We start from the raw sequence: 72089 nt of genomic DNA on the forward strand, positions 1-72089 counted from the left end.
CCCTCTAGAAATTTTCAGCGAAAATGAAAATCCCCTTTTTCTTTCAATTTTAGATCCAACAGAAAATCTTAGATCTGGAAAATGAATGAAAGGGGATGGAGAAAAGAATGAAGAAAGGAAAATGGGACGAGCTCACCGGAATCCGTGGGGCTTTCCGGAGAATATGATCCGATCGAAAAATTGATCGGAGAAGATGATTTCTGCTTAGAGACTCTTTCTCTCTCTCTGATATTCTGGAACGAAAATGGATTATCCTCCTCCTTTTTCTGTCTCACAACTTCGGATCGGGGGTAAGGTTTCCGACAAACGATCGGAGAAAATGATCGGCGAGGGAAAAAAATGAAAAGGGAAAAACCCAAATCTCCCTCTGCTCTCGCTCTTTCTTTTCTCTGATTTTCGAGGATGAACTGTTCCCTCTTTTTTCTTTTTCTTTTTTTTTCGTTGATTTTTTCATATATACTAAAACTGGGCTGCTGATATTGGCACTCCCATAATTGATAGGCGCACAAAATTTCTTGAGCGCGGGAACTTGGCTCGGCTCCGAATAGGCTGATTCAACCCCCTTTTTCCTTTATACAAACATGATATAATAGCCTCCTTCTCTTGCGGACAACCCCCTTTTCAAATGTTTCACCCCCCTTCTGGTCCGCATTGCGCTCACTCTCTTGGCTCGTTCATTGAGCAAACGTGCTCGGATCTCGACGAAATTTTACGGAGACCTATGGGAGACCTTAAGCTACCCTAGGGTTCAATTTGGGACCCCAGCTCACTGATTTGACGAGGCTTTGCACAAGCAACGCGAACTCGGGTCCGGTCAAAATGGGGTGTCTACAGATGGTAAGGGAGAAAGATGAGCGAAGAAGACAAGGAATTGATCGGAAATTGCAGAGGTTTGCCGGATTCCGGCGAATGTCACCGGAGAGGAAGATTGCAATGGTGGCTGAGATATGGAGATGAAGGCGGCGGCTAGCTAGGATCGAATTCGCATGGGTGAGTGGTGATGATGGCTGGGATGGTTTTTTTTAATGGAGGTGGGTTTCAGAGATTGAAGAAAACGATGGAAGAAATTGGGGTTGGAGAGGTGAATGGCTGGCAGGGACTTGGGTGGTGGGAGAGGAATTGATGGCTATGAGGTTAAAGATGATGGTTGAGATGGGATTTGAGGGAATAGGGTTTAAATTCTAGGTGGAGTTGAAGATGGTGGTGGTAATGGGTGATGGAGATAAAATGGCAGCAATGGAGATGATCGTGATGGCAGAAACAAAGGTGGCTGACGGTGGCTCGTTGGAGGAGGTAGAGGAGATGGCTGGTGGAGGTAAAATGAAATGGGTTCGGTGGTGGCAAGATCTAGAAGGGGTGGTTTTAATGGGGGCAAAGGAGAGTGCCGGTGCCGGATGGGGTATCGGCCGGAGCTCGAGATTCTACCGGAGAGGGTTTTATATGAAGAAAGGTGAGATGGGTTTGGACAATGGAGGGATAGGCAAATGGAAGGGTGGAGAAGGAGATGGCTATCGGTGGTGGAGAAGAAAATGAACGGCTAGGGTTACAGATGGAGAGGGATTCTGATGGAGATGGTGGTTGAGAGTGGAATGGGTTAGAGTTAGTGGTGGTGGTGATTGGGTATGGGGTGGTTGTGGTAGTGGTGGAGGGAGATGGCCGGCCGGAGTTGCAGATGAGACGGGTTAGGATTTAAAGATGAGGTGGTGAGGGTGGAGGTCGGTGGAGAAGAATATGGGTTTGGTGGATAATGGGGGAGGGACGAGGCTATGGTGGTTCTTGATATGGGTTTTGGAGTTTCTGTTAGGTCAAGGTGGGGAAAACGGCTGGAGCTCCGGCGGCCTTGCCAGATTCAATGGAGTTGGCCGAGGTAGGTGCCTTCGCCAATGCTCGGTGATGGTGGTGGTGGGGGGAGCTTGAGCCTCCTCTGCAAATCTCCTCCTCCTCTCCCTTTAATCTCCTCTTTGTTTCTTTGCAAAAATCAGCCTCCTCTAAACCCTAACCGATTGGGTTTTTTTGTAAAGGGAATTGATAAATTTGACCCCCCTTTTTACCAAAGGACAGCCCTCAATAGTGTAATTATGAGCACTCTCTTGCACAATAAGGGGGTGGTCCAAGTAGAAAATAGGGCAAAGATTCCCCTCTCTCTACATGATCCTAACCCTCTAATTTGATCTAATGGCCCATACTCATTGCTTGTAAAGGAAGCAATAGAAATTTCCAAGAATGCCCTCTTGTACATGGGAAATGACATATATCACCCCCGGGGCCCTTTGAACTTGCACCACGACACTGTCTTGGCTCGTTCGCCAGGCAAACGTGCTCGGATCTTGACGAAATTTTACAGGAACCTTAGTGGGACCCTAAGCTAGCCTAAGGTGTAATTTAGGGTCCTAACACACTGATTTGAAAAGGTTAAGCACAAAACATGGAGGTGCAGGGCACGGTCAAAATGGGGTGTCTACAGGATGTTTATCCCGTTGATGATGTTGAAAATTAGATTTTGTATCTAAAGTATTATAGTGGAGATTTGGGTGGACTCCGAGAAAGGTCCCGTGGTTTTTATCCTTCACGTTGAAGGAGTTTTCCACGTAAAAATTCTCTTGTGTTGATTGTGGTTGTTTGTTGATATTTTTTGTGGTTAGTATATTTCCATTGTTTGTGTTCAATCGTTTTCTCGCAGGTTCGATCAAAGCGGGAAAGGATTTTTTCCCAACACGGTTTAGGGGTGAGCATTATTCGGTTAAAACCGGATAACCGAACCGAACCGAATTGGTCGGTTCGGTTTCAGTTTTTTTTTTTGGAAATTCGGTTATTCGGTTTCGGTTTCGGTTTTCTCCAAAAAAAAAAATTCGGTTAACCGAATCACCAAAATTATGGATGTATGTGCACTCCATAGGATGATCAAAACCGTCCATTTGATTGATCACAACTTAATTAGGTTGTGCTCAAAAAATAATTTTGATCGGATGATCCTAGCCCTTCGATCCAAACCGAGATTTTGATTTTTTTTCCTTCTTTTTCTCCCACAATTCAATTATTCGGTTATAACCGAATAACCGAATTTTTATTCGGTTCGGTTTCGGTTACCGAAATTTGGTAACCGAAATTATTTCAGTTACCAAATTTCGGTCTATTCGGTTCGGTTTAAACCGAATAACCACCCCTAGTCCGGTTGCCTTTTAGCACTAAAATTTTTGTCCTAGGAAGTTTTAGTAAAATTTTGGTCCCATCCCATGTTTGGTTGCCTTTTAGCACTAGAATTTTTTAAATCCCACTCTTGTAATGATTGCTTGTGTGTTGAATTTTTTTAATCTCACTCTTGGAATGATTGCCTTTTCATCCCATCCCAAAATAATCCCAGGAACCAAAAATAAGGTTGAGAAGAATTTTTTTCTTCCCAACCGTTCAAGCAACCAAATAAAGTTTTTTTTTTCCCACCATAGTCCGATCAACCAAACATGGGATTTTTATTTTACCGGGATACTTCTAGGACTTTTTTTCCCACCAATCTCTTGGATTTTTTTTCTCCCACATAAATCCCAGAAACCAAAAAAGACCCGGCAACCAAACTATGGTGGGAAAAAAAAAACTTCACAAATTGATGGTGTGACCTGATTTGAATTTAATCAAATATGATGACTCTACTTATAAATTGTCACACTGGAAGACCTTTTTTACAAATAAAGCAAAGTAGAAGACCTCTTTTGCAAAAACCCCTTTAAAAACAATAGTGCTGATAACATTTTTCAGGGAAATGTTATCAACACTACTGTATTTTGATGAGGGCACTCCTCACTTTATTAAAAGTACGGAGTGGCCCTCACCATAGGACGATCCAAACCGTCCATTAGATGGGCAATAGCCTAAATAGGTTGTGCTCCCAAAAAAAATATTCATATGTTGATCCTAACCCTATAAATTGGAGGGTTAGGATCAACCTATGGAAATGATTTTTTGGGCACAACCTGTTTAGGCTGTGGCCCATCTAATGGACGATTTGGATCATTCTATGGTGCGGGCCATACTGTACTTTTAATAAAGTGAGGAGTGCCCTCATAAAAAACAGTGGTGCTGATAACATTTCCCAAATTCTAGTACAGGTTATACGACTGCAATTTTTCTCTCTCCCGTCTTAATTAATTCAAAAGTCTTTACGAACTCCGCGTAATGGCCTACAAAAAACCCAACGAGGACTGAGATTGCTCCCGTTTTAAATAATTAAAAAAAATCTTTACCAACTCCGCGTTAAGGGCCCTACAAAAAGCCCAAAAGAGGACTGAGATTGTAGTAGGTTTTCAAAGGATCCTTCTCCCCTGTTTCCCCTCTTCTCTCTATTTCACTCTCTACCCTTTGAATATCACTTTCTTTTCTGTTTATAGACTATTTTTCCTGTTTTAGCAATACAATCATGGCAGATGTTTTGAATGAAGAGCAGATCTCTGAATTTCAAGAAGCCTTTTGTCTATTTGATAAGGATGGTGATGGTATGTTCTGCTCTACCCTTATGTAATCCTCCATTTCAATCTAGCTCATTTTTTTTTTTTGTTTAGATTAATTTGTTTTGATGATTGGGATTTGGTTTTTACTTCTTTTTTGTGGGTTTCAAAAGTGATGGGTATATAAATGATTTGGATTGATTTCTAGCAAGTTGTTTAGTTTTTTTTAATTTCTTTTGTTCTGGGTTTTTTGGGATCATTAGATATAAATATGGGTTGATGAAAATTTACTGGATTTCTGTGAGATGGGTTTGATTTTCCTTAGATATATGATTTTTTTGGGTCGTTTATTGAGCATGGTAAATTTGGATTTTATTTTTTTTGGTGGGGGGGGGGGGGGCAGTGGTGGGGGTTGTTACAGACCTATGAAACATTTCATTTTTTTTTTTTCATCTTTTTCCCTTGAAAAGAAGAATAGTAGAAAAAAAGAGAATTTGATTGATTTGAATGTGGTGGTGATTTAATATCAATTTTTACTTCTTGATGGGCTTTTTATTCATCTGTTTCAAGATGGTTTTAATTTGTTTTGTGAGTTTATTAATCTGGGAATTATTTATTTTCTTTGGTAGGGTGTAGTACAATGAGTTTTTGATTCACTTGTTTCATGGTGGTTTTAATTTGTTTTGTCAGTTTACTAATCTGGGTATTATTTGTTTTCTTTGATAGGGTGTATTACAATAGAAGAACTGGCCACTGTTATACGCTCCTTGGGCCAGAATCCAACTGAAGAAGAACTCCAAGACATGATTGGTGAAGTGGATGCTGATGGCAATGGAACTATTGAGTTTGAAGAGTTCTTGAATCTCATGGCAAGAAAAATGAAGGTACAATTAATCTCAAAAACACAAGGAAAGGATTTCCTTTGCTTGAAAGTCTTTTGTATAAATCATATGGTGCAAGTTTGTGTATAGCATAGTTGTCAACCTGTGACTCGTGACTCGTAACCGTTTTTGACAAAACAGAAATTTAGTTGAAAAAAATACAATCATTTATCAAAAGATGAATCATGTAAAAAAATATAACCCAATAATACATAGATAAAGCATTAAGCCAAAAATATAAATAACTATATGCTTGGAACTTGCATGCGCAAAAATAATTAAGTTCGAAGTTCAAACTACCAAGTTTTTAACCATCAAAACAAGAAAGTCCAGTGCCAGTGACTCCATTCGACTCGTAAGAGTCTTATTTTTTCAAGTTGATTCCTAGCGACTCGTTCGAGTCACTAGACGACTTGGACGAGTCACACAACAATTCGCTTGACTCGGGAGTTGACTCGTACGACTCATAAGAGTTTGAGAATATGCGAGTCACCCATGCGACTCACCACGAAAACCCAGCGACTCAACTCGACTCGACTCGGGAGTTGATTCGTAAGAGTTTGACAACAATGGTGTATAGGCCATCCCTACAACAGATTGCCATTAGTTTGGCTTGTCTGAATTTCGATTGATGAACACATCAAATGATCCAAGTTCTTAATTATCCAATCAATTGAGCTTTTCGTTGGCTCTTGCCTTTCTGAATTTGTTTCTTTCTTGTAGGAGACTGATGCAGAGGAGGAGCTCAAAGAAGCTTTCAAAGTATTCGATAAGGATCAAAATGGATACATCTCCGCTAACGAGGTGAATATGCATTATCCTTGTCTTTTGAAGGAGAGGAATGATCCTGTTTAGTCTATACACCAATACTCCATACATAAACCAAAGATTTCTTGTACCCTTTGTTAAAGTATAAAAGATTAGATAACACCTTCTCTAACAGCTTAAGCTTTTGGAGTAATTGGTTGTTTCACACCCTTAACTGGGGGACTTAAAGAAATTAAATTGCTTTCCTGTCGTCTAAGAGAAATGTTTCCTTTTCTATTTTTTGTTTTTTTTGCAGTTGAGGCATGTAATGATAAATCTAGGAGAGAAATTAACTGATGAAGAGGTGCAGCAGATGATTAGAGAAGCTGACATGGATGGTGATGGGCAAGTTAATTATGAGGAATTTGTGAGGATGATGATGGCTGCTTGATAGAAAGTTCCTACCGAATAGAAAGACCTAGGAGAAGAAAAATATTCAATTTCATTCCTTTTTTCCATTCCTAGAATTTATTATCCCTTTGTACCTGTTGTTCACTTCTGTTCTTGTAGATGGTTAAATCAAATAACTAGAATTTAGAACACTAGGAACACTTCTCTTGCTTCCAAGATCACCCATTTCCCACTTTCTTTTATGTCATGTAATTGTAAAGCAAGAAAAGTAAATCTTGAAGAAATTGAACTACTAGAAAAACTGTTCTTTTGTTTAGCATTTTGTTATGTTCTGCATTTATAGAATCATGTCATAATCAATAGTAGATCTATATAACAGCAACCTGTCTCGATAAACAACAGCCTACGAATTCTGTAAACAGTAATCTGAAAAAGTATTTAGCAGCTAATTGACATATCACTAAATTTATCAGTGCACCTATGTTGTTCATGTAGAGTGCAACCAAAATCAAAGCATGGCCCATTTTGCAACTTTTAGATAAATGAACACTTCCATGATTGAAATCTAATAGTATTGAATACTTCAAAAACATGAGATACTTGACAGTGGATACAGTTTTGGAGATGATTTTCAATTTGACCTGTTCATTTATAAATTAGTTTGTAACATGGCTCAAAACCCGACTGTCGACTCGATCCAGTCATTAATCGAGCTAACGAAACCAAACCAGGATTCATGTAGTGGGTTAGTTTTGGATCCAATGAGTTCAGTCCAGAATTTTTTCAGCCTGGTTTTACTCTGGTTTTCTGATCGTTCTATTGAGAGAGGGGAGGGTTGTTCTATAGAACAGCCCTTGCATCGTTTGGCCTTTATAACCTATCATCATGTATGTTCTTTTACGAGGCTAGAGTGTTTTTGCTTTGTCTTTTTTGCATTAATTTTCTCATTGGTTCTACTTTCTTCAGAAACTAGTTCTCTCATTATGCTCGCCTAATTGAAGGGTAACTAAGACATATTGTTATTAGTGCATTATGTCAATAGATAACAGTCAGAAGACTAAACTTTCATTTATCTTGGAGGCAAGTTCATGGTAACCTAGTGCACACCAATTTGACTATTGGTGGAGACGACTATTATCTTAAAGAAAGTGATGTTCTAATGCGTCTTGAAGCAATCTCATTCATCTAGCACCACAATATTCCCCAACATAATTGATAAAAGAAATCATCCACTCTTGATCAGGCACTAATATGTTGAAGGCCTACCAACATAGCAGGTGACTCTCTCCCTACATCCATGTACCATCAAATCGTCGCTGTTTAAGTTTTTTGATTGGAATCGGGCAGATCTGTTTAATAATAATATGGAGGATGGAATCTATTAACTTGTAATTTACATCCTCCATATTACAAGTTAATAGATTCCATCCTCCATATTATTAAACCAAGATTTTAAATTTCGACAGAAATCCAGAATTTCAGACCAAAATTTTGGGTTTCAGTCGATTCCGACTCGAAATTGGGTAAAAACCTGAAACGTTACTTTATTTCATCCGAAATTTTGAAATTTCGGTCGAAATTTTGTTTTCCTGAAATTTCAGTGTGAAATTGTAGGGAAATCACGTTAAAATGTAGAATTTATTAATTATTTAATATTTTCCTGAAATTTCGGGCGAAATTAGCGACGTGTATGAAATTTTACTTTTTTTATTTCCTGGGATTTTGAATTAAATTTCGAAATTTCGGCAAAAATTTCAGTTTCGGTGAGTACCTAAACGCATTCCGAAACCGAAATTTAAAACCTTGTTGTAATGAAAGGCAATACATTAACCAAACAAATCAACTACGAATCACTTCAACAATTGTGAAGGTAAAGTGAATGCATAATTTAGTTCCAATCAACTGACAAGAAATCTGATGATTGGATCAAATTTATTCAAAATAAATGCACTCAATTCATTACAAATAACTTTGTCAGATTACTGAAGAGCAAATAATATTGGGCCATTTAGATCATTTCGATCAAATGATATTGGGCCATTTAGACATCGATCATGAAACCTTCCAAAGAAAATTTCCAAAACAAGCCCAACATTGTTACATTGAGGCGGAAAATGATAAGAAAACACCCATGCTTTAGGATGGTATGAAACAACCATCTTAGGAAAATTATTTTAAAAAAAATTCCTTGGCTACTGCTCATGGCACTACTACGTTTTGATAATCGCACAAACTCACCTTGTCTTTTATCATTTAATCAGCTTTCAAAAGTTATTACAATTCTCAAAAAACTCTCTAAAGAAAATTAAATAAGAAAGACAAGATGGGCTTATGCAATTATAAAAAATATCGTAGTGCTAGTATCAATATCAGTGGCCTTTTCTTTTTTTGTTCTTTTTTTTCTCTCAATGAAAAATGTTATCAAAATACACTTGTTTTAAGATTTTTTTTCCCCTAAACAATCACCTCATTTTTGTCTTATGTATGAAAGTTGAATTATCTTTGCCATTTTATCTAAAAAATTAAGGATATTCTTGTCACAAAAATGGTTTCTTCTGTATTGTTAGATTACAAGGGAGCACACGATGGAACAATCAGTATATACATCGATCAATAAGGAGAAAAAAGATTTAGAGTAAGTCTAGAATCCCCCATAAAATAAATAATTGAATTCGTTAACACACGCGAGCCTTGGCGCAACGGTAAGGTTGCTCCATTGTGACCTGGTGGTCACGGGTTTGAGTCACGGAAACAGCCTCTCTACAAAGCAAAGGTAAGGCTTCAAACATCTAGCCCTCCCCAGACCCCGCAATGGCGGGGGCCTCATGCACATGGCCGCTCTTTTTTGTAACACATGCAATTAGATTGTGGGCCAGACCACCTGGCCACTAAATACGAGCGGTTATCTATATATAATTCTTTTACCTACAATTTCTTGGTTCTTAATAAGATCATCTAATTAGCAGGCTTATGACTAATTAGAGATTCAAGATGAGACCCATCAGGGAAATAAGATTTGTGAAGCCCGAAGATACTCTTAAATAATTTTTTTAATGCCAGGTAAAAGATGAGTTTGGTACCTAACCAATATGCCCAGAGGTAGCTTGTATTTGGGCTTGACTCTGATACATTTAATTGGATAGTTTTAAGCTTACTGCCAGGGAGAAACTCGGTGTTACCAACTTGGGCTTGACTCATTTTTTACTGCCCGGGGAACTCATATTCGTCCCCCTCAAGAAGACTCACCAGGCTAGCTCAAAACGCCTGCAACTGCTAGCAACATGCATTGGGTTATTATTGTTAGGTACCTACCCAATATGCCAAGAACACAGAGGTGATGGAGCGCATTAGGCTATATATATATATATATATATATATATATATATATATATATATATATATATATATATATATATCATCCGGATCTCGCCTAGTCCCATACCTAGACAGGGCCCACTTATTACCATAAAATTCCACCTCGCTTCTCTGCCGTCCTTGGCAGCTGCCACTATAGAAGCTAGAAGTCGAAGTAGCCTATAGTAGTCGTAGAGTAGTCGGCCTAACCATAGCGTCACGACATAACCGAAAGGGTCACCTTTTGAATCTTAAGTAGTTGTAGGGGGCTTAGCCTGCCCGCCTACCAATCAAAGAGGCTGAGAGTAAGCGTAAGCTCACCCGGAAGGGCGAAGAGCTTTCTCCGCTAGAGAGAGTGGAGAAGGGGAGAAGCGACTCATCGTAGAAGCTTCGAAGTTTCCCAAATTACGCAACTAAAGCAGATAGGAAGTACATTCGACAGCTGGCTACCCGCTACGTGCTACTAGCTGGCGTACTTTACAAGCGACTCCTGTGATCCGCATCTCTCGACTGCTGCACTATCGCCTACTGATGAGCACGCTACAACTACTACTGCTACTACAGCTAGGGATGAGAGACTTCCACACTCTTCTGCCGTTGATGTGGTCCCTGCCTCCGAAAAAAGAAAGCCCCTTTCTAATAGAAGGTTTTTCAAATCCGGAATGAGTTTATTAAAGTATGAGACTGGGGCTAAACGTAAGTAACTGGTTAGTCATAAATAATCCAAATAACATTCGCGCATAAATATTGAATCTCCTGCTGGGCCATTCAGTTGAAATTTCCAGTGAAGTATAGAGTTTCCACCTTAAGCGAGCTTGTGACTGTCCCGTTACTCAAAAAAGGATCTTTTCCAACTTTCTACATGAGAGAAGAAGGTGATTGGTCCCCTTCCTTTTGCCACATTTCGCTCAAAGGGTTGAAGGGAGATAATGCATCAGACGCATGTGTCAAGCTCCAGATCAAATGAACTTACAACATAAGGGGGGTTGGCAGTCGCTGATCCATCCACTGGATCTATAGGGAGGGCCTCTGACCCCCTATCACTTAAACGCGTATGAATGCACTAAAAAGTAAGCTCGAAACATCTTTCATGTTGAACCTAAGCTTATACCCAGTAGGGGTAATAAGAAGAAAGCGGCCCGGCGCATCGCTTCACTATTTCTTTTAATGGATGGTCGGGCTATCGAACACGAGGTCAGAAGTGAATTACGAGTCGGACCAATCTGCGAATCAAGAGAGCTCCCCTTGCAATGATGTGGTGGTGAACCTCTCCTTCTAATTCAGTGCTCTCCGAACCGTGCAGGTTGCTGCACTCTAGCCTTTTTCTTTTTCTTTCAGGTAGCCATTTCCACAAGTCGCCCTTCCGTGGTGGCCCACTCTATGGTAACTTTCACTGACAGCTTTCACTCCGGGTTTTTTTCTGCAAAGTAGTTCTCTCCATAGGTTGCCCCTTTCGTGACTCAAATGCATGGCATGGTGGCTGCTCTGATACCAAGTGCATGTTGGGTACCAATCAATACATCAAAAGCCACAAAGCTGATGGAACATGTTAGGCTAGGACCTTTAAAGTTGTCTCATAAAAGGCTGGCTCCCACCTAGTCCCATACCTAGGTAGGCCCCCACTTAGGAATACAACAATTATTAGTGTAACCAAGTGTATGTCAAGAGAGAGATGCAAATCAGGTCCAGCTTGTAGTGAACTCTTTCTCACTGGAAGATAGACTTCAGCTGTTTTGTATATGTAGACACTCCCTTATGAGTTCGAAACCCTAAACAGTCCGACAGCAGATCACTATGGTTAACAGGAGCTTACTGCAAATTCCAGAATTATTTACAGCAAATTCCAATTCATGGTGCTGATATAACACAGAAAGTTTAATTCTATATTTCTTTTCGTGAATCATTATTCATCTTACATGAGATTCATGATATAACTATATCACCAAAACAACTTCATGGCCTCATGGAAGAATTCCAATTACAAATCAATGATATAAAAAATTAGATAACGGAAAACCAGCTCTTACTGGCAGGGAATTGGTGTATTGCACCACTGCACCATCTGATTTCAACGTTTCCCGGCTGTATCTTGCAATAAAATTTATATGGGTGGGCCATATAAAGGAAACCATCAGAATGAGGATAGTTGATCTCACTTGGAGTATTCCTGCAGTCCATATCAATTATCTTGGCAGACAAAACTCTTCTATGGATCCTTGAAATGGACCATTCACTGGATGCACCTTGATCTCATAAAGCTTTGGCCATAGTTTTCCTGTCACTGAAAACAACATGATTGTAAAATGCCAAGACAAAAAAAAAAACCAACATAATCACAGATTTGTGACAAAGTTCAGCTAGATCACACGATAAAACCTTACAAGAAAAGCCTATTTTGGCACACGTAAACATGGCTGCCAACTTTTGTGTGGCTCATAGCTGTTTTTCACAAAAGAGGGTGTGCTGTTTTTCTTTTGGAGTGGAACATTTCATCGTTTCACCCATTTCAGGGTTTCATTTTGGAAAAGACAACAAATTTAGAAGTTAAAATTTTAAAATTAGAACAAAGAAGAGGAAAAAAGAAAGAAAAGAAAAACTAGAGCAAACCATAATGTAAATACCATCTATAAAATTCTCAAAAGAGGGGTTTTTGTTATTGTTAGATCCCACTATTGGATTGTGAGTGATTTTTCAACTAAATTTTAACATTTCGCCCGTTTCAGTGTTTCGTTTTGGAAAAGAAGCGACAAATTTTCAGAATTTAAAATTTTAAAATTAGAACATGTTAGAAACTTACCGACTTCTCCAAAAGCTTAAGCTGTTGGAGAAGGGCAGTATTTAATCTTTTATACTTTAACACTCCCCCTCACGTGTGGCCCACTTTGCAAACACGTGGCACATGTGGTCCCACCTTGGGCCGACCATTGCATGTGGATTTTTTTATTTTATTTTTACATCAGGGAGGTTAGAACTCGAGACCTTGGCTCTGATACCATGCTAGAAAACTACGGACTTCTCCAAAAGCTTAAGCTGTTGCAGAAGGGCAGTATTTAATCTTTTATACTTTAACAGAACAAAGAATAGAAAAAGATGAAAAGAATAGAAAAATATAAAGCAAGCCATAATGATTTAAAATTTTAAAATTAGAACAAAGAATAGAAAAGGATGAAAAGAATAGAAAATATAAAGCAAACCATAATGTGGACAACATCTACAAAATTCAACTAAAGAAAGGGTTTTGTTAGGGTAGTGATAAATCGACCCCCATAAATCTTAAATCGACCCCCCTATAGGGCAGTGCTTAGAGAGAGAGAGAGAGAGAGAGAGAGAGAGAGAGAGAGAGAGGGTCGATTTATCACTGCCCTTTTCTTATTGTTAAATCACACTATTGGATTGTGGATGACTTTTCTACTAAATAGGCCCTTAAAGACATTGAACTTTACCAGGAAAATGCTAAAAAATACAAAATAAATTATAAAAAGAACAGACAGGAACAAAACAAGGTAATTCGGAACAATCAAAATAACTGGAATGACTTGAAACAGTCTGGAATATGTCAGATTGACTGGAACATAGCCTGGTACATTCTGGTACAGTTTCTATTCTGGTTTCATTACCCAAAGAAAATGTCCCACAAATTCTTTCAAGAACGGAATGGAATTGACAAACATAGTATGGCCTATGAAGGGAAGGGGTTGTACAATCACGTGTGATTTATTTGTTGTAAGTGAACTACATTTCATGACCATAGCAACCCATATCATCCAATCATGTAATAATAGGAAAGTAAAGAAGAACACGGGGAGAAAACTACATATGATAATAGTGAAAACAAAATAGATAGTGATAATTTATGAACCATATAGGACCACAACATGTTCATTTTCATAGAGGTTAATCAAGCCAGTAACAGAAGAAATCAATCCTTCTGTTCAAAGTAGTCATCTCTCGATCAGATCTCCAGCCACTTGCTTTCCAAGCATAGCATGCCATTTTTGACACAATTATTATTCTTTTCTTCAAAAATAAAACTAGTAATGGCATCAATTGTTGAAGCTTACCAAACAGGCGATTCTTGTCTCTATCCCAAGCAATTCCATTCAAAACATCAATACCCTGGAAGGTGTTGAAAAAATCCTCAGAACCATTAAATCTGGCAAAGCTGACAACAATGTAAATATTCCATTCCATACAAAAAAGTGGCAGTATTTTTCTTTACAATTATCTTTAGAAGGACGTGATGTTCAAGAAAAAGGTATAATGTGAGGCATTTTAAAATATCAGAAAGGATAAGTGTGGCATAGTCAAACATGATGGGCGTAAGATGGTTTAACGAGGAAAAGAAGGAAAAGAAAACAAAACAAAACAGATGAAAAAAGCAAATGGTTGTAAAACCCACTTAGGTTTCACATTAATCAGCAAAAGGAAATCCTATTGGTCCTGAGGATATGACAGAGAGACACAAGGCAAGTAATCCAGATTTGGTGAATCATAAGTGTTAACTTACCAACTTCTCCAAAAGCTTAAGCTGTTGGAGAAAGGCGTTATTTATCTTTTATACTTTAACACTCCCCCGCACGTGTGGCCCACTTGGCAAACACGTGGCACATGTGGTCCCACTTTGGGCCTACCATCGCATGTGAATTTTTGCTATCCGGGAGGTTTGAACTCAAGACCTTTGGCTTTGATACCATGTTAACTAACCAACTTCTCTAAAAGCTTAAGCTGTTGGAGAAAGGCGTTATTTATCTTTTATACTTTAACAATAAGAAATACAAAAGAGGTTTCTAATCTCAAGTCCCAGTAATATCCAGATTTGATGAATCATAAGAAATACAAAAGAGGTTCCTAATCTCAAGTCCATAAACAACCCTGTATGGAAATAAGAAGAAATCTAACTTACTCTGTGCCCAGCTGATATCAAGCCTTGCCTGCAAAGAAAAATTAATTCCTATAAGAGTTACAAATAACTGCGTAGAGAATCTTTTCATCTCAACTATAGAAGTTATTACCTTGAAAAAAAAATTAAGACTTGGGTAGAAACAGAAAATTGCATGCAGAGGTAAAGAGGCAGACCTTAATTTGTGAAGAAGGATCCACCCAAGCACCATCCCATCTTTAGGAGAAATTCTAGCTATGCAGTCAGTCTGCACAATTCATCAACATAAATGTAATAAGGCAATCAAAGGTGATGAACTCCTATCATCAAGAATACATATGTTTAATATGAAAAACATGTTATATGTCCATTAGATATGCAATTCAACAACATAAATGTAATAAGGTAATCCAAGGTAATGAACTCCTATCATCAAGAATACCTATGTTTAATGTGAAAAACATGTTATATGTCCATTAGATATGCTTTTTTTTATGAACTACAAAAGAATATGGGTTCAACAGTCCACAATCTACAGTGACACCGTAATCCAATTGGTGCTCACTCAAGTCCACCTTCTCTCTTTCCAAACCATCAATCCTCTCATCGGCACTTCCTTGGTATATGATTGACTGCTGTCATAATAGGGGTGCAACTTGGGTCGGGCTCAACCTGAATCCGTCAGGTTCAACCCGATTTTTCTCGGGTTGGGTTGGTGCTTGCTCGGGTCAGGTCGGGTTAGGGTTGGAAAAAGGCAACCCAAATTTATTTCGGGTTGGATTAGGGTGTCCATAAAATCCTTTCTCATTTCTCCCCTTTATCCTCTAGAACTTTTACGCGAGAAACCCAATCAAGGAAGGCGGAAGTCGACGGAAACCTCTAACTCTCAACCAACCAGAAGAAGATCCTTCGTCGGTAGCAGTAAGGTATGCCTTTTTCCTCTTTTTTTAGGATTTTTCTATTTTTATAGTTTTAAATCAGATTTCATTCTTGGTTTTTTCATTCGTTCAATGTTTTTTCGTTCTACTTCAAATATACTTGTTTTTTATCTTTCTTTTCATTCGTTGGATTTTTTTTATCTTTCTTGTCATTCATTAGATTAGGGTTAGATCAAACCCAAGAATTCCTTAGGTTGGAGGTCGGGTAGGGTCAAGTTAGGATTCGGTTTATTTACTAGAAAATTTCCCCATTCTTGTAGATAAGCAAATTAGGCAGCTAATTATCTTTCCAATATAGCATTCTCGATACACGTGTCTCTTCTTCTCTTCCCAATGACCTTTTTGCTGATTATTGATGATGATTGTAATGGAGTAAAATATAATTTCATGTAATTCTTATTTGGTTTCTAATAAACCTGGTCAGGGTCTGCCTAACCCCAGCTTTGCCATCAAAAATAAAAACAAGATTATAATAACCATAAAACTTGTGGTTCACACACAAGCTCAAATCCAATTCCACCATTTAGTGTCAAAACCAGTTCTATCCAAGATGTAGTTCAAGAATTCCCACTCAACATGATTGTAATCCTTTTCCTAATCCATCATGTTGTCTAGGGGAATTTATACAAAAACACGGTACGCGAGGTACCTAATAACATTAGATAACTAAAAAATGACCAACACTTAAGATGCAGCGAGACATTTAGTTAATAAATTTAGTGGAGGAATCGGAATTTCGATACATCCTGATTTTACTAGAAAAAATGGTCTCACATGGAAGGACATTCAAATTTTCAATAGCTTATGGATGCAAACTAACAATCCCTCCTTACATAACTTCTCATGGTCTCATATTAAAAGTATTTGAGTTAGTGATAATGCTAATGCCCTGAACTTGCACAACCAAAATGCAGGAACTATGAAGCATACAAAGTTGAGTTTGACCTAAAAGAAGAAAGTCATCGGCCATTAACTCAAAAGAAAAAGTTACCTGCCACACATTTGCCCACACCTCACCATTTACGAACTCCAGTTCATTGAGATAAAAAACTTCATGACCTTTATATGTAACGATAGCTCTTCCTATAACTGCAGTAATAAACCATTCACAGTACTTTATCAGGGACATCAAAAAAGAAATATTCTGAATGTTAAAACTAAGACCGCATCATGGTAGAAGTTGAGCACTTCAATACATAGATTTCCTTAATCCAAGCACAGAGTTGATTACAATTTACAAGAGGTCCAACTCAACTCAACTCAACTCAACTCAACAAAGCCTTTGTCCCAAACTAGTTGGGGTCGGCTAAATGAATCCTTTAGAAAAATTTCATGAAGAAGGTAAAAGGAATCTACCCGGCTCTAATCCTGGTCTAACAGAAAAATAATTGGAAATGACACCAAGTACTGTGTATTTCAAATACCTTTCAGGGTTTGAGGGTCAAGCTGGTAGAGTGTCGAAGTTCCATCACTTCCAAATAGGACTCGTCCATCAGTTGCTAGTCCCCATCCATCTTTCATGGGATTAGTAAATTCCTCCCACTGCACCAAGTATGCTAGAAAGTGTTACATGGTGGACATGAATTTGTCCGCTCACACCAAGGAAGAATTTACTGCCAAAAACTTTGTAATAAGGAAGCTAAAAGGACAGATTCAACAATGTTAAAAAGAATTTATTTTTCAAAATAAATCTAGAAAATCTTCCAGTTTATTTCAATCATCCAATGATCAGATTTACTATTTAAACAGCAACAAAGAAAACCCATGTTGGGGTTGGGCCTGTAGCTCAATGGTTGAGGCTTTGTATCTCAACCTAGAGGTCGCAGGCTCAATCCCAGCTTACCTACCAAAAACAAAAGAAAAAAAGAAAAGAAAAACCCATGTTAAGGCATTATATCCCAAGTTTCATGCACAAATTATGAAGCTCCAAGCCGTATAGCTTGTTAACTCGAGCTGGGCTGGATTTAGGCAGAACTCTGCACATATTGAAGCAAACATACAGCCGATATTTCAAAGTAAAACAGCTACATTAGTAGGGATATCAAGGGCAATGATAAAACCGGTTTTTAAAAATTCAGACTCAGAGACGAACACAACCAAGGTAGGGGTGCAACTTGGGTCGGGCTCAACCTGAACCGTCGGGTTCAACTAGATTTTTTCTTGGGTTAGGTCGACACTTACAATTTTCGGGTGAGGTTAGGGTTGAAAATAGCTAACCCGAAAATGCAGTTCTTTTTTTAGATATTTTAATGCTTTTCGTATAAAGTTAATAAAAACCTATCGCATCTCGCCCTCTTTCCCAAAGATTCCATTCTTCTTCTTTTTTAAGTTTTTAATGTTTTTAGCATAAAGTTAAAAAAAACAAAAAAAAAACTAATACCTAATGCATGCTGCCCCTTTTTCGCATTACGCCTCTTTTACTTCGAGAACTCTCACCCGTCTTCTCCTTTGCAGAGTAACCCTCGAAGCCCTCTGGACACCTCTCAATTCAGACTCGAGAATTGCGAATGCGTCTTTCTCCCAAAGGCCTCAACTTCATACGCAACAAGTATTCGTGATTTTTTATTAGGTCGTTTTCACTCTTGAACATGGTATGGAGCAAAAGAAGCCCCACCTCAGGCCCTACACATACGACATATGTAAACCAAATATCCTTTCGTCTCAAGGCTCCATTCTTCTTCCTTTTTTTTCTGCCCTTCTCCTGATTTCATTTTTTTCGGCAACTTGGGTCGGGTTTGTTAGACGTATATACCCTTCATTAAGGGTATTTCAGTCATTCATTTTATTAAATATAATAAAAACACTTTTTCGTGGGAGGGAAAGTAACTCTCTCATTCTTACGACTCTCTTTCTCTCTGTCTCATGTAACTCTCTCCCTCACTCGTGTATATATATATATATATATATATATATATATATATATATATATATATATCTCACTCTTGCACCATGTAATTTAACATGGTATCAGAGCTTCAAGGTAAGATCTAAACCCTGATCCTAAAAAAAAAATCCCTAACACTCCACCCCTATCCCCTCTCCTCAATTCCCAAAACCCTAACTTCAAACACCCAAACCCAAAACCCAAATCCAAACCCAACCATAGCCACCACCACTAGAAGTGACCCAAATCCATTCTAAATATACCCAAATCAATTCCCAATATAACTAAATCAATTCCCAAAGCCCTTTTACATGATGCACATAACCCAAAATCCAATTTCTTGATTTCGTATACCCAAAACCCAAAACTTTTGTGTGCATATCCCCCCCCCCCAAAAAAAAAAAAAAAAAAAAAAACTCTTTTTTTCGCAAATCCTAAACCTAGCCGTGACACCTACTACCCTAAACTTAACCCTAACCACTCGCACCCCTTTCCTCCACCCAACCCTAACCCTAACTCCTCAAATCAGTCCATAAATTCCCTTTTTTTCATAGTTTCAACTTGTTTCTTCTTTATATTTTATTCCATCGTTGGTTCCGGGAAGTTTGTTGGTGTCTCTCCTCTCTTTCTTCTATGTTTCTGGGGTATTCTTACCTCTTTATTTGTCTCGGAACCTCGTCTTGGTGCCTTCGAACGTGACTTGTTCATGGATTTGATTGTATGTTGAGTGTCGGTAGATTTGGAAGTGGTGGTGATTGTGTCGTTGGTTGTGAGTGATTACTGTTGGTGTCTTTATTGGTAGTGGATGATTATTGTTCGTGATTTATTGATGTTCATATGTGGTGGCCATATGTTCGATTCTGTTGCCTCTTGGTTATTTGAATATGTCCATCGAGACTTGGTGCTCTCTATGTGCGCTTTCGGTGCATTGTTGGTCATGATTTGGTGATTGGTTGTTGGTGGTTATCAGATTCTTTATCAGCCATTCTATTGTTGGTGGTATTTGTTGTTGGTTGTTCTCGCCATTATTAATACGATTGCAGATTGTTGTAGTTGGTGGTTATTATGGCTTTAGAAGATTCCTCATCAAAGCCGACGGTTGATGGGGCCAGTCTTCCCCCTTCATCCCATTCATCTAGTGCTCCTTATACTCCTGTAGAGGCTCCTCTTCAGATGACTTCCATAAAGCTTGATGGGCAAAATTATCCTCCTTGGCGGAGGTCAGTTCGTACATATCTCCTTGGTCGAGTAAAGTTCGTTTTATTGAGAGTGCGTCCCCAGCCACCACAAATCCCTCCTATGCGAGATGGGAACAGGAGGATGCCGTGATTCGTTCTTTTCTGTGGAGTGTTATGAAACCCCAGGTGGCTCTGCTAATATGATGTATCTTGATTCCTCTAAGGAGGTTTGGGACCATGCGGCAATCTTGTACTCTGGCGCTGATAACGTCACACGGATGTGCGATCTTTTCTCTGACTGGCTTGTTTTCAATCATGGGGAGATGACCGCTGCAGATCATTACTGTTCTTATGTGGCTCTTTGTCAGCAGCTTGACCTGCTCATGCCGTTCACAGTAGATCTTGTTGTTCTTGCCAAGCGTCAGGAGAATTTACGTGTTGTTCGCTATCTTGACTCTCTGAGCCTCGACTATCTTCAACAACGCCAGCAGATCGTCGGCTCCGGCTCTCTTCCGTCTCTTGCTGACATGTTCTCTCGTGTACAACGCATGAGGGCTACTCCGGCCAGTGCTCCGCATATTGATGGGTTTGCACTTGCTACTTATACTGGTGGTGATCGAGGACGTGGTTTTAGTAGGTTTGGCCGTGGTCGTGATGGTGGTGGTCGTGGTCGTGGTTATGATGGTGCTGGCCGTGGTCATGGTAGTGATTCAAGGCGAGGTCGTGGTCATGGGTCTCGTTATTGTACCCATTGTCGTATGGATGGCCACAGTATTGATTATTGTTATGATCTACATCCAGAGCTCCGTCGCCGCCGTAATTCTACTGCTTTGGTAGCTGCTTCTGATGATACCCACCCTCCCCACCCTACTCCTATTGCAACACCTTCCAGTGACTCCATGGTGGTTAGTCGTGCTGACTATGAGGAACTTCTGCGCATCCGTGATAAAGGCAAGCAGCCTATGGCCACATTCGCTCAACCAGGTAGCTCGTCCTATTTTCTTTCTGGTTCTATCCCTGGATCATGGCTTATTGATTCAGGGACATCTCACCGCATGACTGGTAATTCTCATATTCTTTCATCCTTCCAGTCAGATATCTCTAGGCTCCCTCCTACTGTTACATTAGCAGATGGAACCAAGTCCCTGTCTATGGGGTTCGTATGGTGTCCATCTCTAATGATATTCATTTATCTTCAGTTCTGCATGTTCCTTCTTTTCCTGTCAATTTGCTATTTGTACGTCAATTAACTAAATCTCTAAATTGTTCTGTTTCTTGCTTTCCATCTTATTGTATATTTCAGGGTATGAAGAGTGGGACGAGGAATGGATTGGGCCATAAGGTTGGTGGCTTGTATTATCTTGATTCGACCACAGCTGGTGTTGCTCTTCGAACATTTGTTGATGCTTATCAGTGGCACTGCCGCTTGGGTCACCCTCCTGCAGAGACGCTTCGAAAATCTCATTTTCTTACTAGTTCTGTTGAGTCGTTGTCGTGTAAGTCGTGTGAGTTGGGAAAACACCATCGAGTGTACTTCCCTTCGAGTAGTAGTCGTAGGTCGTCGCGCCCATTTGAACTTGTTCATTCAGATGTTTGGGGCCCGATACGAACTCTTTCTTTCTGTTTTTCGGTACTTCATTGTCTTAGTTGATTATTCTCGTGCAACAAGGTTATTTTTGTTGAAAGACAAATCTGAAGTATTCAATGCATTTAAGTTATTTTACTTTGAGGTAGAAAATCAATTTAAGTCTTCCATTTCTTGTTTGCGTACTGACAATGCAAAAGAATACTTTTCTAGCTCTAATGGTTTTACTGACTTTCTTGCTTCACGAGGAATTATGCATCAATCTTCATGTGCTCACACGTCGCAGTAGAATGGTGTTGCTGAGAGGAAGTTACGATACTTATTAGATATGATTCGTACGTTTATGTTCCAGATGAGAGTTCGTAAACATTTTTGGAGCGATGCAGCTCTTACAGCTTGCTTTCTAGCGAATCGTCTGCCTTCTTCTAGTTTATCTGGTAGTACTTCGTTTTCTGTTTTGTTTCCTTCAGGTGATCCATTTCCCTTGACTCCTCGTGTGTTTGGGTGCACTTGTTTTGTCCACAACCTATGCCCTGGTCGTGACAAACTGGACTCTCGAGCGGAAAAATGTATCTTTTTGGGTTACTCTCGTACTAAAAAAGGATACAAGTGTTATAGTCCTCACCTGCGGAAAAAATTGTTTCTGCCGATTTGACATTCTTTGAGGATACTTCATATTTTCATGCCCCACCTCCGAGTCCTGTTGAGGTACCATCTTTGTTGTTTCCGCTGTCGTCTATTCCTGTTGAACCCGCGATACTGACTCCTTCTGTTGCGCCTGATTTGGAGTCTACAGAGGTCGTTTCTAAAACTGTACCTATAGTACACACTCGAGGGCCCCGATCAACTGTCTTTCCTACAGGCCCACCATTGCCTCCACCAGTTGATCCTCATCCTCAGTCGGATACTTCTCCATCAGGTAATCCTCTTGCATCTGATTCTCCCATTGCTTCACGCACTCGATCTCATACGACTGCACATCCCATCGCACAGTTTGTTTCTTATGAGCATCTTTGCCTTCATTTTGTTCATTTGTTTCGAGTGTTTCTTCTGTTTCTATGCCTAAAACAGTTTCAGATGCTCTTGCTCATCCTAGTTGGCGCTATGGATGCCGAAATAGCTGCACTTGGTTCTAATAAAGCATGGGATCTTGTACCTCTACCTTCTGGAGCGCAGCTTGTTGGCTGTAGGTGGGTCTTTGCTATTAAATACCTTCTGGATGGCACCGTCGAACGTCTCAAAGCCCGCCTCGTGGCCAAAAGATACACTCAGACATTTGGGGTCGACTATCAGGAGACATTCTCTCCTGTGGCCAAAATACCTCCAGTACGTGTTCTCATCTCAATTGCCGTTAATCGTGGTTGGCCATTGTACCAGTTAGATGTGAAGAACGTTTTCCTTCATGGCGATCTGATTGAGGAGGTGTATATGGAGCTAGGGGTGTAAATGGATATTCGGAAATTCGATTACCGTCCGCATCTGAATCCGTTTAAAGCAAATATTATCCGAATCTGTTTCAAGCGGATATTATCCGAATCCGTTTATGAGATATCCGGCTCTTAGCGGATGCGAATCTGGTAAATGGTATATCCGATCCGTTTAACATCCGAATCCGAGAAGTAAATCCTTTTTATTTATTATTAATACTATCATTAATATTTATTTTTAGTAATGACACACTATCTTTTGTTTCTATAAGTAAAGTGAATATTCTTTTTAGAAAAAATAAAATAAAAACAAAAATAGCCCAAACCCATTCCATCAAAATAACCCAAACCCATTCCATCATATACAAAAAAAAAAAAGGAAAAACCCAAAGACCACTACCAACACTATCATCCATCCCCATTGCCTCCCTCTCTCTCTCTCTGCCTTTGTTTTAAAAGGAAGAAGAGGATCTCATATATTTTAGGGTTTGAGAGTTAATTTTGTGAAGAGAATGTAGAGGTCTAGTTTTAGGGTTTGGAAAATTCATTCGAGTAAGTAGGAGAAAAAAGATAAAGTGCTGCAATAAAATGTTCGAATTTACCGGATAAACGGATACGGATAATATCCGAATTCGAACAATATCCGACGAATACGAATTCGGTAATAGATATTAAATATCCGTCGAATCCGAATCCGAATCCGAATTCGGATAGTGTATACTGTAATCGAATTCGGATATAGCCATATCCGCTCCGAATTCGATCCGTTTACACCCCTATATGGAGCAACCTCCTGGGTATGTTGCTCAGGGGGAGATGGGTTCTTTTGTTTGTCGTCTTCGGAAAGCGATTTATGGACTGAAACAATCTCCGAGGGCATGGTTTGAGAGGTTTAGTGATGCAGTCCTTCGATTTGGCATGAAACAGTGCGCAGTTGATCACTCGGTTTTCAGCTATCAGTCCACTGCAGGGTATATTTTCTTGATAGTATATGTAGATGACATCGTGATCACGGGAAATGATCAAGCTGGTATATGGAGATTGAAGACTTCCTTCAGGGAGAGTTTTCCACCAAAGATTTGGGATCCCTAAGATATTTTCTTGGCATTGAGGTAGCACGTTCTCGCTACGGGCTTTCTCTGTCACAGAGGAAGTACACTTTAGATATATTGGACGAGACAGGCTCTATGGGGGTGAAACCTGCATCAACACCTATGGATCCTAATGTTAAACTCTTTCCTGATCAGGGAGAGTTGATTGAAAACCCAGGACGATACAGGAGACTTGTTGGGAAGTTGATTTATTTGACAGTTACTCGTCCTGATATCTCATATGCAGTGGGAATTGTTAGTCAATTCATGCATTCTCCTCGCACATCTCATTGGGCAGCAGTAGTTCAGATTATCAGGTTCTTGAAAGGTACGTTAGGGAAAGGACTATGTTTCAAGAGATGTGGTCATGAAAGAGTAGAAGGGTAAAATGATGCAGACTGGGCAGCAGGATCTCCAGCAGATAGGAGGTCTACAACTGTCTATTGCACCTTCGTTAGAGGTAATATGGTGTCTTTGAGGAGCAAGAAGCAAGACACGGTATCTAAATCTAGTGCAGAAGCATAATACAGAGCTATGTCATACACCAGTGAAGAATTGATTTGGTTACGTTCTTTTATGTCAGAGATTGGTCTTTCCTCTCCAGATCCTGCACGGTTATATTGTGGTAACAAGTCAGCAATTTTTATTGCCACTAATCCAGTCTTTCATGAAAGAACCAAACATATTGAGGTAGACTGCCACTTCATTCGTCAAAGAATTCAAAGAGGCGAGATATGCACTATGTTCACTCGATCAGCAGATCAACTCGCAGATGTGTTCACTAAACCATTGGGGCCAGCTAAGTTAAAGGATGCTTGTAACAAGCTAGGAATGTATAATATATACATTCCAGCTTGAGGGGGAGTGTTAGACGTATATACCATTCATTAGTCATTCATTGTTAATCTATTTAATTATGATAGGAAACAACAAACAGCTATAAAAGACAAAGAGCAATATTGAAATAATTTAACACGAGCGAAACATAAATTGTTTAGGTAGTAACATAGTATGCTCAGAGTAATTGACACAAAATTAAATCACATGTAAGTATTGAAAAGGAAAAGGCAAAAGATCAAATACACCACATCTTACACAAGAATAAATGATTCAGAACAGGATACCATGAATTGAACGTTAATAGGGTCATCAGACAAATGAAGATTAAATAAGATTTGGAATTGCCAAGTTTGAAGGACCCGAGCATCATAGACCACATTAAGTCATGGATCACAATCAATTTAATCCTCCTCCATTTCAAGGGGGAGAAAACTTCAAAAGCTGCTATACAATTATTTATACAAAAGGCATATCTTCATCCATGATTCCATGCTCACACACTGTTTCCATTCAAAAACAGGTCAAAAGAGCGGGTATGATTTATTCCAGGCACAAACGAAGCCTTCATATGATTTTGATATTAAAAAAAGAAGCTAATAAATACAATGGGAAAAATGAATATCAGTATCACTTCCATATGAGGATTTATGCTGGCTAACATCACTCTCATCAACCCGTTGTTAACTTTTATCATCATAAAAGAAACTAATCAATAGTTTAAAAAGAAACGTATGAGTGTATATAAAGAAGATAAAGAACAAACTTTGCTAAGATTGTGTCGATCATAAATGAAACCAGTTTCCTTCAACCAAGTCACTTGGAACAACCTAAAATATGAACATCAAATTAATTATTATCAGAAATGTGAGCTGGTCCAGTAAACAGGACAAAGAGAATACTGCAAATCTGAAATATCAATTGTTGAAAAAACATGACAAATCAAACTACATGAAAAAGGTGAGAGACATGTTTCTGAATCATTCTTTTCCTAAATCACTAGTCCTCCTAAATGCGTATCCAAAGGTTACTAATGTTTTAAAGAGAAAAATCGTCTTATCAATGCAACCATAGATGTAGATTCAATTCAATATGAGAACAGCAAAATACAAAATATTGTGCCCCGAAAATAGCTAAACAAAACCCTAAAATCTGAGCTAATCAGCATGACAATAGTCTGTAAAGCACCAAAACAATAACATTCAACAAATCCCCTTGAATTTGCAGTTTCCCTTGTTGTGGAACACACTAGGCCCCATAGGGGAGCCACTGCCTAGAGTAGTTTCTACCTATAGGGCTCAAGAGTGGATAACGCTATTTTACATGAGGAGCTCAAGTATTATTCATATCCTTCAATCAATCAAGGAGGCGACTAAGACCATTTCATACAATTCTTCTCCTTGAAATGCTTACCCTCAATGACCACTTTCCATTTGTAAAGAGGTCCTATACCAAGATTCCTCAAAAGTCTGTCCTCACAGGAGCCAAACTAATGATCATTGATCAAATTTTTTATATCAAGGACTAACCACCCAATCAATGAACTCTTAGGGACCGTTTGGATACGCGGATTTTAGAATCCAGGTTTTTAGTTTGAAAACAGTGTAAAAGAGGGTTCATGATCAAGCTGTTGTATGCTGTCCTGACAGTGTTTCTTGGATTTTAAGTGAGAAATTCAGGCTTTAAAATTCTCTCCTGCATCCTGAGATTTCTAAAACCAGGAAATATGGGAGGATCTGCAACTCTCTTGCTGACGGAAAGAAAGGTGAGAAGTCAAAAACGACGGCTGGTCAGCTTCTTCTAGCTACAATTTTGAAGAAATCCCGGATTCTAAAATCCGCATATCCAAACGGCCCCTAATCACTAAGCATTCCTTGATTCTCTGTTTCTAAACGATTCACGCCATTGCAAACAGACAAATACCATAGCACTTGAACCCTCTCAAAACGGAGACAACTTCATTTATGCTTAAATTTATGCATGAATTACTAATGAAATAAACAACCACTTATGCTTAAATTTATGAAATTAAATAAAAGAAAATGATAGATCTGCTTCTATCAAGATAGCAAAGGCCAAAGACAACACTAAGAAGATTTGCTTCCCTTTTGTTAATGGGTTCTGTGTTCTACATCAACAGATCTAAGAACTAAAAATTCAACTTACACATGCTTCTTACAAACCTTTCACCAAGAAGAGTAAGACCTTCTCCAAAGTAAGATCGATCCATTTCATGAAGAGCCTGAACCTGAGGATATAGAAGACAGAAGGAAAATATGACCTCTTTTACCTTCAGGCACATATTAGTTGCAAACAAATTTGCTAAAGAAAAACCTAATCATTAAAGCACTCATTTCATAACTTCAGTTCTTGAGAATTTTTTTGTCAAAAAGATAGAAATACAAGAGAGAAAGATCAATAATTGCCTAGTGACTCATAGAGACTACCTTTTAGCCTGTTTTGAATAATAGGCATAAATTGTTCTATAATAAACATTACAGTAGCGGGAATTTTCCAAAACAAAGAGAACATCAACTTCTCATTCCACAATGATAAGGCAAACAGGATACCAATACCTCATCTAGAACTATCTTAGCGAATATGGACCATAGTAGATGTATAAAGCAGGATTGGAATATGTATTGCAATTTGTAAACCAAACGCGAATATGGACCATAGTAGATGTATATAGCAGGGTTGGAATATGTATAGCAATTTGTAAACCAAACTCATAGTAATTACTTAGGATTTTCACCCCTCTTATCATATGCAGTAGGTATTTATTCTTTTATTTCTTATTAAAAAAGACTAAATTAAACTACATTTCATATTCTTTAGGGGGAAATGGATGCATGCAAAAGCATAATTGAGAAAAAACCAACAGAACCGGTTAGAAAAGGAATAAAAACATAAGCCACTACCCCTTTAGCATTAATCTCAACAATTTTTTGCCAAAAGGGAAAATAAAATAAACACGGGAGAAATCAGAAATCCAAAACAAGTAATTCCCTCTTACACCTTGATTAAACATCAAACCAACAGGATTGGTATAATAAAAAGGATTGTTAAAGTCATTTATTTTAGAAGCACACAGCCTATCTCAACTTCATTGAATGAAATTTGTGACCTCTTCTCCCACTAAACATCATCTTGATCGCACTGGCATTTGGGGAGAGACATGTAGTAGACAGGACTTAGATGTGTATGATTTCAACCACCAAACGTGTCTTTTTTGAAGAAATGGTTTGGTGATGATAAATTCAGAAATGAAAACATCCAAAATTACATTTAAAGGGGAGGGAGGGAGAAGGTTTCCCTATATACAAAGAGTTTGAAAAACTATAGTCTTTGCCAATATATCTGCAATGGTGGTATTCACAATCCTCAGAATATGAAAAAAAAACACATAATATGATCACCAATCTCTTCAATAAAACTACGCAGCCTCCATGGTCCCACGTGATATAGAATTTGAGAAATCACCTTCAATGATGATGTTCTTACCCAATGTTTCAAAAATATACAACCCCATGAGTAACACCCGTACCTTTGCCTAGTTTGAATCATAGTACCAATTGGAAAAGGATAAGAGCATATAATCCCACCACTGTCATTCCTGCATGCCTTCCCAATGCCTATCGGGCCCGGATTACACAACAAACACCTTCAAAGATGATTTTAGTAATACTGGTGGTGTGGGTGGGGGAGCATCCCATATAGAAATAGGTTTCTTCCTTGGAATCTTACCCCGAAGAAGCTATTTTCCATTTCTTTAAAACCATTTCCATAAAACTCACTTCTAGCCAAAGCCCAATTTGCAATAATCGAGTTAATGTCCAGCATTAAAAGAGAGATGGGAGCAGTGTTTAAAATCGCGGATGCAGGCCAAAATGTAGCCAAGAAAAATCCTTGATGACTCGGTGCGAACGAGGCCAAGAACGCAGTTGACTCGGCTGAGTACTCAGTTGACGTTGTCATAACTCGGGAGAGTCAAAGGAGTTTTTATTGACTTTGTAGGGCAAAACGTTGGACGCAGCCTGGGGAAAAGGGAGTCGACTCGGGGGAGTCCATGACGACGTGGAGGAGTTTTAAAACTATGGATGGGAGTACAATTGCCTTCGAAAGTCTGAAAATTCCTTTCAAGGCATATAACCCAAATCACGCCAAAGGGAACCATTGACTATAACATCTTCCCTAATTTATCGAGAAGAGAAATATGCCAACCTTATAAGAGACAACTCAAAAACATGAATACCCAACACACCAAAAAAAAAAAAAAACTTGCTCCGAATAAAAGGAGGCATCTTACTATGGGTGAAAAGATGACTAACCCATGCCTCCTTAGAACCAATGCTTTGAGAGGCGTTTGATGTATGCCTCAAGGCAAGACGCAACCAAGATGCACAGGCATACACCTCAAGACCCGGGGTGTATTGAGGTGCAGTAAGACTTATGCCTCAATATGCCTCACAAGTTCTAACGGTAACATTTGAAAATTGAGTTTTAATTAGATGTAACAAAAGCAAGAGAAATTAATAATAAAGAAATACAAAAAAATGCCCACCGGCAGGAATTGGGTCAAAACAGTACAGATTTAGGCCGTAAGGGTCTTTTGGTAATTCCTGCAATTCTAGAAATTGAAGGAAATTGCTGTCCAGATCTATGGTAAGGGTTTAGGTAGGTAAAAGAAAGGTAATTCTAGGGTTTAGGTTCTGATTTGATGGTAGGTTTAGGCTATGAATCTTTAAAAAGGGTTTCAGGGCTTGAAATGGGTAAGAACTTGCAATGGGTTCAAAAATGTTTGAAAGTTCCAAATCTTGTGAGTATTAGGTGATGTTTAATCACTAAAACATTCCCTCAAAATCTCCAAATAAGATCTTGAAGAATAAGGGAGATCTATGGATTTTGGGTTTTCTAGTTTTAGGGTTCAAGAACAAAGAAAATAGAAAATCTAATTTATTAACCTTGTTTGTGCTGATTTGATTGAAGAAATAGAAGATAATATATGAGAGGAGATGAGAAAAGATGGTTCCAAACTACAAGAAGAAGAGAAAAGAAGAAAGCCCAAATTTCTAGCTTCAAGCAAAACGTTAATTCTATTCAATATTCAAAAAGCCCCTAAAATTGCTTTCATAAGATGTATTTATAAGAAAAGAAACACTGGAAGATAACTTAAAACCTAAGCAACTAATCTCAATCATTCATCTAATCCAAAGTAAACTAAATAAAGTTAAAAACTTACCAAAAAAAATAGTAATCCCGTAATAGACCTATGCCACTTCCTAAAAACACTCATAACTTGCTCAAATCACATCCAAATCATGTGATCTTGGGCACATTAGATAGGTAATTGAAAAACCTTTCTAATAATACCAAAAACACGCAAAACATATGAGATTTGATGCCTAAAAACTAGGCTACAAATAAAATGATGAAAAAAAAAAAAGACACCCATATTTGTGGCCCATGCTAGAGTCTCCACCATCAGTCTCGTCCACGTCTGTGCTTATAAACCTTGAATCCACGCCCACTGTTGATGTCTACATCACATGCTTATCCTTAACACCCTATGAGATCTTCTACGGTCGATATGTTGCTTTTGTCCTTGACCAAGACCCTTCAAGAAACAAGTTGTCACGTAGGTCTCGTAGATGCATCTTCACTTGCTGTGCTGAGAACTCTACAGCATATAGGCTTTATGATCCTAAAGATAAGGTCATAATCGAAAGTAGAAATGTCAAGTTTCTTGAAGATAGGTCCGATATACATGAAGAAATTGATGGTGACAAAGAAGCCTTAGAAGATATTACTGATACCCAGCCATTGATCAATACTCAACCACTAGCCTCACCAGAACCTTCCTCACCCAATCAAAAGAAGATGAAGGAAAATCCATTTCCCCTAGAAGAAGCACAAGAACACATTTCACACGGATTTCTATGTCTATTGTGGAGAAGTGTACAATGGTCAAAGTTGACCTAGACGAACCCCATACCTATGAAGAAGCCATTGAAAGTCCAGATGAAATTCAATCAATGATGAAGAATAATGTGTGGAAATTAGTAGACCCTCCACCAGGAGTCAAGCCCGTATGTTGTAAATGGGTATTTAAACGTAAATGGAATTCTGAGGAAAAGATAGAAAAGTATAAGGCTCGTCTTGTAGCCAAGGGCTATACACAAGAACTGGGTGTCGACTATAATGAGACCTTCTCACATGTTGCCAGAATCCAGAATATCAGAGCTTTCCTTGCATTATTTTCCTACCATGACTTTGACCTTTATCAGATGGATAAGAAAACAGTTTTCTAAATGGAAGTCTAGAAGAAGAGATTTACTTGATGCGACCCGAAGGTCATGAAAGAAAAGTCAGCAAACTCCTTAGGTCTATATATGGTCTCAAACAAGCATCCAGACAATGGAACATCAGGTTTCATGAAACCATAGGCCAAAAAGGCTTCATCCAGAATGAGCAAGATCACTCTGTTTACTTAAAGAAGGTGCGAGCTAAAGTAGCTATTTTGGCCTTATATGTAGATGATATTCTATTAGCAGGAAATGACACCAGGCTTCTCGTGGAAATTAAAACCTGGTTATTCAAATCGTTTGACATGAAAGACTTAGGGGAAGCAACCTACATACATAGGATAAAAATTGTCAGAGACATAAGTATCAAAAAGCTTAGTCTTTCTCAAGAAAGAAACATCGATACGATTCTTGCACGCTATGGTCTACAAAACAGTTTTGAGAACACGTTGCCTTATAATTCTAAGAGGAAATTCAGTTTCGAAGATTCTTGTAAATGTCCTAGTGAAGTGCTTGACCCAACTAAATTTCCTTATGCTTCAGCAATTGGTAGTATTTTGTATGCAATGATGTGCACCAAACCAGATCTAGCATACATTGTGGGCATGATGAGTAGACATCAGTCAAATCCAGGATTTGAGGGGAATCCAGTGGGCTCTTAGGTATCTGAAGATAACCAAACACAGCACATTGACATATCAGTCTGATCAATTGGATCTTATAGGATATTCCGAGTCGGATTACCAAGGTTGTCCATACACTTCCAAATCCACTTCTGGTTTCGTGTTTATTTTATGTAACGGAGCTATATCATGGAAGAGTAAGAAGTACGACTGTGTGGCACAATCTACGATGGAAGCTAAGTATGTTCCAGTGAATCGGGCCGCTAAGGAAGCTGTTTATCTGAAGCAGTTTCTTAGTCAGATAGCTATAGTGGACTGTGTTGAGAGGCCAATTAAGGTACTATGTGATAATAATGCGGCCATCTCTATCTCCCTTAACCCTAAATTGTTTTCCAAAGCTAAACATGTTGAAGGGAGATTCAACTACATTCGAGATATGCTACAGAAGAGGTTTGTTGAAGTTAATTGGGTTCCTTCCAAAGAGAATCAGGCCGATCCACTCACTAGGGCACTACCTGTTGGAGAATCTTATACTCACATGAATAACTTGGGACTGAGACTCACATAATATAAGGTCAGGTGGGAGACTGTAAGATTTGGTGGCCTAACATGCTCTTATTAATAAAATAATATTTTGGCAATTCAGTTTTGTAGCAGTTAAAGAACATGTTCTAACCAAGTATGAAAATGCTTAATGACAATAGAGCCGTTGGTAGCAAGTGTGTGTGCTACTTACCTTAGACCACCTACCACACTAGGATAGAGAACCTAGGGCAAAGTGTGGACACACTAGGCATAGTCATAAATTAGCTCAGGCCTAAGGGAGTGATAGGGTTAGCTTCCTTAGTGATTAATGACAGGTTAGTGATGCCCGTGTCTGAATCAAGATGTTGTCATGCTTCTTATGCACCTCTGTGCACATTATGAGCAAGGCATACTGAAGAACTTTGGGATAGGACCTTACAAGCTTGAGAAGTCCCGGGACCATGGTTATTAAAGCCATATTTTTCAAGTGTTTTATTTCAAAATCATTTATTTTATCCTAAGTTGCACTCACATAAAAGATTTAATGTGAATATATATATATATATATATATATATATATATATATATATATATATATATATATTAATATACTAAGTATATAAGATTAGAACCATAATATATATAATTAATATTCATAGAGTCAATACGTTTGAATTTGTCAAAATTAGTCAAAAGGCAAGCTTGGTGATTGGAATCAAGAGAAAGGGCATAAGTAACAAAAGTTAAGGGTAAAAGGGTAATCGACTATCTGTATTTATTTTGGAAGAATTGGCACATGTGAACCACATATTGCATTTCATGTTCAATGTATACACTTTATTGCATTCATGCACATGTACACCACATGTTGCAAATTTGGTTCAACGTATGCTCTTATTGAATCCATGCACATGTGTATAGTTCATTCTCCTTAATAAACCCACCATTAACCCATGTGAAACCAACTCACCCTTTAATTATGGCATTGATAGTTTTTTCACTCAAGAGTAACTTTAGACTTTTATAAATAGCACACCCCAAAGCCCCATATGGCATGCTCTCTCATGTGCTCTTGTGGGTTCTCTTTCCAAGTTTTCTTGAATGATTCCAATTGAAGTTTTTCAAAAGAGTTTCTTTTAGTTTTCTCAAGCAAGTCAGGTTCTTATTCCTTAGAGCTTTGTAAGCAGACTTGGTGTTCAAGCCTTGGAGAGACACTCAAGTGTTGTGAAGTTGAGGATTGCATAAGACTTCTGATCCTCTCTTGCATGTCTCACCGGCGATGCCTACACAAGCTCTTCAAAAGTCAACAGAGCAAGTGAATCGCTAGTGGATGATTCGTAGAGGGTTCTTTCATGCATCTTTGGTTTGGTAAACGGCTTTATTTGATTCAAGACATTCTCATGTTATTATTACTTAATCTTGCTTTATTATTTTATTTCAATTTATTGCATATATACGTGTGCTAATGGGGATCCCTCTAGAGATCCCATCTCTTTTCCTCTATATCCCATAGCAATGAACAAGTTCCTGATGGTCAGAATCAAGGAGCAGAAGCGACACAAGGGAATATCGAAGGTATCTGAAGAACAACAAAAGATATTTACAAGTTGGTGTATTCGTATTATTGTTTTAAACTTGATCCATTTAGATTAGATATGGAATTAGGAGAGAGAAAAGGAGATGAGAGAAAGATGTAATCATGTACTGATGACATAATGGAAATGTGTCTTTTCTTGTTTTTCCATCTAATATTAATAAACATAGCAACGAATTTCGCTAAAACATGGATTGTTTCCGACAGCAATCGCATGCTTATCGTAGATGATTCGTGGATTTGGTTTGGGCCCAAGATAGCAAAGTTGACGAGCTTTGTTGCGGTGATCCTAAGCCTGTAATGCTGTGATAGGAACCAGAGTACTTATGATGCAGTGTGTTTATGTTTCCATAGTTGAAGTCCCAAGAAGTTACTGCTGGGATTCTTGTAGTTTTTTATTTGTGAATAAGATTTATGATTTTAAAAGGGAGATGATTTTTTCACCCCCTGTAAGATAATGAGCCCCCCTTTTAACGTGATTTGACGTCAAAAAGTGTTAAAGTCTGCCCACAATTCACATTAAAAGGCGGGGGCGCATTATCCTAAGAGGGGGCGAATAACTCATCTCCCTTTAAAAATTATGACAATGATAGGTCCATAAAAAAAAGAGAAACTGACTAGAGCAAGCAACGCTAAATGCTCTAGTTTATATTATGTATAACATGACACTACGGGAAAGGAGAAACTAGAGCATCGATCTGATCTGAGTAGATCTTATAGAGTCTATCGATGCATGGATTGTTGAGAAAAAAAGTTTATATTCTTCCTATTGATCAAATACATGGTTTTAAATTTCCACTTAAACTAGCACGAAAAATGTTTTCCATCCCCACTGAAACAATACCAAAACCGAAACACATCCAAACCAAAATCGTAAGTTAGTGGTATACTATATCAGTGTGTTATATAATTACATTTGTATGAATTGCACGTGAAATTTGGTATGTACTGAATTGTCAGATATGTGTGACAGCGCATGTCACTAGGTGTTCGATACTATTAAAACATTATAGATGGTTGTTTGCGTATGTGATGGTGTTTACGTGTATTTGTGTTTATTCTAGCATTTTCCAAAGATTCATCTAAAAATTCTATCGTTTGTATATGTTTCCATACGTTTCTGTGATTTTACTGGGATTTCTACCGAAATTTCCAACCGAAACTAAAACGTTTTAGTTTATGTGGCGGCTGAAACCAAAACTGAAACTGAAATTTAAAACCATGACCTAGGATGACTGGATGATAATCACATGGTGTTTCATAACAATAATATTCAGTCTATTCCCGTCAAAGTTGTGACGCTTTGACCACCGTCACAATCAGTTGGTAGTAGTCCTAGATTTGTTCTCATTTTATATTTTAAGAGGAAAAAAGGTACTCGACAAAGTGATTATACTTGAAGTCTATAGAATATAATTCTCGGTTCATGTTTTAGATTTAAAGTTATATTTTAACTTATAATAAATTATTTTGCACGTCAATGAAGGTAAGCTAAAGGTAAGGCTGTAGCGCATGCGCTTGTCAACATAGATGACGAAGAGGACTCTGATGATGAGGAGATAATGAGGAGGCCAGAGATGATGACATCCATTACATGAATGAAAAGGATGTGGATGATGCGATTGAGGGCAGAGACCTAGATTTTTTATGAGTCTGCAGCCTTATTTATCCACCTTTTCTTTTACTTTTATGTTTGTGTTTTAGAGATGTGGAAATGTAATGTGAACTTGCTAAGCTCTCTATATATCATTTGGTCAGTAACTATTTGCAAACTCATATCCACCGAGCCATTAATTGATTGTCTAACCCTTTCATCTTGTTGTAGTATCATTTAGATGGGGTTAAAAATTTATTTTCTTAGTGGAATGATGGTTGATGATGATTTTTACTTGGAAATTAAACATATTTTTCCAGGTTTTACAGTAAAATTTATTTTCCATGGTTGATGATGATTTTTACTTAGTTGATGGTCGAGATCCCAGTCGCATCTACTCTACCCTCCTCTGTAGTTGCTTCTGACCCACCTATTGCCTCTCGTACTCACTCTCACTCCACTGCCCATCCTATTTCTAACTTTGTTTCTTATAACCGTCTGACATCTACTTTCAAAAGCTTTGTTTCCTCCTTATCTAATGTCGCGTTACCACAGTCCTTACAAGAGCCCCTCGCTCACCTAGGATGGCGTGCTGCCATAGACCTTGAGATGAGTGCGCTACATTCTAACCATACCTAGGATCTGGTTCCTGTTCCATCTGGGGCTAGGCGGGTTGGTTGTCAGTGGGTGTTCTCCATCAAGTATTTGCCAGCAGGAACTGTTGAGAGGTTGAAGGCACGTCTAGTTGTTAAAGGTTATACTCAGACCTTTGGGGTCGATTACAATGAGACATTCAGCCCAGTTGCCAAGATCCCTTCAGTTCATGTTCTTCTCTCTTGCAGTCAATAATGGTTGGACTCTTCATCAGTTAGATATGAAGAATGCTTTTTTACATGGCGAACTCCATGAGGAGGTTTATATGGAGCAGCCTCCAAGGTATGCTGCTTAGGGGGAGATGTCCTCCTCTGTCTGTCGCCTGAAGAAATCTCTGTATGGCTTGAAACAATCTCCACGAGCATGGTTTGGGAGATTCAGTGAGGCCATTATGCGGTTTGGCCTGAGACAGTGTGCAGTAGATCACTCGATATTCAGTCATCAGTCCTCAGCAGGGGTGCATTTTATTGGTTGTGTATGTTGACGACATCATCATCACAGGTAGTAATTTATGGTGAATACAGAAGCTGAAGACTTTCTTACAAACAGAGTTTGCTACAAAAGACTTGGGACGTCTCAGATATTGTCCTGGGATAGAGGTGGCTACTCCTCTCGTGGCTTGTCTCTATCACAGAGGAAGTATGTTCGGACCTATTGGAAGAGACAGGGAATCTTAGAGTAAATTTGTATATGTACCTATGGATCCCAATGTAAAACTAGTTCCAGAAGGAGATCTGTTGGAAGACTCTGGCAGGTATAGAAGACTAGTGGGTAAGCTCATATACCTTACAGTCACTCACACTAATATATCTTATGCTGTAGGGATTGTCAACCAGTACATGAGTTCCCCACGTATCTCACACTGGAGTGTAGTAGTTCAGATCCTAAAATACCTGAAGGGTGCACCTAGAAAGGGTCTACTATTCAAGGGACATGGTCATATGCGAATTGAGTTGGATCTCCTGCAGATAGGAGATCAACTACCGGGTATTGTACTTTTGTAGGAGGTAACATGGTATCTTGGAAAAGCAAAAAGCACGATGTCATTGCAAAGTAAAGTGCTGAGGCAGAATACAGAGCGATGGCACACACGAGTACAGAGATTATTTGGTTGAGACTTTTATCTGAGATTGGGATTGTTTCTTCATCACCCTCATCGTTGTATTGTGACAACAAAGCTGCCATCTACATTGCAACTAATCCAGTCTTCCATGAGCGTACAAAGCACATTGAAGTCGATTGTCACTTCATTCGTCAGAGGATTCAAAAAGGGGAGATATGTACTGTGTTTACTCGTTCTGCAGATCAGTTGGCTGATATGTTCACAAAGCCATTGAATAAAGCAAAGTTAAGCGATATTTGTAACAAGCTAGGAATATATAATTTATGCATTCCATCTTGAGGGGGAGCGTTAGAATAAGCCTATTAGGGGCATTCTTGTCATTGTAAACTTCTTTTATAATATAAATACTTCATTGAGGGGGAGCATTGCCCTAACTCACTATTCTCATTTTCCTCAATTTCACCTAACAAACATAAATGAAAAAAATAGAGATTGAGACATTAGGAGATAGCTAACAATTTTACAGTTAATGCAACTAATGAATCCCAGTAATCGTATTATGTGTTTCCAAATTCTTTTAGGAAGCAATATCCAATTCCTATTATACTGTTTAGAGAGAAATTAGAAGTGCAAGAATTGCGTAAAAGAAAAATGTACCAAAGATAGAGATTGAGATAGTTAGCAGATAGCTAACAATTTTACAGTTAATGCAACTAATGAATCTCAGTAATCGTATTAAGTGTTTTCAAATTCTTCTAGTGCAAGAATAAAGTAAAAGAAAAACGTACCAGAGATAGAAATTGAGATAGTTAGCAGACAGCTAACAATTTTACAGTTGATGAAACTAATGAATCCCAGTAATCGTATTATGTGTTTTTAAATCCTTTTAGGAAGCAAAATTTAATACCTATTATAACTTTTAGAAAGAAAACTAAAAATAAAGATTTAATATAGATATCAAGAAATCCATAAAGATAATACAGAATAGACTTCAATACCTCCCCAGTCTGTAGAAGAACCTGCCGAACTGATGACTGGAATACAAAAGAAAAGGAAACCACAGTGAAATCTCAAAGAAATCACAAGGAATTTATAAGTAAAAAAGGCAACCTATATCATAAGCATCAAATTTGGAATTTGAGTATTTGTTGCCATAAATATATCTTGCAACACATGGTATCATTGTTTAAATAAAATTAGTGCTTGCATAATCAGGAAAAAAATGGCAGCAGAAGTAAATATTCTTACAGTCCCAGGATCCAAAATAAAGTGTAGCAGGAAAGAATAGTAAACACCGGAGACGATTAAGCAGGCCCAGATTAAGACTTTTGAGTAAAGAAATATTTGGAAATGTTACTTAAAAGTTATTTTTCCAAGAGCCCATGTCACCTCCAATGAGTGTGAGACTCTAAAGTGAAAACACCCATCTAGATCCCTAATCAAATAAAATTTGGAGATAAAGTGGCATCCCTTCATGGGAATCACAAGTCTTCCCTCGCTTCTGACTGAAGACCCAAAATAGTCTTGAGTTGTGACCCAGTATATTAGTCATATAAAGGCACAAAAAATAAGCAGTTTCAAGGTTCATTTTTACTTCAATGTTTGAAAGGAGATTGTTCACTGTCTCAACTGTGTTTGGAAGGAGATTGACCTCTATACATGTCACTACTTCTACTTTTATAAGTTTCTTTTGTAACTTATAGATAAAAATAGTCTATTAAACACTAGCAGTATGAAATTAAATAACCATTAGACACTATCAGTACGAAATTAAATTTGAAATCACAGGTTCACAAGAGACCAAAACAAGACCTTACCGTAGTTCTTTTTCCTGACCTTAGCATTTTATAGATTTTCCAGAACAATTGGCGCAATAGTCATGTCATAAAACATCTTTATCATGGCTACCTATTGCTTCTCTCCTGGAAACCACAACGGCTCCTCAAAATTACTAGTAAATCTCTGTAGGTAGCAATGCTGTCCCAGGTACCAACCAAGATCTCGGCCAAAACTTAAGCACTATCACCATGTTTGTAGACTACTTTGAAGAAAACCTTCCACCTTTCTTCAACATACCACCACCATACCCATTCTCATACTAACAAAACATATCACCACAAAATTTTGGCCCTACGACCAAAACGTACAACATTTATTCATCCAAATTTACAGTAGACTGTCAAAGTTGTCAAAGTTGTGTTCCTGATAAACCGACATGCATAAAACCCTACAAGACCTCGGGGTTTATCTTAAGTAGGTTTAGGATGGTGTTTATGGCATATTACAGAACCACCCAACTCAACAAAGCCTTTGTCCCAAACAAGTTGGGGTCGGCTAAATGAATCCTTTAGAAAAAATTCATGAAGAAGGTAAAAGGAATCTACCCGGCTCTAATCTTGGTTCTAGTTGGGTTCTCCTACGTTGATCATTTTCTTCCGTTCTATCCTATCCAAAGTCATGTTCTCTGTTATATTCCTAGCTATCAAGTCTTTCCTCAATGTTTCTCCCCAAGTTGTTTTCGGTCTGCCATTACCTCTTTTTACTCCATCAATTTGGCACGAGTCGCCTCTTCTCACCGGGGTATCCAAAACCCTACGTTGAATATGTCCAAACCATCTTAAGCGGTGCTCTCTCATCTTCTCCTCAATTGGAGCCACCCCTACCTTTTTACGAACCACCCTGAACAAAAAAACATAATACTAGTTCCTTGCTAGAATTGTCATCTAAATGCTCTTCAGTGGAAATATGGAGCGACTTATTATATTCAGCTCACCATTGTCATTTACATTCCAGTTGTCATCCCTTTTTCTTTTAGGTGCAACAAAAATTTTAAAAATTTAAAAAAAAATAATAGAAAAGCATTAGAAGAAGACTAGAAAACGCCTGAAGAGAAAAATAATACACATTTTACTACACATCATTCAGTATCAAGTTTTCATCCAAGCTCATAAGCCAAGCAGCATCCACATAACCCATACAAAGAAAGGGTTTTGTTATGTTGAACTTCCCATTCTATTGGGTATGGAACCTCTCATTATATTGCATATGGGAATTTAACCAAATAGACCCTTAATTGCTTCCCACTTTTGAAGGAAAAATGGTCAAAAGTGTAAATATTGAGAAACAAATCAGAAAAATGAACACAAAGGAATGGCCTAAATGACCAAAACAAGTAGAAAAGGCTGGAACAAGGCAAGGCACATTTCTAACAGGATTCTGTTCTTGTTTTCTTACCTGTACTAAGTGTTCCAGCTGAAATGGAACAGAGCTGACAACTATGATTAAGCTAGAATGACTTCTCCAGGGACTGGTATGCAATTTCTACGAGTTCAACATACTACAAAAGGAACAGGTGAAGAAGACTAATAACCTATTGCATTATTAATTACTGATGTTTAGAAATACAGGCATTTGCATATATGTGATTTTGGAATAATTTCTACAGCTGCGGATGACATCACCCACCATCAAGTATCAAGCTTCAGCACTAAATATAGCAACCTGATTTTGTTCTTACCATAGTAGCCAGAAACTTCTTGGACAGGTGGGAAGCTCGTTTCCCCCAAAATGCGTTTCGGAAACGTTTCCAAAACATAATAGAAAAAAAGTGGGGAAATGTTTCCGAAACGCATGGGAAACATATGAGAAACTTATGTCAAAAACGTATGGAAAACTCGTAGAAAACGTATGTGAAACGTGGGAAGCATGTGTGAAACTTACAAAAATCGTTTTGGAACACACCAAAAAATTGTGGAATAGATATTAAAAAGGATCACAATAGCATATATTGTAACAAAAAATAAAAATAAGAAATATTCAAACAGAAATTTGAAAATTTACAAAACCATATATTTCATGTTTTCCTTGTGTTTCATGTATTTTCATTTGCAATCGTTTCTGAAATGCTTCTAATGTATTTCCTAAGATGTTTCTCAATGCATTTCTCATGCAATTTTTCTATCATTTTCCCATTTCTCGTTTCCCCTCTATTTTTTCTCTGCATTTCCCGTTTCCGTTTCACATTTTGCTTCCCGAATTCGTTTCCCACCCTGGTAACTATGGTTCTTATCATTTCACAAGTTCTCCCCAACAAGATATAACCTAACATAGAAGATAGAACAACGCATACTACCTAATCTGCATCCGCATAAGATGTGACATTGCTTTCCTTTACTACACGTTAAAATCTCCAAAGTGAAAAGACCGAAGAACTTTACTATATGCATGCAAACTTGATTTATTTGAACGTATGCAGCAAAGAGAATGGAGTTCCTGAGCATCACCTACTGTGATTTCATGTTTACTCAAAGTAGTCTCTCTATAGTAAGCCTTTACTACCTTTCGCTAGCTAAAGTTGGCTTGTTGTATCGCATTCCATAGTTTACTAGCAGACCCATAGTGTACTTATGTGGATAAAGCTTGTAAATGTACTAGTTCCCTTGACACTTTATCCTGAAAAGGTACTTGATGTTCGAGGGGTTCCACTACAGACTTCTGAATTACTTTTTGGATGAGAACTAAAGGGAAAGGTTTCCATGCTTAATAACGGGGCTTGTTTTGTATAAACATTTTGAAAAGGTATAGGGGACTTCTAGGATCTCATTGTTGGGCCACAAGTATTCCTTTCTTATCTTGTGGCAATCAATGGCCCAGCTTCCTCAGTACTGTTTGGGACTTTCGGGTGCCCCAGTACCCCCGTGTGTCAAGGGGTTTTAGATGTCTATGGCAGATAAGCTCAAAACTTATAGAGATAGTTAAGAAGAAAGAATTTCCAATTGTATGTATGAGAGTAATGTTTCGTCAAATATGAATTGTTGCGCAGAGTGTTTGTGTGCTCTACTGTCACATTGTGTGCACTGATGTGTGGAATGTCTATGGCTACCTTGACACTTTTTCGTCGACCTGTTGGACCCTATGGAGCTGCTTCTTTGTGTGGGCCGCTTCAGATTAATGTGTGGCCCTTACATTGGCTATTGTGAGCCATTTTAGAGCCTTTTCTATTAATTGTTGCGAAGCTTTTACATGGGTTATTAGGACACCTTATGAAGGGTGGCTACTAAGTCATCCATATGGATGTTATGGCATCTATTGTGTAGCTCTTATGCCATTTGTGTGGTTGTTATACTATTTATGTGGGTTGTTGTGCCTGTTTGTACTTTCCCATGCTGTTGAAGTGTGAGTTGCTACTAGAGGTGATTCTTGTGAACGGAAGTATTGCTTGTGTTGAGTTATTCACTCGTTCATTAGGTCTTGGCAAATACAGGCTATGTGTCAGGGGAGATTGATGATTAATCAAAGTGAAGCATTGAAAGTCAGTGTAAATGTGTTTGTTTCAAGCTGGGCATGTTCTGTTATCCATGTCATAGTTTGAAGGGGTTGTGTTAGAGTTAAATTAGGGTAGAATCCATCTACTTAAGTTTTTGTGGGTTTCTTTAGCATTTATTTTAGTTTATTTACTTTAAGTTGATAGTAAGGCCAATCATTAGGATGGCCCTAGAGGCATATAATGCAACTTTAAGTTGATGGAATGTGAGTTGAACTTCACTCCTCACGATTTCCCTTTCTTCCTCCTTTCTTCTTCCTCTCTTCTCTTCTCTTCCCATCATGTATTCTCCTGGTCCCCCTCCATAATAAATGTGTATTTGGGCTCTATCACCAACTTCAACAATCCTCAAGAACAATATGAGAACTTCAAAGAAAGAACACAAGTAAAATCAGATAGCTTCCTTTTATTTGCAAAATAGATACATCATACATCTACTAAAGAAAGATATAAATCCGTATATGAGAAGGGATTTGCTAGCGTTCATCTCAAAATGCATTCCGTGGATGGGCTGTTGCGTGTGAGAGCAGCCACACAGGCTCACTTTTCAGTAGATTTTGTCTTCATTCACGAGGTGGCTGCTCTCACATGCAACAGCCCATCTGCAAAATGCATTCTGGAATGGACGCTAGCAAATCGCATAAGGGAACTGTAACTTAAATTTTTAAATAAAACCCAAAAAAGTTGGCAGCATTAAACGAAAAGAGGTCCGACTTACCTGACCATAAAGACCAGTTGACTCAAAAAACGTATTATTTCCTCCGTATAAAAGACCCTAAAAGAGAAAGAACATTCATATTCAGCTCATGACCTAAATAAAAGATGCAATTCAACACTCCAACCGTAAGAACAACTGGAAATTTTAAGCAACTGCTGTTACAAATCAAATAATGACCCATGTACGGTTATCTCATCCATTTGCACAACTAGAAACAATAGAGTAGTGGTAATAGTAAACATGACAACGGTAGCATTATACCTATAAGTGCATACATGCACACAATTATCCGGATCCCTTACTTCACTACCATATATGGGATCGAGGTTTAAAATTTTGGTTTCGGTTTCGGACGTAGCCGAAACCGAAATTTCGGCTGAAAATCAGTAAAAAAAACAAATTTCATTATTGTGCTGAAATTTCGGCCGAAATTTCAGAAAAAAAAAATTTCAGAAAAAAAATTAAAAACTACATTTTCCCGAAATTTAAGACTTATGTACTTTTGGTGTCGGCCCCAACCGAAATCCAAAATTTCGGCATTTTGGCCAAAATTTAAAACCATATATGGGATTGATGGATCGCATCATACTTGCACATCTTTTATGTAAGGTGAGCACATAGAAGTGGTCTGGACAAGCAAGCATGCTTACGAGCTGGCATTGTGTGGGTTCAGAGTTGCAAATTAGCTCTTTTGGGTGTTTGCAAGTGTTCCCAAGTGAAATAACATAAAGTCAAGATGCAACCATTTTTCCTTTTGAGTAGCACATCAGTTAGATGTAAGCACGGTCTGTCATGCAACTTGGATTAGTAACCCACAAGTGCTTTGAGTCTCTAGACCAGCCAAGTGCCCTATATGAAACTCTATCACTTCTCGAAGTGTTCATCATACAAGTGTATCTTTGACATATCGATCTTTTCAAGTAGGGATTCAACGGGCCGGATCCGCAGGCTAGTTTGATCCAGAGTTCATTTTTAGGCCAACCCCGTGACTGGGTATGGCCCATCGACACCCTGTTTTTCGGTATTTAGTTACAAAAAAAATAGACAGCACAGAGATTGGAGGCTCAATCCCAGGTTATCTATCAAATAAATAAATAAATAGACAGCACAATAAAGAAAATGTGCAAAGGGGCAAGAAGACAATATCAGATGAATAACCAAAACATTTTGTCCAATGACCCTTCACATGCAACTTATGTTACTTAAGGATCAACAAACAAGATAGGCTACATAACAGAGGTCTGCTGACATGGACAATCCAACGTACACCAAGACTTCCACTAAAGATTAGCAAACTGCAATCAAATTGACAAAATCCGGACAAAAGGGACTTCCGCGACAAAGATTTTCCGTTGTCTGTCATGTAGTAAGAGAATGCTCGAAAGGAGAATTCATTAACTGGGAAAGATCGCTTTAATTTTATCTACATTTACTATTTAAACATACGCTTATCCATTCTCAATTAAGATTTTTTCCTTTGGTATGAGTTATGACATAATCAAGAAAAGGAAATGTGAAGAACATAGTGAAAGATCTTTGCAGCATCAAGAGATACAAATGTGATATGTCTAACCTTGAGATGCCTAACATTACGTCTTTACTCCTAAGAATTTCCTTCATAATTGTCAGTATTTCAACAACTTGGGACACTAAAGAGCCAGTAAGCCCCAAATAGATGCAATAACATTTCCCAGACTCGGAACAGAAACCACATTCCTTCTAGCGAACGAAGATGAGTTAAGCATGTGATTACAAAATGAAGAATCCACGAGGTAGCATCCAAGGCACAGTCTATATGAGTCACAGCAAGACCTCTAGCACTCTCCCATTAGAACAAGTAAATGCAGGTTGACTAAGACTGCAATGTGGACTCATCTTGAGTCTATAGGCAACAAAAGAAATTTTGTCCCAATAATCTTTTCTACAATAGAAACAATCCAAGCAATGGAAGGTTAAAATACTTCTAAGTCTAGTCATGCAATAGTTTAGCTTTGCATATCAAGATCATGTCTGAGAATGGTATTCAACCATAAGGATTTGATATGCATTATTAGCAAAACCAACCCAAAGAGTGCTCTGACCAACACACTCTAATAAGATAGGAAGCAATGAATTTCCACTAACACAAATCTTATTGCCCTTGTATCCCATTTAACCATTATTGCTCGCTGGCTTCATAAAGCATAATAAATTGCATCTAAATATATAGATCTACACCAATTCTTGGACAACAAATTATAAGGCTGTTGGTGAGATTGTGACGGTTACAAGAAAGCATATGTATTAATCAGATAATATTAATAAGGATTAGGACCAAAGACAGTACTGATCACCTTCAAGTTATACTGGAATAGGTTGATTGGTGTTAGTATTAGCCACACCAACTACAAACCCGTTTGCAAATTACATTATTTTAAGATGTAAAGAATAAAGAGAAAACCTTTGAGCTAGTAAAGAATTTAGGAGACAGAACCGGATAAAAGAGACATTTTCTAGAAACTAGTGGTGAGCAAAGGAGTGCTCCGCCCCATCCTACTGACCTGAACCTCACCTCCTAAACAAAGGGAATTGAAACTAGGATCAAGGGGAGAAAGAACCAGAATCACCTAGCAGCCGGTTAGTTGATTTTCACATGCATTCTTGTGAGGGGAAAAAAAAAAGCTACCTCTATTTGTCCCATGTACAATATGTGGATGATTCAACAGCTTTTGAAGAATCTTCCATGGCCCAAGCATAGTACCTAAGAATTTAACTTGTCCCTGGTTGAGTCCATTATGGGGAAGATAATACTTATCAAGATTAATCAATAACCCATTCAACTTTATAAAAGTATAATTAATTGTTAGCTAAACTATGTAAGATTGGTTATCCAAAGTCCCGTTAGTAGTAGGCTTGAGTTGACTCGTGGAAATCGACTGTTTTCTTTCACAAGGACAGCAAGACAAATTTATGTATTCCTAGTTCAATGCACATATCTCGAAACCCAAACCACAGATTTTAAAAAGAAAATCAAAAGTATACTCTAGGGTTGCATGAATCATATAAAGAAAAAAGAAAAAAAACACTCTTCCAATTGTCAAGTAGCCTTCTTCTTAATCCCATACATCACATATCAATATGACAACATTAGTTAAACAAGAATTTGATATTAATTTAAGAAAACAAAACATTTTTCGATAATTCAACAAAAATATTATTTTTCTTAATACATAAGGGAGATTCAGCTCTATGTCGCATCGATTCGTAAAAACCATTCAACAAGAAAAAAACTCTTCCAATTGTCAAGCAGAGTGGCCTTGCAGCTACGATACAATGAGATTCAGACCTATGTCGCATCAATTCGTAGAAACCATTCAAAAGAAAACAATAATATCATTTTTCATGATATCTACTAAACCAATATCCAATTCCTAGTAGAAATAAGCAAACCAAACAAGGGAACAGTGATCTCATAAACAAATAACAAATAAATAAAACCTGTGTGAAGGCTTTAGGATCGTGAGGGAACTCATTGAGTACTTCAAATGAGTAAATTAGGGCAGAATGGGCGACAAAACTTCTATTTGAAGTGATGTAAAAGAGAACAACGACGCAGAGAAGGAGAATAATTGAAGGGAGAGAGTTTCTTCGGAGATTGAATCGACAAGAAGGGGAAAGGGTTTTCTGTGGGGACGAAGACGCCATGGTAGGAGAGATCGAAGATCGCTTATTATGCTTTTTCTTCAGAGATCCACCCGCCATGGAATTGATTCAATGCGAGGACTGAGAAAAGTAAGAAAACCATGTCTGAAAGAGCATCGACTTGGGGCCCAGATTGATATAGGCACCCTATATCATTTTTAATATTTTTTTATATGGTGGTTTTGCAAAAGAGGTCTTCTAGTTTGGTTTATTTGCAAAAACAGTTATCTATTTTGATAATTTACAAATAGAGTCATCACATTTGTGTGAATTTTGCAACTCAGATTATGCAAATCAACCTTGAGGTAGCCTCAATGGTTGAGGCCTTTATCTCAAGTCTCAACCTTGAGGTGGCAGATTCTTTTGACTTGTAAAAAGACCAATTCCTACATCAAAATTTTACGAGTCAAGAAGGGAAATGATATCTGCAGAGCCATCTTTTGATATTTTCACTAGTGTATCTTGTCATTTAGTATTTAAAGAGCTGTCAAAAGGATTTCTCAGTTCCAAATGGCTCTCACTGCACCATTATTAAAACATGGTTGTCCTGATATCATTTCCTGTCAAAAAAATGTCTTTATATGCAAGAAGACATTTTGGTCACAAATTAATGGCAAGACCTGATTTGCAAAATTTGATATATCTGCTCTTTTTTGGTTTAGTTGGGACAGCCAGCTGCATTGTATCTATGACTGCAGAGGGGCAGATGTACTTCACGTGGGAAGGATTCAACGGGCCTGATTTCCACGTACATTGGAGTTGGATGTCCCATGTAAAGAAAGGGGGCCAAATTTATCATTTCCCATTTGTAAATTGTCAAGCTAGAACTGTTTCCGCAAATAAAACAATGTAGAAAACCTCATTTCCACGTACATTGGAGTTGGAAGTCCCATGTAAAGAAAGGGGCCAAATTTATCATTTCCCATTTGTAAATTGTCAAGCTAGAACTGTTTCCGCAAATAAAACAATGTAGAAAACCTCCTTTGCAAAAACCACTTTTTATATTCACCCAACTGGTTCAGTAGGATGGGCCTACAATAGTGTTGCAAGCGTTGTAACTCCAGGGCGAAATTGCTACGCACATCGGAACTACAAATCACGTAGAACAAAAGTTTTCTCATCGATTTTGCCCTTAAATCTAGGATCCTAAGGTCTAGATGATCTGATGGTGATTTAGATAAAACAAACGGTAGTATTATTACCTTTGTAGCTATCCGCAACAATAACATATGCTTGATCTACTCCTCGAACGGCCACGATCGATCTCATCGCCGCGGACCCACAAGTTGAACCGATGGATTCCTTCAAGTTGCACGAAGGAAAATTGAATAACTTTTATTCAATTGTGTACGCTGATCATATCAGCACCTTTGGATGGGAAATATGAATTTTCTTGATGGAACTTAATGGTTTTTCCAAAATCTACAACTAGAAGTGGAGAAACTAGAAGAGAGAGAGAGGAGAGGAGAAATTTTGGATGTTCTCTTGAAGAAGGGAGAACATTTTCCCAGCCAAACATCTGTAGAAAACATTCCTATGTGTGTTTATATAGTTTTTGTTTTCCTCCTTTAAAATCTTCAGTTAATTCTCCTGAAAACTAGTTAGTTAAGAAAAGCAGTTTTTTTATCTTTTTCATTAAATAGAAACAAAATTTAATTGGAAATCTTAATACTAATTTGGATGTGTTTCCCACAAATCAAAACACATTTTTCCAGTTTGAAAAACATTGTCAATTAGCTCAAATCAAATTCCAAAATATCTCTTAAAGCTCTCATACATTCTCTCTTTTTTCTACTTTCCCGCTACAAAGTTGCTAGCTAATTTTCGACTTCATTTTTGGACTATTATATGGACGAATATGAAAAAGACATAAACTACAAAGTTGTAAACCTTTCAAAGTTGTTCCAAACGAGTACTTACATACTCATTTTGTCCTAGAGGTTAAAAAGTTATAATTGTTTTAGTAAAATGAGTTTATAAGCTAAATACACATTTGTTATTTAATTTTTCTAATTAAATAAACTTATTTCCCCCCATCCAATGGGATAAAAGCTCCATCCATAATATTCTATAATTTTCAAAATACTGGTATTCTAAATGCGCCCTACAGTATGTATACACAAAAAGAACTACATAAATATTTTCATTCGCATCAAATGCGATGAATCTAATTCGTCCGTACAATCTAGTAAATACAAGACCCTTATCCAAAGGATTTAGATGAGTTGTTCGACTTGTGAGTGGGATCTTTGCAAAGATCCAATAGTCAATCCTGCAGAACCCAATGATGGGCCCCACTGGGATCTTGCACCGTAGTTAACAACCACAATTGCATTGGATCTGTGCCCTCCATCGAGACGTAACCCTGAATATGACTGTCAGATCATTATAACCCTAGTTACATCTAATATGTGCAAGTCTTCTCTCTATTCCACATCTAATGAGTTGTAGACAACTACTACTCCCTGGGCCCACTCATGGTATACTTTCCAGTCAAGCAATTAGGGCCCACAAATGTATTTGCAATATCATTTAAAAATAATCAAGTGTTTTAGTAAAACCTTTGATAAACCATTTATCAAATCCGCTTGGCCAAGCATTTTATAGGCCTAGTGATCTTACCGAAACTGTAGATGATATCCCGTAGTTGGGGCGGAGAATTCCATGTTGGGTATTACTATTAGCACGCAACGCATATAGGGTGTACACCGCAGTTCATTTTCATAGGATGATATTAACACTCTACATTGAGCCTCTACATATTAGAGGGTTAGGATCATCCTATGGAGATGATCTATGGTTGTAGCCCAACAAATGTACGGTTTGGATCATCCTATGAAGTGGGCCCCATAGAACTTTTTGAAAAGTAGGCGCACACAACATATAAAACTAGAACAATTTAGGCCTCCTTCACGTGACACGAACAAACTAATCCGATTTCAGAGGAATGCTTCACTTATGGATGGCCTTGCATGCAAGGGTTGACAAAAAAAAGGATATAATGCGGCCCACATTTTTGGGTAATCTAAACCATTCGTTGCTTGGCCCTGATTCTCCATGGGACGATCATAATCCTTCATTCTGTAAAGATTTCCATGGATCGGAGGGCTAGGATCTATGTATACACTTAGTAGGCCATACTGACGTAGGACACTAGGTTACTAATTATTTATTTATTTTCCTTCTTGGAGAGATGGTCCTAAGTTTCTTAAATTATTAGTATTTTGTTTCCTAAGTCTAGTACGATTACAATTCTAATTATAGTTGCTTTCTTTATGTGGTAGGGTTCTAGGATATTCTTTTAAAAGAAGTTTACTTAGTTAGGGATTGTCTTTCTTTTATATAAGTGATTGTAAATCATGAGTTATTATCTATAAAGAATATCGGAAAAAGGTTTATGGGCTCGAGCACAGATAGCTTATCTGTGCTGGAGTGCTGGTAAATCATGTGGACCCACATTTATGGGGTGATCCAAAGCATCCATTCGGAAGGCCCTTCAATAGATAGGGTGTGTACCAAAAATCAGATCCGTAGGATCATCCTACCCATTCAATAGTGGAGGGGAAAATAGACAGACACTATTTGTCCATAAATCTACCCATTTTCCCATCCACAAATGCAAGGGTTATGATGATCTTATGGAGCTGATTTTTTGTGGACACCCTATCTATGATAGGGCCTTCCAAATGAATGCTTTGGATCACCCCAACAATGTGGGCCCACCCTGTTTCTGCACTCGAGAGCAGATAAGCTTATCTAAGCTGGAGTGTAGGAACAGTAAGTCCAAAGAATATTAGAAATATCACATACGTTCTCTCCATCTGTCTCTTTACCTCTCCCTTCTCTTCTTCTCTCTCTTCTTTTATAGTGGATTCTACGGTTCTTCTTCTTCTTTCCCAGTGCATTCTAGGGTCTTTTTTCCGATCGTACACCTTTGTTATGATTTTCGTTTGATCTGCTACGTCAGTTGGTATCAGAGTGAGGATTCTCCTGGGATTGAATCAACTTGCATCAACCATCAGTTCCTACCAAAAGTTCAGTTTTCCTCAGCTTTATATAGGTTCTCATCTTTATCACCTTCATTAGGAGCAGTCTTCATGCTTTTTCAACGTTAACACTGTTGGAAAATTTGTTGAGGGTACTGTTGATGATAGAAAACAGAAACTTGTTGCTTCAAGGCGTGATATCACTTTCCTTAAGACAAGATTCGCCCCCACTAGTGGTGTGCAAAGGGGATCCGCGAATTGCCTCCAAGATACAATGAAGCCTAGTAGGGAAGCCCTACTAATGTTTGATGACGCGTAGCACTAGCGGAATCAAACCCGAAATGCCCTTCCGAAATTTCAAGCCTTAGAGAAATCTCTAGATTCTGTTTCTGCAGATAAACAGTATCTAGAACAGTAAACAAAAGGAAAACAGTATGTAGAAATACTTGGGGATTTTTGTAGGAGTGTAGAAGAGAGTGTAAAATCAGTCAGAATTGCCAATTCGATTTCTATCTGAAATAAGAAGTTTGCACATTTTTTATAGACCATCTGGTGTCTTTTCAGTGTGAAAAACACCTCTACAGGGCACCTTTCCAGAATGTTTGAAATCTGACCGTTAGATCGCACCCATTAATATTGAATGGTCCTGATCGATTCTAGAGGTGACTGTTGGTTTGAGTAAATCCTCTCTCCAACCCAGTCATCGTTAGATCAACCATCTATGGTGTGGATCGCACCCCCTTGGCACATGACCGTTGGGGAAAGGGACACAACCCATTTGATCACACCCTTTGACCGTTGGAGTCATGGGCCCGTTGGGCCGACCGTTAGGCCCGAACCGAAGCCCAACCCAACTGAACCATTCGGCTTGATGGGCCTGCGAACCATTTGACCGGTCCACCTTCATCTTGATCCAACGGTGCAGATCAAATCTGGAAAAATTAAAGGCTCCAATCGCTCCTCGCGACGTTGCGTACGTGCGAAGTGCAAAGTGCGCCTAAAAAAACGCCAATAAAGCGCCACTATGCGCCCTATAGCCCATTGCCCACGCCGCGCGCGCGCGTGCGCGTGCGCGTGTGCGAACGGTGCGTTGCACCGTCCCGCGGGGCCAACCATGGGTTCAACCCAATGTGCAATCAACAAGAGTTAGAAAAGATAGTGCTTTATAAGCCCTTCTCTTTCTTTTCTCTCATCCGATGTGGAACTATCTTTTTCAACTACACTTCTACATCCTTTTGTAAAAGCAAATATTTCCAAGAAAACATTTTCTTTTTCCCAAACGCTTTTGATAAAACATTTTCCAAAACACTAAAACATGTAATATACATGATTTTGAAAATGCAAAATCACTAACAATCCCCCACCATTTTCAAAATCAAAGAAAATTTTCTCATCAGGCTTGGAAATCTTATGCATAGATGAAGGTATCTCTCGATTTGAACCTTCACTTAGTGAGGACATATCAAAGTTAACCAGAATTGCATAGTAGACGTATCTTTGAACTAGCTATTCTATATGATTAACCGGATACGTCTCACACACAAGATTTCACCTCTTTGGGCAATTTCTAAAACCGACACATGTACTGGCCTTGTGTCTATATCTTGGTTTCATGAGCGCTCTAGAGACTAGCCAGGTCTCATAGGAAGCGGCACCACTTCCACACTCACATAGGTAGGCTTATCAAGAGTGCCCCTGTAACTAAGACACTCCAACATTATGTTATAAGCCTATTAAGAGTTTAAATACTCAGCCTTCTCCTTTTAAACATTACAGGTACCAAGCACTTTACCTTGGGATGGCAAATAATACAGATTATAGTGCTTGCAATCACTCCATATGATGTACTTGGACTCATTGAACTCAAGACTTGATGTTTATTCAAGTGTTGAGTTGATGTTCCATCATTGGTGACTATAGGTTAATGGCTTTAACCCCATCCCTAATGATGTTTTACACACCAGATCTCTTGCAAGAGCTTTAGTGAATGGATCGGCCAAGTTTTGGCTCGATCTCACAAAATCAATAGTTACTACTCCATTAGTAAGTAACTCTCTTATAGCACTATGTCTAAGTCCTATATGTCTGGACTTACCATTATAAACATGATTATATGCCCTTGATAGTGTGGCCTGACTATCACAATGGACATAAATCGATGGCATTGGTTTAGACCATAACGGAATTTCCAATAACAAATTCCGAAGCCATTCCGCCTCTTTACAGCATGCTGCCAGAGCTATAAACTCTGCTTCCATAGTTGAAGTTGTTATGCATGTCTGTTTCTTAGAGGCCCAGGAGACTGCTCCCCCACCAAGGGTAAAAATCCACCCACTGGTTGATAAATGGTCTATACGCTCAGTTATCCAACTAGCATCAGAGTATCCTTCTATTACAGTTGGATACCCACTATAACATAAACCATAGTCTATAGTTTTCTTTAAATATTTTAAAACTCTATAGACTGCATTCCAATGAGAAAAACTAGGATTACTAGTAAACCTACTAAGTTTACCTACAGCATATGCTATGTCTGGCCTAGTACAAGTCATAGCATACATAAGACTACCAATTACACTAGCATACCCTAGTTGAGAGATAGTCCTACCAGTATTAAGATACAACTTTATATTTGGGTCAAAAGGTGTTGAAATGGGTGAACATTCAAAATGGTTAAACTTTTTAAGAACTTTCTCAATATAATGTGATTGTGTTAGAATAAGACCATTGTCCTGTCTTATGATTCTAATACCCAAAATCACATCAGCTTCACCCATATCTTTCATATCAAAGTTTTGAGAAAGATATGATTTAGTACTTTGAATGCTTGCAATATCAGTACCAAAAATTAACATGTCATCAACATATAAACAAATAACAACACCTTTGCCGCCCTTAAATTTACTGTATATACATTTATCTGATTCATGTATCTTATAACCATTTGACACTAAGACTTTATCAAATCTTTCATGCCATTGTTTAGGGGCTTGCTTAAGCCCATACAAAGATTTGATAAGCTTACATACTTTATGCTCTTGGCCTGGCAGAATAAATCCCTCAAGTTGTTCCATATACACTTCTTCATCAAGTTCACCATTTAAAAATGCGGTTTTAACATCCATCTGGTGAATGTGAAGTTTGTATATGGAAGCAAGGGCAATCAACACTCTAATGGTAGAAATCCTAGCAACAGGTGCATATGTGTCAAAGTAATCAATACCGGGTTTTTGAGTAAACCCTTTGGCAACTAACCTTGCCTTAAACTTTTCTATGGTCCCATCTACATTGATCTTCTTCTTGAAGATCCATTTACATCCTATAGGTTTAGACCCAGGTGGTAGATCAACCAAAATCCAAGTTTTATTACCCATGATAGAATCCATTTCGTCATTAATTGCTTCTTTCCAAAAAGCAACATCTAGTGACTTTATGGCTTCTCCATAGGTTTGAGGGTCACTTTCTATGCTTAAGTTTAACAAGACAGAACCTTGGAGTTTTTCCCTTGTCCCTTCTACCAGGTAGGTTACAAAGTCAGGGCCAAAACTCCTATCCCTTCTATCTCTTGAACTTCTTCTTATTTTACTAGGTTGTACACTAGGTTCACCAACTTCTATTTGTGATTCTAAAGGATGATCTACAGAAGTTGTAGGTTCAATTTCTTTAGGAATTGCAGTGAACCTATTTTCATAGAAAAAGGCATCTCTAGATTCAATTATGGTATTGACATCTATGAAATCATTAGGTTCTATAACTAAGAACCTATAGGCCTTACTGTGACTAGCATATCCCAAAAAGATACACTCAATACCCCTTTCACCTAATTTTCTTAACTTAGGTTTAGGGACTTTAACTATAGATCTACAACCCCAAACTTTAAGGTAACTTAAGTTTGGTTTCCTTTTCTTCCACAATTCATAAGGGGTTATATCAGATTTCTTACTTGGTACCCTATTCAAAATGTGACAAGCTGTAAGTAAGGCTTCACCCCAAAAACTTTTATTTAAACCAGAATTAACAAGCATAGCATTAATCATTTCAGTAAGTGTCCTATTCTTCCTTTCTGCTACACCATTTTGTTGTGGTGTATAAGGGGCAGAAGTTTTATGGATTATGCCTACTGATTCACAGAAATGAGGAAAGTGATATTCACCACCTCTATCTGATCTGAGACATTTAATGCTTGTTATACATTGGTTTTCTACTTCAGTTTTATAAATCTTAAATTTTTCTAAAACCTCATCTTTATGACTAAGTAGATAAACATAACAGTACTTAAAATAATCATCAATAAATATAACAAAATACGTTTTACCTCCCTTTGTGGGAACACTATGTATGTCACATACATCACTATGAATTAAATCTAACAAGTTAGAAGTTCTATCTACTTTAGGAAATGACTTAGTGATTATCTTGGTTTGCATGCATGTTTTACATCTATCTACTAGGTCATTTTCATATTTAGGAATTAAGGTTAACTTAACCATATCATTCATTTTCCTAGTATTTACATGTCCTAAACGATTATGCCATAAAGATAAAGAAGAATCCAAAACATAAGCAAAGACATTCACTTTATTGATATTAAGTTTGAACATCCCTTCATACATATATCCCTTCCCAACAAAAGTACCCCCCTTAGAAAGAATGAACTTGTCAGATTCAAAAACAAGTTTGAAGCCATTCTTGTTGAGAATGCTTCCAGACACTAAGTTCTTTCTAACTTCTGGTACATGGTAGACACCGGTTAGAGTGAGTCGCTTGCCGGATGTGAACTCAAGTTCCACCTTGCCCTTCCTTTGACTTCTGCTGTCGACGAATTTCTCATGTATAACACGCTTCCATCTTCAACTGTTTCATAAGTTGAAAACAGGTTCATGTCTTTACAGACATGCATCGTCGCACCAGAGTCAATCCACCAATCATTGCCATCTTCAAGCATATTTGCCTCTGAAATCATGGCGACAAACTTTTCTTTGTCTGTTGGTGCACCCGACTTCTTATCCTTAAGAAGTCGGCACTCACTCTTGTAATGGCCTGGTTTGCCACAGTTGAAACAAGCACCCTTTCTTTTCTTATTCTTATTAGTATTCTTTTCAGGGTGTTTGTTTCTCTTCCAATTGCCTTTTCTTTGTTGGTTCGAATTCTTGACATTTTCCACCAAATGGATCTTAGAGGATACAGTTTCATTTTCTTTCTTGTCTCTGATTCTTGACTCTTCCTCAATCCTGAGGCATTGAGCCAAGTCTTCAATAGACATTTCCTCTTTCTTGTGTTTTAGACTTTTTCTAAAGTCTTTCCAATTTGGTGGAAGTTTGTCAATAATTGACGGGACAATGAAGGAATCATCAAGAAGGATGCCTTGCAAATGAATTTGATTAATTACATGTTGTATTTCATGTAATTGATCAATAACAGACTTATCATCTACCATTTTAAAATTTAAAAATTGACTCACAGTGAATTTCTTGCTACTGGCATCTTCCGCCAAGTATTTGGCTTCAAGTGCATTCCAGATTTCACTTGCTGATCCCATGCCTTGATATATGTCAAATAGTGTATCTGACATAGCATTTAGGATGTGCCCTTTGCAAATGTAGTCATCCTGTTCCCACTTCATCCTTGCACGAGCCTCCGCCAAAGTTTCATTTTCATTTGCTGACGGCTTTAGAGTAGTGAGAACATGGACCACTTTGAGTGATGTCAAAATGAAGTGCAACTTCTTCTGCCAGCGCTTGAAATTTCCTTTGTCGAAACGTTCGAGTTTGACAAAGTCTTGGGTCATTTGACGAACTGAATAAAGTGCCATTGAAACAACAGTAGTAAAATCTTGTCTTAAGATTGTTGGAAAATTTGTTGAGGGTACTGTTGATGATAGAAAACAGAAACTTGTTGCTTCAAGGCGTGATATCACTTTCCTTAAGACAAGATTCGCCCCCACTAGTGGTGTGCAAAGGGGATCCGCGAATTGCCTCCAAGATACAATGAAGCCTAGTAGGGAAGCCCTACTAATGTTTGATGACGCGTAGCACTAGCGGAATCAAACCCGAAATGCCCTTCCGAAATTTCAAGCCTTAGAGAAATCTCTAGATTCTGTTTCTACAGATAAACAGTATCTAGAACAGTAAACAAAAGGAAAACAGTATGTAGAAATACTTGGGGATTTTTGTAGGAGTGTAGAAGAGAGTGTAAAATCAGTCAGAATTGCCAATTCGATTTCTATCTGAAATAAGAAGTTTGCACATTTTTTATAGACCATCTGGTGTCTTTTCAGTGTGAAAAACACCTCTACAGGGCACCTTTCCAGAATGTTTGAAATCTGACCGTTAGATCGCACCCATTAATATTGAATGGTCCTGATCGATTCTAGAGGTGACTTGCGAAGTGCAAAGTGCGCCTAAAAAAGCGCCAATAAAGCGCCACTATGCGCCCTATAGCCCATTGCCCACGCCGCGCGCGCGCGTGAGCGTGCGCGTGTGCGAACGGTGCGTTGCACCGTCCCGCGGGTCCAACCATGGGTTCAACCCAATGTGCAATCAACAAGAGTTAGAAAAGGTAGTGCTTTATAAGCCCTTCTCTTTCTTTTCTCTCATCCGATGTGGAACTATCTTTTTCAACTACACTTCTACATCCTTTTGTAAAAGCAAATATTTCCAAGAAAACGTTTTCTTTTTCCCAAACGCTTTTGATAAAACATTTTCCAAAACACTAAAACATGTAATATACATGATTTTGAAAATGCAAAATCACTAACAAACACAAGTTCTCTTCTTCAACCGTAACATATTTCAGCCAAGTCCAAATCAAGTTCGGAAGGCTAGTTACTTGTATGTTTGCCGCAAAAGTCATTCCAAAAGAAGAGATATTTTGGTGCATCTCCAAATCCTGCTATTTCTTCGCCCCTTTTTTTGTATTTTTCTGATTTTAGGCACGACTTCCAAGTGCTTATGCACCCTTGCACCCCATCTTTCTAGGATTTTAACGCAAAAAATTCATCCCTTCAGCTCTTGTATGCACCCTCTTGTTACCCAAATGTTAGTTAGCTTTTTTGTAACTGCAACCTCCTTTTACCTAATTCATCCCCTCAGGTTTTGTTTTAATTATAATACCAAAAAGGCACTTAATTATAGCAATTCCTCACAAAACACGACTGCATTCCATATTCCCTGAAACCTTTCAATCACTGCATCCTCTCTCCAAAGTTTCACCCAAAACATGTGCACCCGTATCCCTGCACTTTCAGCACGGCATAAATCCCCAACTACATACTGATCCATCTCCGTCATTGTTGGCCCCTAAAAACTCCCAAATCCGCCATTTTTTATAAGAGGTGTTGGGGTTTCCACGCGAAGCAAAGATCCAACATCAAAAAAGTGAGAGAGATGTGGATGGGCTTATAAGGGTTTGGGCACCCTCCCCTTAACAGGTAGCTTTTAAGGGTGAGTTCTACCTAGGTCCCAACAAGTGGTATCAGAGCCTGTGCATGATAACTCTGTTGTGCCTCCGAGGACGAAAAAGTCCCTCACCGGGAAAGATCTCGGTAACCCAGGTGTACCTTCGAGGACAGTGACATTCCCTTGGAGAAGATCTTATAGTTCCCACATTGTCGCCGCATGGAGGGGGAGATTGTTGGGGGTTCCATGCGAAAGCAAAGATTCCACATCGGAAAAAAGAGAGATGTGGATGGATTATTGTTTGTGGGATCTATTGCAGAAGGAGATGTAAAATCAACAAGTAGTGATGCTTCAAGGCGCATAGTCGCTTTCCTTAAGACAATATTCACCCCCACCAGTTGTGTGCATCCGCGAATTGCCTCCAAGATACAATGAAGTCTTGTAGGACGATCCTACAAATGTTTGATGACGCTTTGCACAAGCAGAATCAAACCCAAAACACACTTTAAGAATTACAAGTCTTAGAGAAATTCACTAAAATTGTTTCTGCAGTAAAACAATTTTTAGTGTATTGTTTTCATAAAACTCAATATTTAAAAAACAAGAGAGTAACAAGAAAGTAGGGGATTTCATTAGAGAAAAGTCCAGCAATAACTAACTCTCAAAAGACAGATTTTTTGTTATGTCTTTTCATTAAGGGAAATATCCCTTCAAAATATCTCTTGGATTGGTTTGAATAATAACCATTCGATCACACCTTTTTATTATTTAAAGGTTTTGGATCATCCACATGGTGTTCCTTGTGTTTGAAAATCATCCATGACTGTTGGAAAGCAAAAGACATGGAGAAAGGTTAAAAAACGGAACTGAAAAGCCATGTCTATTTCCTCCCAACGGATAGATTTTCGAACAGCTGCGGTCAACCGGGCTACCGCGGTCGCCCGCCAAAATGCTTCTGTTCCTTTTATTTTTTTACAATCTAAAGAACCGCGATCGACCTCCCAAACCTTTTGGAAATCATTTACATTTCCAGATTCCAATCCGTGGTCGCCGGCCGAGAACCCCCGCCGACCGGCCCTGTTTGAAAATTTGTTTTAATTCTCTTTTTATTTTGATAAACACTTTCAAATATTTTAACTTAACCCAAAACATTTTGAAAATTTCCAACAATTATAAGTGTTTGGGCACCCTCCTCTTAACGGCTAGCTTTTATGCTCTGTTTGGATGCCGGGTTTTTTTTTTACCTGGGATTTATGTGGGTAAAGGTAGGAGACAAAAGAGGGGACAAACATTAATTAGAGAAAGATATTATGATGAGTGGAGAGAGAGGGTAGAGAGAGAAAGAGAGAACATCATTTTCAAGAGAAGATTTTGCTGATGTCAGCAAGAAAAAGCTGATGTGACCACTAAAACTTTACCCACATAAATCCTGGGAACAAAAAAAACCTAGCATCCAAACAGAGCATTAAGGGTGAGTTCTACCCGGGTCCCAGCAGAAGGGATCCCAATTGAAGGACACACTTGCAAAACTCAGCTATAAGGGCGCCCCATTGGATCTATGTCAACTAAACACATTTCAAAGGGCATAGAAAAATGTAAAATCAAAGGGGTTATAAATATGATTGGGTTGTGTCTTTGTTATTCCTCTAGTTATAAACAATTAGAAGGTGTTTGAACACTCTTCAAACTAAAAATATAGAGATTTTGCATATATGTATTATTGTTTAGAACACTTCTGGAGACCTCGTTTCTGTGACTAGCAATTCCTCTTCAAAAATAGTGATGCACAACAAAATCAATAAGCAATAGGAAATTGATGTTCAAACCTCTGTTTTTGTTTTAAATTGAAAATTTTAATCTTTCCCTCTTAATTATAATACCAAAAAGGCACTCGATGATGCGAGAGAGAGGTGTGGGGGGGGGGGGGGGAAGATCTTAGGATTTTATTAGGGGTGAGAGGATGACCTCGCAACTTAAATAATAAGTTTTAATTAGCCCCCTAAAAAGTAGAGGATGACGTTATAAATAGTATAAATAATAAATAAATTCTAAAAATAGTGGCTTAAATAGTATAAATCATGTTTGAATACCGCTCCAAACTGGCTCGTGTTGCTCCAACATCAGCGGAGACCACCTCAATATACAATCATGCGCAATAATTGGGAGTCTTATCATACCCATGGTTTCAAATTTCGGTTTCAGAATGTGTTTCGGTCTCACTTAAACCGAAATTTCAGCCGAAATTTTGGTTTAATATTAAATAATGATGCAATTATTAAAACATGCTTTACAAATTGAGATTGGTTCACTCAACCAACTTGTTGAATGACCATAGCCAGAGAAGTTTTTGGTGAGTCGGCTCGGGCATTCTAGAGGAGTGCGAATATCAGCTCCTGGTTTACCCCCGTCACTTTCTTTCCTTATTCCCCTCAGTTATGAGCACGTGCTCAATCTTAATTTGTTGCATTACATGCCCGCGAAAAAGTTGCTGAGGACTTTCTATTGTCAGAATTGGGATATTTACGTCATTTCAAAAAGTAATAGGGAGAATTTAGTAAAATTAATCATTATATAAGGCAACTCCCTCTCATTCCAAGTCTTTCACTCGTCTTTTCTGCGACTCACTCTGTCATTATGTAAGGCAATAAATTTCTTCTTTCAAAACATATGCAGAAAATCCTCTTAGAAATCTAAAAATCCTTCATTCTATTTTTCCTGAGTATTGATCCTTCCTTTCCAGACAAATGACTTTTCTAGATAGCGAGCTCTCAAAACCCACGTTCATCTTTGGCCTCCCGTTATGGGTCCTGATCGGAATCTCTACCGGATCCTTCGTGGTCCTCATTCTCTTCCTCCTTTCCCTTTACCTCACCTGCCGCAGGCGAAAATCGGAGAAATTTGTCACCGACGATCCATTACCGTTCATCTCGAACCATACCCAAGATATCGTCCACGTGGCAGTGCCTGATCATTGGGCCCCGGCACAGTCCGTACCGGAGACCCGGATCGACTTCAGTAGGAAGGCCGAAGATCGGATTGTGTTAGCGGACCGTCCATTTTTGTTATCGGACCGTCCGTTATCGCAAACGAGTGAAGAGAGTGGATCCAATATGGGATCATTGGTGGGTGGGCCCATGGAAGTTTTACATTTAGGGTGGGGCCATTGGTTCACGGTTAGGGAATTGGAAGATGCAACGGGAGGGTTTTCAGAGGAAAATGTGATCCGAGAAGGTGGGTCCAGGATTGTTTACTATGGTGTCTTGAAGGATAAGAGGAGGATTGCCGTGAAGAATCTGCTTAATATTAGGTAAGTTTTTTATGGCCGCTAGTGATATTGGCACTATCAAATTTTGGTAATAGCGCCAACTTACCTTGTATCTTTTTTTTTTAATTAATTGGGAAAATTACATTTACACCCTCTAGTTTCTAACACATCCACTTCTACCCTTATAGTTTAAAACGAGACAACTACACCCCCCTAAGTTTCAATTTGTATAAGGTAGGCCCCCTCAGTTGACGGTTCATCCATAGGTTAAAGAGTTAGGATGATCCGATGGAGCTGATTTTTTTTGGCACACCCTATCTATGTCAGGGCCCATCAAATGAACGCTTTGGATCATCCAAACAATGTGGGCTATCTATGTCAGGGCCCATCAAATGAACGCTTTGGATCATCCAAACAATGTGGGCATTGAAACCACATGGGGTGTAGTTGTCACGTTTTAAACTATAGGGCTAGAAGTGGATGTGTCAAAAACTAGAGGGGGTGTAAATGTAATTTTCCCTAATTAATTTGCTTGTGAGAGCTTTTTTGGAAATTGTGATATGGTTAAATAGTAAAAGACAAGGTGAGTTAGTGCAATCATCAAAATATGGTAGTGTGAATATCAATCGCCTTTTTTATGAGTTTTTATATGTTGTAGGCCTGTATAGTCTAGTATTTTTCAAAAAAGTACTGTACGGCTTACACCATATGATGATCCAAGCCGTCCATTTGATGGGCCACAACGTAAATAGGTTGTGTCCCAAAAATCATTTCCTTTCAATGATCCCAACCCTAAAGGTTGTGTCCCAAAAATCATTTCCTTTCAATGATCCCTACCCTCCGATCTTTATAGGTTTCCATAATATGCAGGAGTAATTGTATAAAGGGATAAAGATAGAAACTTCCTAATCAACCTACTTAATTTCCTAATCACTCTAGGTTACCTATTACAATCTACTTGCCTAATCCACCACCAAGACAATCCAATGGTGAATGAAGTTCCTCTATAGATCATAGGGCTAGGATCGTCCTATTGAAATGACTTTTTGGGCACAACCTATTTACGTTGTGGCCCATCAAATGGACGGTTTGGATCATCCAATGGTGTAAGCCGTGCAATACTTTTTGAAAAATACTGGACTATACGAGCTTACCATACAAAATCTCATTTTTTACATCCAAGTTTCATGGCTGCAAGGGAAATGTTTTTTTGTTTTCCGGAAATGATATCAGCACAACCATGTTTTGATATTTACACTAACACCTCTGGTTTTTTATTATTTAAAGAGCTGTCAAAGGTTATTACATATTTACATTTCCCAAAAATCTCTCACAAGTTGATTAAAAAAGAAAACACAAGCGGAGTTTGTGCAGTTATTAAAACAACGTTGTGCTGATGTCATTTCCTTTTTTCTAATTATTTGCAAATTCTACTCTTATTTGCGGTTTTTTTTTGTAGCGTGATCAATAGAAAATGTGGGATTTTATGTTTGTGGTTTTTTTTTTTTTCTTCTAATTATTTGCAAATTCTGCTCTTTCTGTAGTGTGATCATTAGAAAATGTTTTGGATTTTTGGTAGGGGTGCAATTCGGCTCGGGTTCAACCTGAATTTGGGTTGGGTTGGGTTAAGCTTTTTCGCAAATCAGGTTAGGTTGGGTTGGGAAAAACCAACCCGAATTGGAAATCGGGTTGGTCGGGTTAAATACCAAAATATTTTGAATATGCATTGAAAATAATGGCACAATCTCTTTTCCCCAAAAGTAGACAAGTGTTATGCACTTTTCTAAACAGCCATTACTTCTCTTCCCATTTTTAACTTCTCTCAATGCTAAAAAAATAAAGTAGGTTTTCTTCTCTTGCTACACGTGTAGAACAATGTAAGAAAGTTTTTTTTTTTTTAATGACTTTTATATTTATAACCTCTTTTCCAAAAGACATTTACTCATTTATATTCTAGGGACACCTGTTTTTTACTTCTAATACCGGCTAAGGGAGGTAAGCTAAGTGGGTTTTCGTAAATTACGAAATATCCTCCCTTTACCTCATTTTTCTCAGATCTCTTCCCCAAATCCATTCCATTCGAAGCTTTGCTCTCTCCCTCTCTGTCTCTCTCATTTGCGACTACCTAACAGAGCTTCACGCGTGATGGTATCCTCGTTGGATGTATAACTTGTGGAATTTTGCATCAGCCGCATCACACATCTTATGGTTTTTCGAATGAAAAATGGCCTTAGATTAGGGTTTTTGTAATGGATAATGGATGTTGATTTTTAGCTATCTTTTTTTCTTATTTTTGCAACTTTTTTTCCTTCTAATGTCCATTAGGGTTTACAAATCTAGATAAAATGGAGGAGTAAGGTATAGACTGAAAGGAGAAGAAAACGTCTAGAGAGACATAGAGATTTGTGTGTTCAACTGGAAATAGATTTTGGGCGAGAGAAACAGGGACAGAACTAAAAACGTTCTGATTTGGGCAAATGAGAGAGGTAGGAGATGAGGGTATTTTTGTAATTTTTACAAATCACTTGATAGAGGTAGGATGAGGGTATTTTTGTAATTTCAAAAACCACTTGAGTTTCTTCTCCCCTCTGAAATCGGGTTGGGTCGGGTTGAGGCCAACCCGACCCGTTTTGCACCCCCAACTTTGGGTAGCCAAGAAATGATTTCTAGCACAAGGAGCTGAACATGCAGTGGGTTTTGGGTTTTATTCCGGGATTGATTTTACTTTTCCTCTTTTATTGGTATGGAACAGTTGGAGATTTTGAACAATAGATGATCAATTGGGATATTTCTAGTATTAGTTGGTAGCCAAGAAATGATTTCTAGCACAAGGAGCTGAACATGAAGTGGGTTTTGGGTTTATTCCTTGTTTTGATTTTACTTGTCCTCTTGTGTTGTTACGGAACAGTTGGAGATTTTGAGCAATTGATACTCAATTTGGGTATTTCTAGTATTAGATTTTAGTTAGAAAATGTTGGTTTTTTGGTAGTCAAGGAATGATTTCTACACAAGGAGCTGAACATGCAGTACGTTTTGGGTTTATTCCTTGTTTGATTTTACTTTTCCTCTTGTATTGTTATGGAACAGTTGGAGATTTTGAACAATAGATGCTCACTCGGGATATTTCTAGTATTAGCTTTTGGCAGGGTTTATTATTCTCTTTTTTCTTGTCTTCTGTTGCTGCTTCTTTCACACAATAGTTGTATTATGAAGCTACTTCAGTTTATTTATTTTTGTAAAAAATACACTTAGACCCCCTGTGGTTTCTGGCACATTCAACTTAACCCCTAACGTTTAAAAAGTCACAAGTAGACCCCTGTGGTTTCAATTTGTGTAGGGTAGACCCCCTCAGTTGACGGTTCGTCCACAGATTGAAGGGTTAGGGTGATCCGATGGAGCTGATTTTTTAGGCACATCCTATCTATGTCAGGACCCATCAAATGAACGGTTTGGATCATCCAAACAATGTGGGCCCATACCCGAATCCAAACACTACCAAAAACACAGTGGACCCACATTGTTTGGATGATCCAAACCGTTCATTTGATGGGCCCTGACATAGATAGGGTGTGCCTAAACAATCAGCTCCATCGGATCATCCTAACCCTTCAATCTATAGACGAACCGTCAACTGAGGGGGTCTACCTTACACAAATTGAAACCACAGGGGGCCTGCTTGTAACTTTTTAAACATTAGGGGTTAAGTTGAATCCACAGGGGGTCTAAGTGTATTTTTCCCTTTATTTTTTCAACATGGTCTTGTCTCAAGGAACCTGCTGAATGGCAACTACTCAACCCAATTGTTTTTTGGAAAACATTTCTTTTATATTTTTAATTATATGGTATTAATCAAGCTTGAGCCTAGATTTATTTCCCCGTCTTTTATGCTTGTTTTGTTAGAAAGAGATACTGATAACTATAGATGGAGATTATTCTAGTCTAACCTAGTTGCTTAATCTATCTGGATTACCTCATCTAACCTACTTGCCTAATCTACCACCCAACCAATCCAAAGGTCAGATCTTATCAGATCTGAGATGTGATTGTTGATTAACATATGCCCAACTCAACAGTTTATTAGGAAAATCTTATTTTTTTCTCCTTTTTCCCAATCTATTGGTTTTACTTATTTGGTTCCATTTTCTTTTCTTCTTTCTTGCTTGATAAGTTGCTACTTTTATTAGCTGGTACCCAGCTCATTTTTTCTTTAAAAGCTGTAAGTGTGGCTTGGTTTGGGGAGTTTTTATATGGTGGCCGACCGTCCAACAACAAGGGCAGAGAGAGAAAAAACTCTCCCCCTTGATTTTTGATCCAGGTCAAACTCCCTTTTTTGACTTGCACCTTGATAAAAAATCAACGTGGTTGATTTTTTTCTCTCTTCTCCCTTTATATGTAAAGGGCGGCCACCATATAATATCTCTGGTTTGGGATTCGTTTTTCCTTTTTGGCATTGTGAGTGATAGTCAAGGCCTCACTTAAAGTATAAAAGATTAAATAACGCCTTCTCCAACGGCTTGAGCTTCTAGAGTAATTGGTAGTTTCACATGATATTAGAGCAAAGGCCTTAAGCTTCTAGAGTAATTGGTAGTTTCACATGATATTAGAGCAAAGGCCTTATGTTCAAAACTCCTCGGTATTAAAAATCCACATCTAATGGCCAACCCTGAAAAGAGGGGCCACGCGTGAGGGGGAGTGTTTAAGTACAGAAGATTAAATTAAGCCATTGGAGAAGGCGTTGTTTCATTGCCCCTATATCTTATTCTCATTTAATTGTCATCTATTTTCTTTCTTGACAGTATGTCAACTAACTCAAAGAGTGACAATTATCAGGGGTCAAGCTGAGAAGGATTTTAAATTAGAGATTGAAATGATAGATCGTGTTAGACACAAGAATCTTGTCCGGCTGCTCGGGTGCTGTGTCGAGGGAGCTTACAGGTATTCAGTAACTTATATAGTTATATTTTGTGTGCTTGTCATTTCATTCTGCTCTTTTTACTACATATTGCAGCTTGTGATATGTTATAAATTTCCTTTCCCCATCCTAGAAGAGATATCTTTGGGGTCTGAACTTATAACGCATGCTTTAGTTGATTTTTATGCTTAAATAAAGATTGAATGTTCTAAGTTTTTCTTCTTCACTTCTACTTTTTGTTTTGTTGGTTAGGATGCTTGTTTATGAGTATGTAGACAATGGTAATCTAGATCAGTGGCTTCATGGTGATGTACGGCAATTCAGTCCTTTAACATGGGAAATCAGGATGAACATTATCCTTGGAATAGCAAAAGGGTATGGTGCTTTCTCCTAGTTTTGTTGCATTTGGAAACTGAATGTGTGCGTTTTCTCAATGAAATCTTTATACACCTGTAACTCAAAAAACGAATGCTTGTATCAGATTGGCCTACCTTCATGAGGGCCTTGAACCAAAGGTTATCCATCGGGATTTAAAATCTAGCAACATACTACTCGCTCACAGATGGAATCCCAAGATCATCAATTTTGGGCTCGCAAAGCTCCTATGTTCTGAAAGAAGCTATGTGACAACTCGCATAATGGGAACATTTGGGTCAGTTTGCTTTTCAATTCATTTTTTTTAGATAAAATTACCCATGTGGCTTCCATATTCCTAGCAACACATTTTGTATGTGTTTCCTTTTCGCAGATAATTTGTCTCGGTTTCTAACTTATTGATCTTGAAGTTATGTAGCACCCGAATATGCCAGCACTGGTATGTTGAATGAGAGAAGTGATATTTATAGCTTTGGAGTACTGATCATGGAGATAATATCTGGGAGACGTCCTGTTGATTATAGTCGACTACCCGAAGAGGTTAATCCTGAAATCTACTGATAGTTTCTCATAACTCTTACGTTACAAAGTCTCATCTTTTTTGTGGAACATGAATGAGTTGGAATGGTTTTTCAGGTGAATTTGGTGGAGTGGTTGAAAACAATGGTTGGAAATCGAAAAACCAAGCAAGTAATGGATCCAAGGATACCAGAGAAGCCTTCTTCCAAGGCATTGAAACGGGCTCTTCTTGTCGCTCTTCGCTGTGTTGATCCCGAAGCAGACAAGCGTCCTAAAATGGGGCATGTGGTTCACATGCTCGAAGTAGATGTGTTGCTATTCCGTGATGTACGCAGATCATCTCTTGAGAACTTCCATTAAATTACTGCTTGTTTTCTGTTGAATTTATCCAGTTACAATCCATTTCTCTATTGTCAATTACTCCAAAAGCTTAAGCTGTTGAAGATGGCGTTATTTAATCTTTTATACCTTTAACATCTATAACCCTATTGCAGGATCGCCATGTAGGGAGGGGAGAATCCAGTTTTCGTCATGATTATTGGCACGAAAAACAGCTTTTGAGATTGGATGACAAGCAATCGGTGGAGGCCTCAGGAACGAGTGAAGGGGAAAGTATAAAAGATTGTGAGGTTTTGGAATTTTTTGCAGTTCGAACTATCGAACGAGGTGGAGATGAGCAGTAAATAGGTGATTGACCATTCAAGTTTGTGAGGTTTTCAAATTGTTTAGAGCTCATCCATTTTTGGCCATTTTCTAGTTCAAGAAATGCTCATCCTCGTAACTGGCCTCTTCATTATATTCCTTCATTGAGGTTTCTATTTGGGACTTTGTTTCTATTGCTTTGCACTATGTTATAGAGAAAGTTCTTGTCATCAATAGATCAATTATAATTTTACAGGTCCGAAATATCAAATGCAGAATTACTGTTTGTTCTTTCATGATCATGGGTATCTATGTTCAATATTGTTCAATTAAGTTCTTGTCTGTACCGTTACCCTTGCAGTGATGTTGATTGTTTCCTCTTTATTGTCATCATCTGTTCAATTATTAAATGGGTTCTCATCCTTGCTCCTCTGATTTTGTCTCTTCAATTCAGCGCAGTCCTCCAAACCAAGTCGAGTTATCATCCCGGTTGTGTAGGTTGCATAGCTAAGTAGGTTGTGGTTGTTCAGTTTCTGTTCCAACTTCCTAGTTTACCATCTTATTTACACAAAAAAAACATTGGGTCAGTATGTTGGGATGGGCTAGCTGAGCAGTAACTTCTACACAAGAATTCAACAAGATATTTGGTTTCACTATAGTTTTGCCATATGAGTGCTTGAAAATCTCACTGGCAATGATTTTTTGAATCGTAATTGCGTTGGAAACAAGAAAAACTATAGGCAGACCAGAGCATGTTTTGGATGAAGTATATGTTGGCAAAGTTGTAATGGAAGAAGAGAAATTATAAGGTGGCCGCCCTTTATGTATAAAGGGCGGAGAGAGAAAATATCAGCCCCCTTGATTTTTGATCAAGGGGAAAGTAAAAAAAGGGGAGTTTGACTAGATCAAAAATCAAGGGAGAGAGTTTTTTCTCTCTCTGCCCTTTATGTCAGACGGTTGACCACCATATAAAAACTCATGGAAGAAACTGTATTTGAAGAAAATAAGGAATGGGAATAGAAGAAAGAGAAAAAAGTAGGCAAGGCAAGCCGAAGCTTTATCTTATAGGCTCTATGTCCCCACTTGAGCAGGTGGCTTAACGGAAATAAGTCTCGATGATACAATGCCTACATCAAGAACAAGGGCTGCACCCCAAGTTCAAGACTATTAGTTTGCCCACTTAGAGAGAATTGACGAAAGAGAAAGAGTGTAGATATCAAAATAAAAACAGTTAACTGAAGGGTGGAAATATCACAAAGAAGATGAAATTGGCTAGAGCTTAAGTGCTTTAAACCTGTGTCTTTGAGTGCCTTTTATAGTTATCTAAAAACACATAACACACCCCAAATGTCCCTTGAGACACCCCTTCCATGGGTGGTTGGTGCCACGTTATTGACCGTTGGGTCATCACCGTTAAGGCACCCTTAGGTTTAAACATTTCCAATTGTGTCTGAGCACAATTTCAAGGTGATTCGAAGTGCACTAGTCAGTGAGTGCACATGGACTGCAGGACTGAGCCTGTTTGTGCTATTTCATCTTGGATCATCGATTCGTAGATTCCGACTGCACCATAAGGGGGGATACGATTTTTAAGGAGAGTGACCGTGTGGCACAACTCAGCCTTCCTTCTTCCATCTTCAACAATTTGATTTTCACATAGAGTTTTTGTCAAAAATGATAAATGCAATATGTTTTACAAGTTTCGTTTCAATTCGAGAATTTCTAACGTACTCAAATTTTGGGTTCGAGTGGCACCAATTTTGGGTCGAGTAACCAACTTGGGTTCAAGTAACCAGTTTTGGATTCGAGTAACCAATTTGGGTTCAACTTACTTATTTTTGGGTTTGAGTAAGCCATAGAACAATCCCTCTTTGATCATTATTATTTTTACAACAAGGACTCACGTAGAGACATGACACTCCCTTTTTCGAATCATGCCCAAGAGTCACACTACATCCTCATATCATTTTCTATAACATTACTAAAAATGCAATCAACGCCTACCTGTGTTTGGCAACCATGAAAAAATATTCCATGGGATGTGTTAGTGGAGCTAGTTGTAGGAAATGGAAGGAGAGGGAGAGACTTGAGAGAGTGGCAATAAGGGAGCATGAAAAAGTCACTGAAAACTGGAAAGAAAAAATATGTTTTGAAGTTATGAATTTTTTCACTGTTTTTAAGGTATTTCCCGTGCTCTCTCCACCTCTGCCCTCTCAAAAATCTCTCTCTCCTCCCTCCTTAGCTCCTCTTTCACCATTGGGCCAAAGACTATTCCATGAAATATTTTTTCATTGTAGCCAAACTGTTACGGTCCTGAGTGGGGTCCCGCGTAGGTATGGGACTGGGGTATGACCTAGACTGGTATGAGATAGGTTTAAAGGGCATTGGCTAACACGTTCCATCATCTCTGGAGATTTTGGCGTATTGGAAAGGTACCTAACATTTGGTATCAGAGCAGCCACCACGTCCAATGTTCGAGTCACGGAAGGGGCGACCTGTGGAGATGACTGACTGACTACCTAGAAAGAGCTACCTTGGAAAAAAAAGCCAGGAGTGAAAGCCGTTAGAGTGAAGTTGCCACAGAGTGGGCCGCCGCAGAAGGGGTGACATGCAGAAAGGGCTACCTGAATAAAAGGCAAGAGTGAAAGCCGTCACAGAGGTGGCCGGCGAGGATGTCGGATTCGGAAGCGTGGTGGTTTGTTACGGTCTTGAGTGGGGGCCCACCTAGGTATGGGACGGGGTGGGACCCAACCTGGTATGTGACAGGTTTAAAGGGCCTTGCCTGACGCGTTCCATCAGCTCTAGAGCTTTTGGCATATCAGTAAGTGTTGGAAATTTTAAAGAATTTGAAAAGCCAAAAGTGATTTTTGCCTTGTCTTTAAATTTTAGAGGAAAAGATTCAAATTTTGGTTTCCCTCTTATTTCAAAAGCTAGTGACTTTTGAGTGTTTTTTTAAATGAAAAGATTCTTTTTAATGCCCAAAACGGTTTCCATTTTACCCCATTAATTGCTAAATGATTATGATAATAACACCTATTCAAGTTGCAAAACCGTTTCATCTCCAACGGTCACAAATATGAATGTTGGAAGAGAAACGTTCAAGGCTCTTAATGGTGGCTTTTCTCAACATTAATACCCATAAATGGTGGCTCTTTCCAACTGACACTTTGGTGTCTATAAAAAGGAGAAGAGAATACGGTTTGGGTAAGGCTAAGAGTTTTTGGGGTCAACGTTTGGGGTGGCTTTTGCCAACAGAAAAAGAAAGAGGTTTACACAGAAAAAGGGTTATGTTTTCTGGTTTTGCTTCATCTCCTTCTGTTCCTTCCGTGTCTGAGCACAGTTCTAAGGTGGTTCTGGGTGGACCAGTCAGCGAGTGCACGTAGACTGGAGCCAACTTTGGCTGTTTTATCTTGGAGCATCGGTTCGCAGATCCCGGTTGCACCGGTAGGGGGCAGATACGATTCTTAAGGAGAGTGACCAGTGGCACGACTCAGCCTTCTTCTTCTTAATCGGGTTTCCCATAAATATTTTTCCATCAAAAGAGATAAGTGCAATCTGTTTTCCATGTTTAATTTCAATTATGGTTTAATTTACAATACATGGATTTTTGGCTTCAACTTGCACTGTTTTGAGGTCGAGTAACATGTTTTCGTTTCAAGTAACTTGTTTTGGGTTCAACTAAGCCATATATAATTATTTCATTATTTGTTTATAAGATCTGTAGAAATCTGATCCGTCTATTTTATCCAACAGTCTTAAGAATCATATTTGGGCTTTTTAAGATATGGATTCTATCCAACATACTTAAGAATCGTAGTATTTCAGATTTACTACTTCTCTTATAAGGGTCAAACTTGTTACTAATCTATGATCTATGGCTTTATAAAAAAAACCCAATTTTGGTGTAAACAAAGTCAAAAGATATGTTCAGATTTCTCAAAAGAAAATAGAACATTTTAATGATTTTTAGCCTCATGTTATGATGTTGATTGTTGATCCGTTTATGTTTGCTCTTTAAAACATGAAAAGTTCCATAATTTATTTCAATTACAGTTTTGGAATTTTACATGCTTGGTTGAAATTCATATGTGTAGACACCCCATTTTGACCGTACCCCAAGCTATCATTTTGAATAAAAATTCCATCAGATGAGTGCGTTAGGGTCCCAAGTTGTACCCTGGGCTAGCTTAGGGTCCCACCAGGGTCCCTGTGAAATTTCATCAAGATCTGAGCTGATTCGCCTAGTGAGCAAGCCTCGATGGTGT

At 38.3% G+C, this 72089-nt stretch overlaps 3 protein-coding genes across 3 annotated transcripts; 2 read left to right on the top strand and 1 right to left on the bottom strand.

Moving 5' to 3' along the window:
- The first annotated feature begins 4165 nt into the window (after positions 1 to 4165).
- LOC143883586 (calmodulin-like) lies at positions 4166 to 6794 on the top strand. The gene is made up of 4 exons (XM_077386926.1): positions 4166 to 4484; positions 5163 to 5320; positions 6041 to 6121; positions 6381 to 6794. Exons 1-4 carry the CDS (start codon positions 4409 to 4411, stop codon positions 6513 to 6515), a joined length of 450 nt encoding a protein of 149 aa, XP_077243041.1. The 5' UTR covers positions 4166 to 4408; the 3' UTR covers positions 6516 to 6794.
- A 4897-nt stretch (positions 6795 to 11691) lies between these two features.
- On the bottom strand, positions 11692 to 46860 carry QC (glutaminyl cyclase). Its single transcript, XM_077389338.1, has 11 exons — positions 46525 to 46860; positions 43048 to 43104; positions 38005 to 38040; positions 26832 to 26896; positions 25415 to 25478; positions 17071 to 17188; positions 16638 to 16735; positions 14906 to 14976; positions 14733 to 14760; positions 13891 to 13945; positions 11692 to 12110 (listed from the first exon to the last, which is right to left on the bottom strand). Exons 1-11 carry the CDS (start codon positions 46786 to 46788, stop codon positions 12013 to 12015), a joined length of 954 nt encoding a protein of 317 aa, XP_077245453.1. The 5' UTR covers positions 46789 to 46860; the 3' UTR covers positions 11692 to 12012.
- A 13879-nt stretch (positions 46861 to 60739) lies between these two features.
- LOC143883587 (putative serine/threonine-protein kinase At1g01540) lies at positions 60740 to 68120 on the top strand. Its single transcript, XM_077386928.1, has 7 exons — positions 60740 to 61418; positions 66207 to 66311; positions 66541 to 66663; positions 66770 to 66940; positions 67074 to 67203; positions 67300 to 67509; positions 67677 to 68120. The coding sequence occupies exons 1-7, from the start codon at positions 60856 to 60858 to the stop codon at positions 67863 to 67865; spliced, it is 1491 nt and encodes a 496-aa protein (XP_077243043.1). The 5' UTR covers positions 60740 to 60855; the 3' UTR covers positions 67866 to 68120.
- The last annotated feature ends 3969 nt before the right edge of the window (positions 68121 to 72089 follow it).

The sequence above is a fragment of the Tasmannia lanceolata genome, unplaced genomic scaffold, assembly GCF_043159265.1.
Source record: "Tasmannia lanceolata isolate RefF3 unplaced genomic scaffold, GAP_Taslan_0.1 ptg000008l, whole genome shotgun sequence".
Lineage (NCBI taxonomy): Eukaryota > Viridiplantae > Streptophyta > Magnoliopsida > Canellales > Winteraceae > Tasmannia > Tasmannia lanceolata.

Bases quoted from the DNA above. Each gene is read 5' to 3' on its own strand.
- LOC143883587 (XM_077386928.1), top strand. From the start codon at position 60,856: ATGACTTTTCTAGATAGCGAGCTCTCAAAACCCACGTTCATCTTTGGC. The intron at 61,419-66,206 runs GTAAGTTTTTTA...GACAATTATCAG, and splicing joins AAGAATCTGCTTAATATTAG to GGGTCAAGCTGAGAAGGATT. The intron at 67,510-67,676 runs GTACGCAGATCA...ACCCTATTGCAG, and splicing joins ATGTGTTGCTATTCCGTGAT to GATCGCCATGTAGGGAGGGG.
- LOC143883586 (XM_077386926.1), top strand. From the start codon at position 4,409: ATGGCAGATGTTTTGAATGAAGAGCAGATCTCTGAATTTCAAGAAGCC. The intron at 5,321-6,040 runs GTACAATTAATC...TCTTTCTTGTAG, and splicing joins TCATGGCAAGAAAAATGAAG to GAGACTGATGCAGAGGAGGA. The intron at 6,122-6,380 runs GTGAATATGCAT...TTTTTTTTGCAG, and splicing joins GATACATCTCCGCTAACGAG to TTGAGGCATGTAATGATAAA.
- QC (XM_077389338.1), bottom strand. From the start codon at position 46,788: ATGGCGGGTGGATCTCTGAAGAAAAAGCATAATAAGCGATCTTCGATC. The intron at 16,736-17,070 runs GTATTTGAAATA...TTATTACTGCAG, and splicing joins TGACCCTCAAACCCTGAAAG to TTATAGGAAGAGCTATCGTT. The intron at 13,946-14,732 runs GTAAGTTAGATT...AACACCTTCCAG, and splicing joins TGATATCAGCTGGGCACAGA to GGTATTGATGTTTTGAATGG.